This window comes from Henckelia pumila, chromosome 3, assembly GCF_033568475.1.
Source record: "Henckelia pumila isolate YLH828 chromosome 3, ASM3356847v2, whole genome shotgun sequence".
In the NCBI taxonomy this organism is placed as follows: Eukaryota; Viridiplantae; Streptophyta; class Magnoliopsida; order Lamiales; family Gesneriaceae; genus Henckelia; species Henckelia pumila.
Window position 1 is genome coordinate 46,199,287 of NC_133122.1, and position 58,000 is coordinate 46,257,286.

Here is a 58,000-nt window from a genome sequence, read left to right on the forward strand (position 1 = left end):
GCCGCCACCCCTACTATTCATCATCCCCTCCAACGCTCCAGCAACCTCCAAGACCCCATAGCCAATTAATTCGAAGGTTCCAAGCAAGGCCAAGGTACCCCGTTGTCGTCCCGTCGTCCCGAAGTCCGTCGTACACGTTTCTAACTCTACAAATCGGTGAAAGGCATGATTTTCTTTCAACTTTTCGTGCCAATCAGATATCTATATTGTGTTGATGGTTTATGCATTAAATCTTTCGAATTTTTTTTAGAAAAGAGTTGAAGGGTTCGATTTTTTTTTCCTGGCCTTGCTTCATGTTCACGTTTTGTTGATATAGATCGGTCAAGGGCTGTTGGCTAGGGTTCAAGAGGGTCCTAAGGAGCCTTAGGGTCGGTTGGAGTCGGACGGTTCAGGCTGGAATGGAGCCATGACCGAGCTACATCAATCGGCCCCAAGATGGTCACAGTTTAGGGTTACGGGTTCAGGGGCTTCGGGTTCAGGGTTCCTGGCTGCATGGGGACTGGGGCCCGACTGGGTTAGGTCCGCCCGGACGTGGGCTACGTCCGGGCGGCGGCGCTCCGGCCAGGGGCGGCCGGAGCCGGCCGGCAGCAGGCCAAGAGGGCCTGCTGCTCACGGCCGAGAGGCAAGGGGGGGAGGGGGATCGGGCTGGGCTAGTTTAGGTGTCCGGGTCGGGTCTGAGTGGTCCGGGTCGGGTCGGGTCGGTTAGGTAGTGGGTCGGGTCAGTGAGTTCGGGTCCGAGTTTGGTGGGCCGGGCTCGAGTATTTTATTTTTTAAGTATTTTACAAAATTATGTGTTTTTGAGACTAATAAATTGAAATAAAATTATTTGGACTCCCAAATAATTTTATTTGGACTTTTAAAATTTTAATTAAGTTAGTCCATTAATTTTGTGGGCTTTTGAGCCCATAAAAGTTATTGGGCCAGTCTTTGGGTTTTTGGGCCCATTGGGCCAGTTTAAGTGTTATTGGGCTTAGTGAAATTTTAATGGGCTTTATTAATTTAATTGGGCTTAGAATAATTATTTGGGCTTAAGGTTTGAAATAATGGGCTTAAGTATGTTAATGGGCCAGATTTAAGATAATGGGCTTGAGTGTAGGGCCAGCAGTCCAGGACCATCCATGAGAAAATTTGCATGTGTCCTGATTATATATTTAATTATTTTTATGCATTGAAGTTATTTTTATATTTATATGTTAGTAAGAAATTAAATTAAATATATAGGATGGACACATATTTTATTCAAGTGCATGCATTCATGAAATATTATTTTATGCATGATTTAATGTTAAGTTGAGCAATAAAATATTTTATGTTGGAAGTTGAAGTAGTGTGACAATTTAAGGGGGACTTGTCCCCATATGATTGAAGGGCAGTTTACTGCCAATTTAAGAGGTGATTCGTCACCGGCCACGTACGTAGGTTTCCACGCTGATCAGTATTTAATGTATGATTTAAGGTTACACTACGGATACAACCATGCGATGTTAGAAAATGAATTGCTCAATAATATTATGTAATATGTTATGTATGTTTATTTAAGTAAGTTATATTATTTAATTTTTAAAGCATGCTCATTCATGTATATGTATGTATTAGTATTAAATTGGTTTAAATTATTTTAAACCCTTGTTATGTTAGCATGTTGGGCCTCTAGGCTCACTACACTGGTATGGTGCAGGTGAGTACGTTGAGGATGACGTTGTACCCACCGGAGGCGAGGACGTATGAGCATGCATGCAGTGGCCCCGTGACCGTGAAATATTCTGAGTCGCTATGCATGTTATTGTTTTTGTCAGCATGATACATTTTTATTATTTTCAGTGATTGAGGGTCTAGAATATTTATTTAATATTTTCAGTGCATGCAAACTTTTATTTACTTATGCAGTATATTTTTAATTAATGTTTGACTCAGATATTTATTATATTTTTAAGAATGCATTTTTATTTAAGTATTTATTTGTTTATTCATTTTAAATATTTTTATTCTGTGCATATATGTATGGGCATATATGTACATATTTTATTTAGTAAGTATAAAAAAAAAAAAATTTCCGCATATTTATTTATTATAGAGTTAGGGTCGTTTCATAAATTGTCACACTACTTCAACTTCCAACATAAAATATTTTTATTGCTCAACTTAAACATTAAATCATGCATAAAATATTATTTCATGAATGCATGTACTTGAATAAAATGTGTGTCCATCATATATATTTAATTTAATTTCTTACTAACATATAAATATTAAAATAACTTAAATGCATATAAATAATTAAATATATATTCAGGACACATGCAAATTTTCTCATGGATGGTCCTGGACTGCTGGCCCTACACACAAGCCCATTAACTTAAATCTGGTCCATTAACATACTTAAGCCCCATATCTTAAACTTTAAGCCCAAATAATTATTCTAAGCCCAATTAAATTAATAAAGCCCATTAAAATACACTAAGCCCAATAACAACTTAAACTGGCCCAATGGGCCCAAAAACCCAAAGACTGGCCCATTAACTTTTATGAGCCCAAAAGCCCATAAAATAAATGGACTAACTTAATTAAAATTTTAAAAGTCCAAATAAAATTATTTGGGAGTCCAAATAATTTTATTTCAATTTATTTGACTCAAAAACACATAAATTTGTAAAATACTTTAAAAATAAAATACTCGAGCCCGGCCCACCAAACTCGGACCCGGACTCACTAACCCGACCCACTACCTAACCGACCCAACCCGGACCACTCAGACCCGACCCAGACCCCTAACCTAGCCCAACCCGATCCCCCCTCTCCCATTGCCTCTCGGCCGTGAGCAGCAGGCCCTCTTGGCCTGCTGCCGGCCGGCTCCGGCCGCCCCTGGCCGGAGCGCCGCCGCCCGGACGTAGCCCACGTCCGGGCGGACCAAACCCAGTCAGGCCCGAACCCCCATGCACCCTGAACCGCCAAGGCCGAGCCTCCTTCCTGCCAACCCTAAACCTGCACCTGTCTTGGCCGAGCTGCTATATTGGCTTCCCTGGGTTCGTTTGGCTCGAGCCATTCGAGCCACTCGAGTCCAGGCCGTCCCCCACCCTCCTAGGACCTTGACCAACAGACCTACCATCCATAGTTAACCCAAAAACGTGGTCATGAACAAGAGGAACAAGGAACAAAGCACATACATACAATACCATTATCGTTTTTCTGAAAATCTTTAAAATTTTGATGCATAACACTACACACACGTAAACTAACTGAGATGGTACGAAAATTTTAAGAAGGAATCATGCCTTTCACCGAAGATGACGAGAAAACACGAGCGTGGGGCGGTTCCGGGACGACGGGATGATGACTCGGCTTGAAAACCACACGAATTGAGGCTATGGAGTCCTTGGAGAATGCTATCTGATGAAGAATATAGAGAATGGAGGGGAGGTAGGCGGCTGATGCTAGGAGAATGGCGTAGGGTTTGGGGATTATTTTAGGTAGATAATGGTTTAATAATTAAAATAGGAAGATAATAACATAATTAAAATAATCCCAACTTTAAAAATAATAATACTAACATAAATATTATAAAATCTCGAAATAATAATTTTAGGGAATTTTAAAGATAATAAAAAGTCAATATTTTGGCTTAATTTGAATAAAAATGGACTCCTAAAATTAAATAAAATTAAATACTTAAAATTTTGAGATAATAAAACTCAAAATAATATTTTAAGGCTCTAAAAAGGCTCATAAAATAATTTGGGTGGAAAGTTGTCATCTCGTCCGTCCACGGTCCCGTCTACGCGATCAAATAATTAAAATACTAAAAATCATAAAAATTACTAATTATGGGTTAAATGCTTAAAAATAAATTAAATCATGCACAAATAATTCACATAATTATTTAACCCATAAATCATAAATTTAAATAATTAAATATCTTAATTATGCAGGCGGATTTATGTAATTAAAAATACCGGGTGTTACAATTCTCCCCCCCTTAAATTGAATTTCGTCCTCGAAATTAAAGTACTTACCCGAACAACTCCGGGTAGCGAGTCCTCATATCCTCCTCGGTCTCCCAAGTAGCTTCCTCCTCCGAGTGATTCAGCCACTGGACTCTGACCATCGGTATGACCCGCGTCCTAAGCCTCCGCTCCTCTCTAGCCAAAATCCGCACTGGTCTCTCCTCGTAAACAAGATCTGGAGGCAACTGTAAGGGCTCAAAATCCAACACATGCGACGGATTGGAGACATATCTCCGAAGCATGGATACATGGAAAACGTTGTGCACTGCCGCTAGCCCTGGAGGTAGAGCTAAACGATAGGCCAACGTGCCAACTCGCTCCAAGATCTCGAATGGCCCTATGTATCTCGGATTAAGCTTGCCTCTCCGCCCAAAACGCGCTACTCCCTTCATAGGTGACACCTTCAGGAATACGTGATCACCTACCGCGAACTCCAAATCGCGTCGTCTGGCATCCGCATAACTCTTCTGCCGACTCTGCGCAGTCCTCATCCTGTCTCGAATCTGCGTCACAATGTCAGCTGTCTGCTGCACAATCTCTGGACCCAACAAAATCCTCTCTCCAACCTCATCCCAATGCACCGGAGATCTGCATCTCCTCCCATAGAGTGCTGCATATGGAGCCATACCTATAGACGACTGAAAGCTGTTGTTATAGGTAAACTCCACTAATGGCAGTCTAGTCTCCCAAGATCCTCGAAAATCGATAACACAAGCTCTCAGAAGATCCTCGAGAACCTGGATCACTCTCTCGGACTGACCATCTGTCTGGGGATGAAATGCTGTACTGAACAAAAGCCTAGTCCCCAAAGCTGTGTGCAGACTCTTCCAAAACGCTGAGGTGAACCTCGGATCTCTGTCTGACACGATAGACACTGGTATGCCATGCAGTCTAACAATCTCTCTGATGTAAAGCTCTGCATACTGTGTCAAGGTGTAAGTAGTCTTTACCGGCAAGAAATGAGCTGACTTGGTGAGTCTATCCACAATAACCCAAATCGCTGTACACCCTCTGGTACTCCTCGGTAAGCCAACCACGAAGTCCATCGTAATGTTCTCCCACTTCCATTCCGGAATGGGGAGAGGTCTAAGAAGTCCCGCTGGACGCTGATGCTCTGCCTTGACTTGCTGACAAGTCAAGCACTCTGACACCACTCTCCCGATGTCACTCTTCATCCCGGGCCACCAATACAATAGTTGTAAGTCCTTGTACATCTTCGTACTTCCGGGGTGAATGGAGTACGGAGATGCGTGAGCCTCTGTCAAAATCTCAGCTCGCAACTGATCGATGTTCGGTACCCACATCCTCCCACGGTACTGAACGATGCCATCCTCCACTGTATATAAGAGATTTCCTCTAGCCTCATCTCTCTGTCTCCATCGCTGTAACTCCTCATCAGTGGACTGCCCCTCTCTAATCCGATCTCGCAGAACTGGTTGCACCGTCAACACTGACAAGCTCGGTGCATGGCCACTCGGATAGCACTCCAAACCAAATCTCTGAATCTCGGTCTGTAGTGGTAACTGCACAGTCAAACATGTTACCACTGATGACTTCCGACTCAAAGCATCGGCCACTACATTAGCTTTACCCGGATGGTAGCTAATGTCACAATCATAGTCCTTCACCAACTCCAACCATCTGCGCTGTCTCATGTTCAACTCCTTCTGGGTGAAGAAGTACTTGAGGCTCTTGTGATCGGTGAAAATCTTGCACTTCTCGCCGTAAAGATAGTGCCTCCAGATTTTCAAAGCGAAGACCACTGCTGCCAACTCCAAGTCATGCGTCGGGTAGTTCTGCTCATGAATCTTCAACTGTCTCGACGCATACGCAATAACCTTACCACACTGCATAAGCACTGCGCCTAAACCAAGTTTAGACGCGTCGGTGTAAACCACTAACTCCTCATGTGGTACTGTCATCGCTAACACTGGTGCTGTAGTGAGTGCTTCCTTCAGCTGATCGAAGCTCCTCTGACAGTCTGAACTCCAGATAAACTTCGCATTCTTCTTGGTCAAGGAAGTCAAGGGTACTGCAATAGAGAAAAAACCCTTGATGAACTTCCTATAATACCCCGCCAAACCCAAGAAACTGCGAATCTCTGAAGCATTCTTCGGAATGCCCCAATTCTGCACTGCCTCCACCTTAGACTGATCGACTGCAACTCCATCTCTCGAAATAATGTGGCCAAGAAATGCCACCTGCTCAAGCCAAAACTCGCACTTGCTGAACTTGGCATACAACCGATGCTCCCTCAAAGTCTGCAATGCGGTCTGAAGGTGCTGTCTATGCTCCTCGATGCTCCTAGAATAGATCAAAATATCATCAATAAAGACTATGATGAACTGATCCAGATATGGCTGAAAGACTCGGTTCATGAGATCCATGAAAACCGCTGGAGCATTGGTCAACCCAAATGGCATCACTAAGAACTCGTAATGCCCATATCGTGTCCGGAAAGCAGTCTTGGACACATCTGCATCCCTAACACGCAACTGATGGTAACCAGATCGCAGATCGATCTTGGAGAACACTGAAGCTCCCTGCAACTGGTCAAACAAGTCCTCTATCCTCGGCAGTGGATACTTGTTCTTCACTGTGACTCTGTTAAGCTCTCGGTAATCGATGCACAGTCTCATACTGCCATCCTTCTTCTTCACAAACAACACCGGAGCTCCCCAAGGAGAAAAGCTAGGTCGAACAAAGCCTTTCTCTAACAACTCCTGAATCTGCTCCTTCAACTCTTTCATCTCGGTAGGAGCAAGCCTGTACGGTGCCTTAGAGATAGGCACGGTGTCTGGCACTAAGTCAATACTGAACTCCACCTCTCTTACTGGTGGAATTCCTGCCACATCCTCCGGAAAGACATCCGGAAAGTCACGAACCACCTCTAACTCTGATAATGATCTGCTAGATGGCTCTGAAGTCGTGACAATACTCGCTAGAAACCCCTGGCAACCCCGTCTCAACAACTTCCTCGCCTGAATATAGGATATCACCTGAGGAATATCACTGCTCTGAGATGCATGAAAAGTGAACGGGTCGCCCCCTGTAGGTCTCACTGACACTGATCTCCGACGAAAATCAATCGAAGCTCCATTGACTGTCAACTAGTCCATACCCAAAATAAGATCAAAACCACTCAAAGGCAAGACTACTACATCTGCTCGAATGGAGTGTCCCTGCAGCTCTAACTCCAGTCCTCGAATAACCTTCGAGGTAGAAATAATCTGCCCTGACGGCATAGTAACATCATACCCACTGTCGCTACTCTCAGGTGTGATGCCTACCCGCCTGATAAACTCCAGGGAGATAAACGAATGCGTAGCCCCTGAATCTAGCAACGCAAACGTGGAGTTGTCTCCAACTAGAATTCTCCCTGCACGCAGAAAATTCCCAACAGTTTCATACCACTACTTAATCTTCCCCAACGAGTCACTACAAATTCCTAACTCTAATCATAAGTAAAACATGCTTCCTATTCTAACATGCAGTTAAATAACCCAAATAACAAGAATTCCAAATTAAAGACTAAATCTTTAACCAAAGGAGAATTATTAAAATACTAGGGATAGGATGTACCGGTGATCAAGGAGGTGTCTGGATCTACCTCCTCAGCCTGCATCACGAACACCCTACCAGCGGTGTTCTTCTTCCTGGGGCAGTTAGCTATCTGATGCCCCGGCTCTCTACAGTGGAAGCAAACTCCTGCTCCCAATAGGCAAGGTCCCGAATGCATCTTCTGGCACTTCGGGCAAGTAGGATGAGCTATGGCATTAGGGGCCCCGCCCCTCTGCTGCTGCTGCGGCCTCTGCTGCTGTGGCCTCTGCTGCTGATTCGGGCCCTTAGCCGGCCCTGTATACTGCTTCTTCGCAGGTGGCTGCGAAGATGGTCGCTGATATCCTGTCTGTACAAACTGCCTCTTGCCCTGCTGCTCTCTCTGGATCGCTCTCCGACCCTCCTCAGAACGCAAGGCCCTGCTGACTGCAGACTCATATGTAAACACGTCTGCCATGCGCACGTCATGCCTGATCTCAGCCTTCAGGCCCTCAACAAACTGTCGCAGCTTCTCCTGCGGACTATCAGCAATCATGGGCACAAAACGACAGCCCCTCTCAAACTGGCTTATGTACTCCACCACAGATCTGTCCCCCTGACGGAGACTCATGAACTCCCGGATCATGCGACTGCGCACATCCTCAGTGAAATATTTGGCGTAGAAGATACGCCTAAACTCCGCCCATGTCAGAGTAGGTAGATGGACTCCTCGTACTGCACCCTCCCACCATGAGGCTGCATCGCCTCTCATCATGTATGTAGCACAGCTCACCCTGTCGGCGTCTGTGATCCCCATATAGTCAAAGATGGACTCAAGTGAGCGAATCCATCCCTCAGCCACCAATGGATCGGTGGTCCCCAAGAACTCCTTAGGCCCCTTCTTCTGGAACCTCTCGGCGACGTCCTCCTCGTGGGACAGTCTGGGACGGGCTGCCTGCTGCTCCAGCAAGGCAGTAATACCCGCCATCATCGTGGCACTGGCCTGCTCCAGTGCTGTCATGGGGTGCTGCTGAGGTGGCGGTGGAGGTGGAGGTGGAGGTCTCCCACGTCGATTCACCTGTCTGGGAGGCATTCTGCACCACCACATATTTATTTACGTAAATCGCCATGCATAACTAAGTGTTTTGAAATTAGTACTAACTTAAATTCTAGAAATTAAATCATGCTACAAACATTTAAAACTTACAGACCGGTAGCGTGGATTTCTGAGCTCGCATAGCAGTAGTGACCCCTCCAAGGACCGTGCTCTGATACCAACTGAAACGACCCTAACTCTATAATAAATAAATATGCGGAAAATTTTTTTTTTATACTTACTAAATAAAATATGTACATATATGCCCATACATATATGCACAGAATAAAAATATTTAAAATGAATAAACAATTAAATACTTAAATAAAAATGCATTCTTAAAAATATAATAAATATCTGAGTCAAACATTAATTAAAAATATACTGCATAAGTAAATAAAAGTTTGCATGCACTGAAAATATTAAATAAATATTCTAGACCCTCAATCACTGAAAATAACAAAAATGTATCATGCTGACAAAAACAATAACATGCATAGCGACTCAGAATATTTCACGGTCACGGGGCCACTGCATGCATGCTCATACGTCCTCGCCTCCGGTGGGTACAATGTCATCCTCAACGTACTCACCTGCACCATACCAGTGTAGTGAGCCTAGAGGCCCAACATGCTAACATAACAAGGGTTTAAAATAATTTAAACCAATTTAATACTAATACATACATATACATGAATGAGCATGCTTAAAAAATTACATAACATGACTTACTTAAATAAACATAATACATAACATAATACATAACAATATTGAGCAATTTATTTTCTAACATAGCATGGTTGTATCCGTAGTGTAACCTTAAATCATACATTAAATACTGATCAGCGTGGAAACCTACGTACGTGGCCGGTGACGAATCACCTCTTAAATTGGCAGTAAACTGCCCTTCAATCATATGGGGACGAATCCCCCTTAAATTGTCACACTACTTCAACTTCCAACATAAAATATTTTTATTGCTCAACTTAAACATTAAATCATGCATAAAATATTATTTCATGAATGCATGTACTTGAATAAAATGTGTGTCCATCATATATATTTAATTTAATTTCTTACTAACATATAAATATTAAAATAACTTAAATGCATATAAATAATTAAATATATTCAGGACACATGCAAATTTTCTCATGGATGGTCCTGGACTGCTGGCCCTACACACAAGCCCATTAACTTAAATCTGGTCCATTAACATACTTAAGCCCATATCTTAAACTTTAAGCCCAAATAATTATTCTAAGCCCAATTAAATTAATAAAGCCCATTAAAATACACTAAGCCCAATAACAACTTAAACTGGCCCAATGGGCCCAAAAACCCAAAGACTGGCCCATTAACTTTTATGAGCCCAAAAGCCCATAAAATAAATGGACTAACTTAATTAAAATTTTAAAAGTCCAAATAAAATTATTTGGGAGTCCAAATAATTTTATTTCAATTTATTTGACTCAAAAACACATAAATTTGTAAAATACTTTAAAAATAAAATACTCGAGCCCGGCCCACCAAACTCGGACCCGGACTCACTAACCCGACCCACTACCTAACCGACCCGACCCGGACCACTCAGACCCGACCCAGACCCCTAACCTAGCCCAACCCGATCCCCCCTCTCCCATTGCCTCTCGGCCGTGAGCAGCAGGCCCTCTTGGCCTGCTGTCGGCCGGCTCCGGCCGCCCCTGGCTGGAGCGCCGCCGCTCGGACGTAGCCCACGTCCGGGCGGACCAAACCCAGTCAGGCCCGAACCCCCATGCACCCTGAACCGCCAAGGCCGAGCCTCCTTCCTGCCAACCCTAAACCTGCACCTGTCTTGGCCGAGCTGCTATATTGGCTTCCCTGGGTTCGTTTGGCTCGAGCCATTCGAGCCACTCGAGTCCAGGCCGTCCCCCACCCTCCTAGGACCTTGACCAACAGACCTACCATCCATAGTTAACCCAAAAACGTGGTCATGAACAAGAGGAACAAGGAACAAAGCACATACATACAATACCATTATCGTTTTTCTGAAAATCTTTAAAATTTTGATGCATAACACTACACACACGTAAACTAACTGAGATGGTACGAAAATTTTAAGAAGGAATCATGCCTTTCACCGAAGATGACGAGAAAACACGAGCGTGGGGCGGTTCCGGGACGACGGGATGATGACTCGGCTTGAAAACCACACGAATTGAGGCTATGGAGTCCTTGGAGAATGCTATCTGATGAAGAATATAGAGAATGGAGGGGAGGTAGGCGGCTGATGCTAGGAGAATGGCGTAGGGTTTGGGGATTATTTTAGGTAGATAATGGTTTAATAATTAAAATAGGAAGATAATAACATAATTAAAATAATCCCAACTTTAAAAATAATAATACTAACATAAATATTATAAAATCTCGAAATAATAATTTTAGGGAATTTTAAAGATAATAAAAAGTCAATATTTTGGCTTAATTTGAATAAAAATGGACTCCTAAAATTAAATAAAATTAAATACTTAAAATTTTGAGATAATAAAACTCAAAATAATATTTTAAGGCTCTAAAAAGGCTCATAAAATAATTTGGGTGGAAAGTTGTCATCTCGTCCGTCCACGGTCCCGTCTACGCGATCAAATAATTAAAATACTAAAAATCATAAAAATTACTAATTATGGGTTAAATGCTTAAAAATAAATTAAATCATGCACAAATAATTCACATAATTATTTAACCCATAAATCATAAATTTAAATAATTAAATATCTTAATTATGCAGGCGGATTTATGTAATTAAAAATACCGGGTGTTACACATGTTTTCCACATCTATTTCATTTATTTCTCTTGTTGTATCATGTAAAGTTGCTTCTTCTGGAGCTGTAACTGCTTCTTTATCTTGTACCTTTCTTTTTCTAGGTACCGTATCCTTCGAACCAATTGGTCGACCACGCTTCTGACGTATTTTAGATTCGTTTGCGGGTCTTTATTACATGGTCCTACAGGGACATCAATCTTCACTGGAGTATTCTCTACTTGTGTATATGATTTTGTCACATTTTTTGTATTAACAAAAGCATCGGGTAATTGATTTGCAATTCTTTGCAAATGAATAATTCTTTCAACTTCTTGCTCACATTGATTGTTTCGGGGATCATAATGAGATATAATGTTTTTTCATTCCAACAAATTTTTCGTTGTTCCTCAGGATACAACTTTGCTCCCCCTAGAGTTGGAAAATCAGTTTCATCAAAGTGGCAATCTGCAAATCTTGCAGTAAATAAATCACCCGTTAAAGGTTCCAAATATCTATGATAGAAGATGAATCATATCCCACGTAAATTCCAAGTCTACATTGTGGACCCATTTTGGTCCGTTGTGTAGGTGGGATAGGGACTTGTACCGCACAACCAAATACACGAAAATGAAAAACTTCAGGTTCTTGACCATATGCAAGTTGCAAAGGTGAGTATTGGTGGTAATTAGTTGGTCTCACACGAATCAATGATGCAGCGTGTATTATAGCATGACCCCAAGCTGCAGATGGTAGTTTTGTTTTCATGAGTAGCGGCCTAGCAATCAATTGCAATCGTTTAATAAATGATTCTGCAAGACCATTCTGTGTATGAACATGAGCAACTAAATGCTCAACTGAAATCCCGATCGACATACAAAATTCATCAAATGATTGTGATTTGAATTCAGCAGTATTATCAAGACGAATTGCCTTGATTGAGTGATCAGGGAACTGAGCACGTAATTTAATTATTTGCCCAAGTAATCTAGCAAAAGCTATATTTCGAGATGCTAACAAACTAACATGTGACCACCTAGTTGAGGCATCAATCAATACCATGAAGTATCGAAATGGTCCACATGGTGGGTGTATAGGCCCACAAATATCCCCATGAATTCTTTCCAAGAAGGTTGGAATTTCAATATCAACCTTTGTTGGGGAATGTCTTATAATTAATTTTTCTTGTGAACAAGCCACACATGAAAAATCATCATGTAAGATAATCTTCTGGTTCTTTAAGGGATGTCCACGATAATTATTTATTATTCTTCGCATCATTGAACTCCCAGGGTGACCAAGTCGGTCGTGCCATAATACAAAATTTTTCTTGTCAACAAACTTCTTGTTTGTGACTGTATTTGCTTCAATTGATTTTATTATTGTGTAATACATCCCTGAGGGAAGTGTACGTAATCTTTCTTTTATCTGCTTCTGGCCAGATATAATAGATGTAATGCAAAGGTATTCAACATTGTTTGCATTTAATGTTTCAATATGATATCTATTTCGACGGATATCTTTAAAGCTAAGCAAATTTCTACTGGATTTGCTTGCATAGAGTGCATTTTCAATATACAGGTTTGTCTAATTTGGTAAAATGACTTTTGTCTTCCCATAACCTTCAATAATTTTTTATGCATCCGAGATTGTTATAACATTATTTTCAGCTAATGTTAATTCCAAAAAATACCTTTTGCTTTGAAGGATAGTGTGCGTTGTACCACTATCGGCTAGACATTCATCATGATATTCCTTCATTAATCTAAAAATAAATTAGATAAGTTATAGCTCAAAGATAATTACATCCAAGGCATATATAATTTACGCAACAAAATATTATAACTTATATTATTATTTTCATGAAGGATTTGAACATCTAAAAAGATTAAATAATGAGATACCCATAAAAATAAATAAGTTAAATTTATCAAAGGTATAGATCACGATTTGTGCAAATAAAATATAAATAAACATGGTATCATGTAGACTATGGAAATGTGTATAAACTTGTCATGTTGACATAGTTATTAATCAATCAAATATTTGTGTTTACATAAAGAAAATATTAGCAACTTCTTAAATCAATAAAATTAAGAATACAAATAATAATCATATATGTCAAGATATAATGAGAAAACTTAAATAAAACAAGAATATATTTATAATTCGTATTGAATTAATATTCTTCAAGAATATAGGCAAATCTTGAATCTTTAATCAAAATTCTGCAAGAATATTGATATATGTTAGATCTCGAATCAATATTCTTTGTTAATATTGATGAATATTAGATCTTATATCACTATCGTTGACAAATCAAATATCAAAATTTCTCTAGAATTTTGGCAAATCTAAAAATTTGATTCTTAATAAATATTGACAGACTTTATATCTTGGATCAATATCCATTCAAAAAATATTGATAGATCTACAAAATATAGATATAATTTTAAATCTTGAATCAATATTCTTCAAGAATATAAACAATCTCTGATTTAAATATTAAATCATAAGTTTGACTATTTTGTTAAAATCAAATCAATATTTTTCCGGAATATTGATGATTAATATATCATGCTATCAAGTCAGTATTCTTCAGAAATATTGTTAGATCTTAAATCATCTATCAATATTGACAATTTTATATTTTGTATCAATATTCTTCCGGAATATTGAAAGATTAAATCATTATATTGTATCCGTAGATCTATCAAGTATAAATATAGAAACATGTTGTGTTTCATCAAGAACATCAACATAAAATTAAATGATATGCTTCTCCAGGAGCATCAATAATTAACTAGGAGCGTGAACATAAAAAATAAAATTTATGCGATTTCGACGAACATCAATATAAGATCTAAATATTGTGCTTCTTCGAGAGCATTCATACAAATATAATAATATTTTTTTTTCTTTATCTTGATGAGAGCACTCGTGCTGATAACGTGTTATAAATTTAGTTGGAGGAAAGGAGGAAGAGAATGAAATACTAGTGAAATGTAATAGAGAAAGAAGAGTCTCCAATATATGAACTAAACACCTCTATTTTATAAGGTAAAAGAATTAATGTAAAAAAAATGAAAATTTCAATCAAATCAATGAACTACAAATCATTTATATATATATAAAAAATATAATAAATAAAAATAGGTATAAATATAACTCCCTAATCACAAAAATGAAAAAATCCACCTCGCCATACGCTTATCAGTAATCAGCAAAACCCTAGAATTCTTTGCTCACTCTTTCGTCTCTGCCTTTTCGAGCGTACCAATCCTTGTACAGCTACATCTACCATGGCGGATGTGATGTCCATGGAAGAAATTCACGCCACTGCGGAACGCCTCGGCGTTGATATGTCTTCCATCAATCTGGACTCCATCCGTCTCCCTCCTGGTGATGATTTAGGAATTATCAGGTAAAACGATTTATTACACGAGTTTAAATTGCTCTAATTGTTTCTGTTATTTTATTCTTTCGGGTGAGCATTTGTTGTTGAAATGTTTAATGTTTGATTTTGGCGACTATGTGTTACAGCGATGATGAAGATTTGAAGCAGGGGAAGTCTTTGGAGTTCGAGGAGGGTTTTGGGAACATAATCGTGGTGGATAATTTACCTGTGGTGCCTAAGGAGAAATTCGATAAATTGGAAGGGGTCGTGCGCAAAATTTACAGTCAGATTGGGGTTATTAAAGAAGATGGTCTCTGGATGCCCATCGATCCTGACACTCAGAAAACCTTAGGATATTGTTTCATCGAATACAATTCCGCACTGGTACGCTCATTCATGTATTTCGAGTAATATGTTTTTGTTTAAAAAATCTATTCTTGCTATTTCTACTTGTATGTTTCTTATTAAGCTTGAGGTTTATCTATTAGAGGATTTTAATCTTACGAAATTGATAGAACGTATTAATTTTATGTTTCCATGAGCAATTTTTATTATCTTGAACTTGTTTGTGCTTCATAGGAAGCTGAATTAGCTAAGGAGAAGACACATGGATACAAGTTAGACAGATCCCATATATTTGCTGTCAGCATGTTTGAGGACATTGAGAAATTTATGAAGGTTCCAGAGGAGTGGGCACCTCCTGAAACTAAGCCTTACACACCAGGGGTAGAATTCTGCCCTTCTGCGCACTCTTTCACCATTGTTTTTTTTTTTTAAAAAAAAAAAGCATAAAAGCCTTGAAAGCTTTAAATAAAAACTTACAGGACAAAAGATTCTCAGATGTTCATACTTATGTGGATGACATGTTTTCTGCAGGAAAATCTGCAAAAATGGTTGACGGATGAAAAGGCCAGGGATCAGTTTGTGATTCGTGCTGGCTCAGACACCGAAGTTTTGTGGAATGATGCCAGGCAGTCAAAACCTGAGCTTGTTTACAAGAAAACCGTAAGTGGTGTTTCAGATTTCTGTTTGTGTTATAGAATGTGAATGTCATTCTCATTCCCATTCCCATTCCCATTCCCATTCCCATTGTTTTTGTTTTGTGTTTTCTTTTGTTTTTTGAAAACAATTGAAATGCTATTCCCACTGTTTTTGTTTTTTTGTTTTGGGAAACAATTGGAATGCCATTCTGCCAATGCCATTTTGTAATTTCTCGTTGGATGACTGCATTTTTCCCACACGTCAATTGTTATGCAAATCCATGAAAATAATAGACTAGCTTGTCTTTCGAGAACTATATTCTTTTTTTGTTTCCATTTATTTATGATCTCCTCTTGGTGCAGTATTGGACAGAAAGTTTTGTGCAGTGGTCTCCATTGGGGACATACCTGGCCACAGTACATAGGCAGGGCGTTGCTGTTTGGGGTGGTGATACCACTTTTAATAGATTGATGCGATATGCTCATCCTCAGGTGGACATTTATTCTGCAGAGTAGATTACAAATTTATGTGGAGTTGTAGCTTTAATTTCGTGAATTGCAGGTAAAACTGATTGATTTTTCTCCCGGAGAGAAATTTTTGGTGACCTACAGCAGCCATGAACCAAGCAACCCTCGCGATACTCATGTAAAATGTCTCGCTCTTGTGTTTATTACTTAGTTTACTCATTTGGTGTCATGGCTGACATTATTGCCTTTACAGCGGGTTGTTATAAACATTTTTGATGTGAGAACTGGAAAAGTCATGAGAGATTTCAAAGGGAGTGCAGATGAATTTGCTATTGGTGGAGGTGTTGGTGGTGTATCTTGGCCGGTTTTCAAGTAAATTTAGCAAGATTATTTTTTTTTCGCGTTCTATCCTTATTTATAGACTTGTTGGCCCTCCTACACATAGAATAGATATTCTCTTGCACCCGGATAATTTCTCAATTTTTTTGTTTATTTTCCAGGTGGGGTGGTGGAAAAGATGACCAGTACTTTGCCAGGATTGGGAAAAATGTAGTTTCTGTTTATGAAACTCAGACCTTTAGTCTCGTTGACAAGAAATCTATGAAGGTTGACAGTGTTATGGACCTCAGTTGGTCACCCACAGATGCCATTCTTGCTCTCTTTGTTCCTGAACTTGGAGGAGGAAATCAGCCTGCAAGGGTAAGCCCGCAAATGCGTGTGCTAGACATTTGTTTTAATACTCTGTCGTGTTTATTGTGCATTTATGTTTTTCTCCTGTACGAATCATTAATAGGTGAGTCTCGTACAAATCCCAAGCAAAGATGAGTTGAGACAGAAGAATCTCTTTAGCGTCAGTGATTGTAAAATGTACTGGCAGAGCAATGGCGATTACCTTGCTGTTATAGTTGATCGATACACAAAAACCAAGAAAAGCACATACACTGGCTTTGAGCTTTTCAGAATCAAAGAACGAGACATACCAATTGAGGTACTGGAGCTGGAAAATAAGAGTGATAAGATAATTGCATTTGCTTGGGAGCCGAAGGGCCACAGATTTGCAGTTATCCATGGTGATAATCCGAGGCCAGATGTTAGTTTCTACTCAATGCGCAGTGGTAACACAGGCCGTGTGACAAAGCTCATTACTCTGAAGGGCAAACAGGCAAATGCTCTCTACTGGTCCCCAGCTGGTCACTTCATTATATTGGCAGGATTGAAAGGTTTTAATGGGCAATTGGAGTTTTACAATGTTGATGAACTTGAAACCATGGGAACCTCTGAGCATTTCATGGCAACAGATGTTGAATGGGACCCAACAGGAAGGTAACAGTTGAGATGATTGTCAACCATTACATTACCTCTCGCAGAACATCTTTTGTTTTGTTATTGAATCTGTTGTGTTTCAGTATATGCTAAATGAATTTATGGGACATCGGTTGTTTCCTTTCCATTAGATATGTGATGACAGCAGTTACATCTGTTCACGAGATGGAAAATGGATTCAACATTTGGTCTTTCAACGGAAAGTTGCTATATAGAATACCCAAGGATCATTTCTTCCAAGTTAGTTCTCTTCCTCTTTTTAATACTGTTTAAACAAGTTTCTTGTTGGCGGAAATTTAGTAATTTACTCTCCATAAAAGTTGCATCTCAAATAGACGGTAAATATATATCAGTTAATAGGTACCTTCTTTCGAGCTTCCTTGTATGAGATGCCAGTTGCAACTGGACATTTTGGTAATATTATAGATTTATTGCAGTTTTTGTGGCGCCCAAGGCCCCCATCCCTTTTGAGCGCTGAGAAGGAAGAAGAGATCGCCAAGAACTTGAAGAAATACAGCAAGAAGTATGAAGCAGAGGATCAAGACGTTTCTTTGCTGCTGAGCGAGCAGGATCGAGAGAAGAGAAAAATGTTGAAGGAAGAGTGGGACCGGTGGGTCAGTGAATGGAGGCGATTCCACGAAGAAGAGAAACTCTACCGGCAGGAACTGCGAGATGGTGAAGCCAGCGAAGAAGAAGAGGAATATGAGGCCAAAGAAATCGAAGTTGAGGAGTTATTGGATGTTTCGGAGGAGGTGATTTCCTTCGACTAGGTCTATCCGAGCATTGTTAAACCCCATGGGCTCTCTAGAAGTGCTTTTTATGAACGTGGGATAGTGCAACCATTTTGTTATCATTATCATTCAGATTACCTTGGAAACTTTTTGTTTCGTTTGTCGAATGGATGATTTTTTACTACTAGTTACGAGGAAAGTAACCCCCGAACCTCTTGACATGTTATTTTGTAGAAGCATTCTTGGGATATTCCTCATTATGGAACATTTCTTTCAGGCTTTGGTCTAAAAAAAGGAAAAAAGAAAATTCCTCAAATTAAGCATTCTTTTTGCGCTGTAACCTATACGAACTCTCATTAATAGCATTGAAGTTTCACATAAATTTCATAGGGAGTAGCTTCTAGATTGATTAATGAATTCAATTATTAACTAGCAATAATTATCCTTCCGCATCGCATAAACGATTATATATATATAAATATATATATATTATATATATATATAGAAATGATACCCTGCACCCTAGGTGTGCAGGGTAATATATATATATAAATATATAGATTGCACTTAAAAGTCACCGATGAGTGGTGACCGATAGGGATGTAAACAAGCCGAATTGTTCGCTAACTATTCAGAGCTCGACTCGTGAAAAAGCTCGTTCAGGCTTGTTCATTAAGCTTATCGAGCCAAACCCGTGCTTAATTTTGAGCTCGGCAATTTTCACAGGTCGAGCTTGAATTTAAGGATGTTCGGCTCATTAGCTCGCGAACATGTTCGTTAATAAGCTCTCAAGCTCGATTTTATAATATTTTATATGGTATTTGGAAGTTTGATAAAATATTTTGAGATGTTCTTTTTGTTATTAATTTTAGTTTATAATTAATTTACGGAAAATGGTTATTTTGGTCCTATAACTTAGAGCACATTTGGTTTCGGTCCTATAAGTAGTAAAAGTTTTGTAATAGTCCAATAACTTTTATTTCTTGGCTATTTTAGTCCTATTGCCACCGGAGAGTCTAATTTCACCGAAAATCGCTGACGAGGCATCGGAATATGATGACATGTCATTTACATTTGGTGATATTTGAATTTTTGGCAAACATTTGCCACACATTTAATTACACATAATTAAATTTAAAAAAATGAAAAAAAAAAAAAAGACAGATCAATAAATAGAAATGGGAGGAAAAACTCTCATTCCTCCAAATAAATAAGTATGAGAAGAAGCCGCATTGCACAAGAAACCTCTACACCCAGAAGCAATGTCTGGAAGTCACATGTCCATGTAAAAGATGTCTTCTTTCTATTTCACGACCTCACAAATGAGATTTAAGTCTCCATTGAAGCATCGTGTAGAACATTTGCAATAGAATCTTGAATCTAATTTTTTCCTTTCCCATTAGTTTGCAAAAAATATAAACTTTTTCATTATGAAAAGTATTTTATTATTCAGTTTATTTTCTTTGTTTGAACAGTAATATTCTGTATAATTATTTAAAATAAAATATATGTATATATAATCAATAATATTGAATAAAGAATTTGACTTCAAATTAGACGACGATATAAATTTGTTCAAGGCATTGGAGCAGAAAGCCTGGAAAAGAAAAAGAATAGTTCTTATGCACGAAAATGAGCTCCAATAAAATCTAATAATAATGGCTTCAATCAAATCATGCACTGAGTTGCAAATTTTACACGATTACTGTTGGTTTTTCTTTTCTTTTTATTTTTTTGGAATTTAATTATATGTAATTAAATGATGTGGCAAACGTTTGCCAAAAATTCAAATATCACCAAATGTAAATGACATGTCATCATGTTCTGATGCCTCATCAGTGATTTCCGGAGAAATTAGACTCTCTGGTGACAATAGGACTAAAATAGCCAAGAAATAAAAGTTATTGGACTATTACCAAACTTTTATTATATATAGGACCGAAACCAAAAATGGTTCAAGTTATAGGACCAAAATGACCATTTTCCCATTAATTTATAGAGGTGTATTTTATTGTATTTGCACTTGTTGAGCCAGAAAACGAGTCCACTTAACGAACCAGAGAACGAGCTTGTAAACGAGCCCGAGAACGAGCTCGCCTAACGAGCCAGAGAGCGAGCTCGCTTAACGAGCCCAACGAGCCTGAAAATGAGCCAAACTCAAGACAAGCTCGTTAAGTAAGATACATGAGCTATTCACGAGCCGAGCTCGAGCTTTTCGCGAGCTTAATAATTCTCTAACGAGCCAAGCCTGAGCTTCAAAACAAAAGCTCGGACCGAGCCCGAGCCTTGACATATACTTAATGAGCCGAGCCCGAGCCTGATATTGTTCGGCTCGGCTCGACTCATTTACATCCCTATTGATCGATCTATAGTTGGAGGTCGTGTGGTTTTTCGATACCAAACCTTAAGTTTTATTTTATTGTTTTTGGATAGCAATTAAGAAACCCTATGCTATGTAGCACCGAATGAACCAAATTAAAGTTGAAAAGAGATTTTTATCTTTGATCAATTTCTATATTTATTATCTTTTTTTTTTACTAATATCCTCGTATTAACTAAATCTTAGAAAATATGAAATCATTTTTGGAATAACAGATAATAAAATCGAAATTTTGTTCATAAACTTTATTTTTCATTAACCAATTTTCAATTTATGTGAAAGAGAAACAAAATTATATACTTGAGAGAGGGGATTATTATCTGATACACATGCCGAGCTATTATTATTACTAGTGTATTGGTGCACGCGATGAGTGTTTTTACATTGTTTTTTTTTTATTAATGTGATATAAAAATTATCAATGGACTAAATTGAAATTATAAAAATTATCAAGAGACTAAAATTCGATTTAAAATATTGAAATTTAAAAACAAAACAGAGGAAGGAAAATTTTGGTAAAAGAAAAGATGGTGTCTAAGAGGGAGATTCTTTATAAGAAAAATAAGTTTTTTGGTCCATTAACTTTTTCGATGTGGGTTTTGGTACACTAACTTTTTATTTTCAGTGATTTTTTGTGCAACTGCATACGTGTCAACTTCTTATTGGTCCAACATGATGATGTGGACCAATCAGAAGCTAACACCTATGCAGTTGGACCAAAAAACACTGAAAATGAAAAGTTAGTGTATCAAAACTCATATCGAAAAAGTTAATGGACAAAAACTCAAAGGGAGTAAAGTTACTGGGCCAAAAAAATTATTTTTCCCTTCTTTATATATGGGAAGAGATTTTTATTTTTATTATTATAAATGCAAAAATGCTATCTGAGTTGTAAACCGATGAATTAGTTGGAGCGAGAGAAGGGATAATAGATTAATTTTGTGGTTAGATGGTTTGTCACTTGTTATTCCTAAAACAGTAGAATAAGAGGGGTCGTGAAAATGTAATAATCAATGGATGGTTTGCCGTCAGACTTTTTTTCAAGAGTATTCGAATTGATGAAGTGAATAAAGTTAATGGTCAGATATTTAATTTCTTTTATCAATATTTTTTTGGACTAACATCTCGCATAAGATTTGCTCAGTACACTTTATCCAACTAACATAATCTGCAGACTATTACTCCGATGGTTTGTCCAGTATAAAATCAAAAGACAGCGACGACTGATAGCAAGTCATTAAAATAATAATAATAATAATAATAATAATGGATGGATGGATTTATTATATTAACATTAATAAAGTAGCCTATCCTAACACGGAACTTTCAGTAGGCCTAGAAGAATCATAGGACACCCACGTAAACCAACCACGTTTAGTGTTTATTGGAGTCGAACTTAATTGGACAAAATGAATCTATAGACGTTATGTCGCCCGTTTCTTCTTCATATTATTATTATTATTATTATTATTATTATTATTATTATTATTATTATATGAATTTTAGTACTATAAAACGTTTGTATAGATTGTTTTGATAATAGATGGCAATCTTGATTTCAATATTATGCTGCTTGAAGATTTGTTTCACCAAAATTATACGTTTATAAAAAGCTAATGACACATATCTCATTGCATTGGTACCACAAATTCGGCCATTGAACTCGCTAACTTAAATTCTCACAATTGAATGCAACCGTTTCCAACTAACTAGAGCTTGAGAAAGGAACTCAACAATCTCATCTTCCTTTTCTTTTCTTTTTTTCCTTTTCCCCCCAAAGGTGCACCATTCCCACACCTTTAAATTGAGCATGTGTCATCGATAGTGTAACTCATCTGACACCAAAATCTTGTATTTAAGTTAAAATCAAATATTGAGTTTGAGATTCGAGACTTAATTATAACAAACACTCTCCTTGACTCAATAAATAAATAAAGTTCTGTTTTGATAAATATTTATAAAATGTTTTATAAAAATTGTTTTAAAAATAAATGTGTTTGAATAACTATTATATAAAAAAAATTTATAATTAAAAAGTAATATATTTTGTTATCCAATCTTTACTTTCAATTCTAGACACATGTTAGTTGTTTTCTAAAAATATACTTGAAAAATATATTTTTTAAATTTTTTTTTTACAAAAATCTTGTTCATACTTTATTTTATTTTATTTTATTTTATTTTATTTTACTCGTTGAACACTAAAAACAAAGTAACTGTCTAAACGAACTATGAAAAATTGACTACGAGCGACGAGCCGGCAACCTACGCATTAAATGTGAAAGGATGGCGGCAACTATAATTATTAATTACCACTATACAAGTTAAAATTGGCTGGACATGTATGAATCAAACACCAATCATCATCAACATTTTTTTACTTTAGGACATGATGTTTCAAAACACTTATTAAAAATCAGAAAATTGTAATTTTGATTTTAAATTTACAAGTTTACTTTCTAGCTTCTTTACCGTACAAGGACGAAACACGATTCATTGACAACATATACGCGTTAAGACATTGTTTTATTGTTTGGTTTGATGTATTGTTAATCTATGTATAACTTATCTCAATTAATTTCGTCTTATTTTCGTCATATTATTTATCTATTTATTAATTAATAATTTTACATCAATTAAATTAAATAAATTATAATCTATCCATCAAATCAAATAATGTATTAACTATTTTTTCTTATTTATTTTTAATTTACATTATATTGCTTATTTATGGATTATTTATCCTATCACTCAAACCAAACGATGCCAACTGTGTACTAATTGTGTGATCAATAAATGCATATGGTCATCAATCCAAGGCAACGGCACATGAATGTGAATCATTTTCGTGGAACAATATTAATGTTCGGAAGGGGAACGTAACCACTCCACTTCAAGAAAATTATAGCTAACTATAGCTAGGCGGAGCCACCCTATATCTTCTCTTTTATTACATTTGGTTCCTTAATTCGTCAATTTGATTGATTATTAGTGAACTGTAAAATCAAAATTTATGAAGCGCACATGCATAATACTATATTATATGTATAATTGAATTGATATTATGTTGTACCTATGCGGGCATTTACTTAATTTCTGTTGTAGTAGTATTAACCCGTAGAAACCAATTGTATAGCCAAAGTAAGTACGTAGGGGTCCATTTAATTTGAAATTATTGCACTTGTATGGATATAATTTTTTAAAATTTTATTCTAAATCAAGTTTAATTTGCATCTACTTAATTGTCTAGCTAGTTGCAATCACACGCATTCAATTTTCGACATGTACTTTTCATAACAAGCTGGGTCGAAATGGAATATGACCATGAAATCTATATTACTCAATCAAGTTGTGGTTACTCAAGACCGAATTATATTAGTACTGTACGTTTTATATATGGACTACATTATTCGTATGATTAATTGGTGAAATTTGATCGAATTAATTAGAGTTGGGGTTGAAATAGAAAACATAATTATGAAAAAAAAAAATAACTTTCATCATGAACGAAAACTAAAACCTCAAGTGACACACATTTAAAATTTGACGAATTTGAAACCCAATAATACAAAAGAAACTCCCGTCGTCTCACAATAAATATGTTATGTAGTACCACTTGTCAATAATTCATCAATGCGACCGACCCTAGCTCCAAAGGTACCTTTTTTGCAAGGTATATATAATTCCTTAAAATATTATTTTGGGTTATATATAAATATAGAGAAGCTGTTAATTTAATTTGCAGCACTTGCAAAGAAGATTAAGATCGATGGCTACCAAACCAGGAATCCTCACAGAATGGCCATGGACCTGGCTTGGAGACTTCAAGGTACGTACATACATACATATATAATATTATATATATACTAGCTAATTTGTGAATTGGGTTCAATATTTCTTATATATATTATTTGATTTAAATTTAATTTTGTTTGGTGCAGTACTTGGTATTGGCTCCATGGGCTGTACACGAAACATACTCGTTCATGGTGAAAGACAAAAACGAGAGGGATTTGGGGCATTTTCTGATATTCCCATATTTGTTACTCAGAATGCTTCACAATCAGATTTGGATCACTCTGTCTCGCTACAGAACTGCCAAAGGTAACAACAGAATCGTCGATAAAACCATTGAATTCGAGCAAGTCGACAGAGAAAGGAACTGGTAATATTCTATATATGAAATCTTTAACCAAATTACTGTTTTGGCTTGAATATTGAGTAACACTGCATTAGACGATCTCATCCATGAGATGGGTCAATCCTATCCATATTTATAATAATAAGATAGAGTTTTAAATCAAAAATTTATTTATTTTTTTTGGGCAGGGATGATCAAATAATATTAAATGGGCTTCTGGTATATGTGGGGTCTATGTACGTGGAAGCAGGTCAACATTTGGCGTGGTGGAGAACAAAGGGTGTGGTGTTGACCATTTTGCTGCACACAGGCCCCGTGGAGTTCCTTTACTATTGGCTGCACAGGGCATTGCACCACCACTTCCTATACACACGCTACCATTCCCACCACCACTCCTCCATCGTCACCGAGCCAATCACATGTAAGAAATTCATTATACATACATAAGCTCCATTAATTTTCATCCATTTTCACCATGCATGCATGCGTAAAGTACTGATCATAGAGTGCATGGACATATGTAGCTGTGATTCACCCATTTGCGGAGCACATCGCGTACTTTGCGCTGTTTGCGATACCGGTTCTTGTGACGGTGCTCTCCGGCACTGCTTCCATTATATCGTTTGCTGGCTATATTACTTACATTGATTTCATGAACAACATGGGACACTGCAACTTCGAGCTCATCCCCAAGTCCCTCTTCTCAACGTTTCCCATGCTCAAATATTTCATCTACACACCTTCGTAAGCATATATATATATATATATGTTTTCCTTTTTTCTTTGTTTTTGTTCCATTAATTAATTAATTATGACAGTACCCTCGATCGTTGCATCAAATAATGCTGCGGCGTATACGGTACATGCATGTTTAATTGTTTGCAACAACGTTGTTGGGTAGAACGTTATATATATATAGCTGCAATAATATTTTAATTAATTTTTATACAATACAGTACAGAGTATGTTTGCGCCTCTAATTAATTAATATTTTCGATTGGTTGAAGAAAATGAAATATATAGCTGCAATAATATTTTAATTAATTTTTATACAATACAGTACAGAGTATGTTTGCGCCTCTAATTAATTAATATTTTCGATTGGTTGAAGAAAATGAAATATATATTCCCATTAATCTGCATGGTTACATGACCCAACTCAGGGTCTTTATAATATATATATATATATGTTGCCATTTACGACTTTCCAAGATATATATATACATAATTTACCTTCTCTTGCTTTTTCTTATTTCATCATTTAGTGATTAATATTTATATTTTATATCAATACATATTGAATAATCAGTAAAAGGTTAATAAGGTTATTAATAAGGTATATACATGGAAAATATTCTTATGAGCTTTTATAATTATTTTTAAAAATATTATTTATTTTTATATAATATTAATTATATATTTTCAATTAAGAGACATCCTAGCTAATGCTTAATTTTTCGATACAGGAGAGGAGAGTTTTTTACGTTTCAAACTCCAGATCTCATCCTAAATTTAGGACTTTGATATCAGAAGGGCTATATATAGTCATCTATGCTTTTGTTGTCGTGTATTATTTGACTAAAACTAAGTTACAATTATGTGCTCATGAAAAAAAAAAACAAAAAAACTAATTGACTTAAATTTGCTGCTTGACACAGATATCATTCCCTTCATCACACACAGTTTCGAACCAATTACTGCCTGTTCATGCCATTATACGACTATATATATGGCACGATGGACAAATCCTCCGACACATTGTATGAAACTTCACTTGAAAGAAAGGAAGAAACACCCGACGTGGTGTACTTAACGCATCTAACCACGCCCGAATCCGTATATTATCTTCGCCTGGGTTTCGCATACTTGGCCTCGGAACCTCATAAATCCAAGTGGTACCTGAGGTTCATGTGGCCCGTCACGCTTTGGTCTATGATGATCGCTAGGATTTATGGACGTTCGTTTATAGTTGAGAGGAACATCTTCAACAGCCTAAAATTGCAGACGTGGGCGATTCCGAAATATACAGTTCAAGTAAGCCTTCCCTCCATATATATCTCTAATACATGTTACATATTATAGATCTTATACAACATTTTTTGATTAAAAATGCAACGAGACAGGCCATTTTGGGGTTATATATACGATGGGATCGATCCACAAGCTAGCTAGCTGGACTCTTTAACATTGTAATTCTTAGTAACTACTTTACATGCATGCATTTTCGCAAGCTGTTATGGGATAATAGAAAGCAGGCAGAAAAAGGTTTAGTTATAACATTTATCTGGAGTAAAAATGTAACTTGTTCCCTCATTTGAACCTCTGAGTGAGATTCTTGGCCATGTTTCTGTTTGTAGTACTACATGCAATGGCAAAGAGAGTCGATCAATAAGATGATTCAGGATGCAATAACTGAAGCTGAGGAAAAGGGCATCAAGGTGTTGAGCCTAGGCCTACTGAATCAGGCAAGAATCCAATCTACCGCGCTTAAATTCTTTAAAAAAAAAAAATAAGGAAGACCTTATTGTAGTATATTTTTATCTTTCAAACATTCATGTATGCAGGAAGAGGGGCTTAATGGAAGTGGTGAGCTTTTCGTGAGAAAGCACCCCGGTTTGAAGGTGAAGCTCGTAGATGGGAGTAGTTTAGCCGTCGCCGTGGTGGTGAACAGCATCCCAAAAGGTACAACTCAGGTGGTTCTGAGGGGAGACTTATCAAAGGTTGCTTATGCTATTGCTCTTGACTTGTGCCAAAATGGTATCCAGGTATATATTTTCACAAATACATAGGGATTTCAAAAGCCTCTTGATATAAAAAATTAATACATATAGTATTCTGTTATAGAGATGAAAAAATGATCGAACTATATATGATGCGTGCACCAGTTTCATTTGGTATTACAAGTCTCTGATCTGTTGAGAATTTAACAGGTATTTACACTACGTGAAGATGATTACCAAAACCTTAAATTAAGGCTTAGCAATGAGGCTGCAAAGAATTTAGTTCTCTCCAAATCTAATGTTGCCAAGGTACTTAAATTGACTTCTCTCATTTTCCCTGGCCTCTTGTAATTATAGAGATCTAAATGAATGAAGAATTGGTTATTGTCTGAGCAGATATGGCTTGTTGGAGATGGACTAAGCGAAAACGAGCAGCTTAAGGCCCCGAAAGGAACAACTTTCATTCCCTTCTCGCAGTTTCCTCCTAAGAAGCTGCGCAGGGACTGCTTCTACACCTATACACCAGCAATGTTGGCTCCCAAGAATCTTGAAAACGTCGACTCTTGCGAGGTTAGAGATGAAAAGTGTCTCTGTTTAATCTAATTGTTTCTTGGCATATAAAACTTATATTTTTGAATAATCGATTTTACAAAACTGTAATTAATACTTCTATCATAATGAAATGAAAGAAATAATTTTTTTTGAAAAAAGTGTTCAATGAACTTCATTGCATGTACATAATCTCCCTTATACGGTCTTATGCGTCTACTGTTGTTTTCCATGGAAAAACAATATCTATCAATTCACGCTTGAAATCTTCCACTCGAATTAATTCGATGTTATGATCATTTTGTTGAAATGCCAGAACTGGTTGCCAAGAAGAGTGATGAGTGCATGGCGAATAGCCGGAATCCTCCACGCCATGAGAGAATGGAACGTGCATGAATATGGAAACATGATGTTCGACACTGAGAAGATCTGGCAAGCGAGCCTCGAGCACGGGTTTCGCTCCCTTTCTTATGAATCAAAGCCATGAGAATGAAGTTTGACATGATATGTTTCTGTTCTTCATCCTAATTGAGTTTCTATTGATGCAACAATTTATGTGGTTATGTTGTTGTCGTCGTGCATGTGTTGTCCTTTATTTTAGATGCAAACGCATCTTATGTGATTCGAGAGTGTTATGTTTCTCTCGATCTGCCGCAGATAACATGATGAAAATTATGTTATGATTTGTATTTTTTTTCGATTATGATATGAAATTGAAGATGGAATAAATAATGCCAAAGCCCACTCAAGTTTGAATGACAAATAAGTCATTTATATAATGTGAATCTCAACATGTGATACACATTTGTAAGAATAAAGAAGTCATTTAGTATGTCGGATACAGTGACAAATACCAGTAAAAACTGATCATCAAAACTATATATAATATTATTATTATCATATCAAAACAAATCAAAATGTAAGCCTGTCTGTATAAACAAACGAACTGATAACAACATCAACTTCCAGAGAGTATTGCAAAAAGCAGACCACCTGCAGGAGAAAATCCACAACAAGTGAGCAATTTACATAGATGATAAGACTATGGCGTAATAGTCAAGCAGGTAAGAATTTTCTTTGCAATGATGCATCACTTAAACATATCGTCACACGAGCTAACTCGTGTTAGTTAAAACAACTAGTTCGTTGCACAAAAAATACAGACCACTGGGTGAATGTAAAAGAGAAATCTCAAACTACTGAATATTCTTCTTCTATGGATGTGCAGAGACGAAACCAGGAAATAAAACGAAAGAAAACCAAAGGAATTTGGATGATATACCCATGACTGAATCTGCGGCGAATATCATGGCTGAAGTTGCAACTCTATGCAGCAACCTGTCACAATTTAGGAAACAAATCTATTAACCGCATAAAGGGTTCGGTTAACGTGTGATGCATGTCAACATCGCAGCTAAATATTCTGTTCAACCCTCTGATTGGTGAAATACAGAATAGCCTAAATCCCTGATGCAAACCTAGTTAAACTCTCAGGTACATCCTAGATAATCTTTGTAAAGAGAGAACAAAATTCGGTTTCGTATTTAAGTGTTGGCATTTAACTTTAACATCCAATTCATTTTTCCTCACTGCAAAAAATACTCACATTTACCATTTCATTTTCCATTTGTTCAAGTCTTAATACAAAGCCTTTGCCACATGCATGGACCTTGTTTTATGTGGTAATCTCATTATGTAACAATCTGACACAGTGATTGCAACTTGCAAGGTATGTAGGAAGATGGCATAAATACAACTTAGTACATAACAATTGATGATTATCATGAGTTCATTCCAATCAGTCAATCACATACAATATCGGACCTTAACAACATTTCTTTTCGCTTCAATAAAGAGAAATGTGCCATTTTATCAAGGTAATATACACCTCATACAACAGCATTTTGATACCCAATTTACAAATTTCCTTCTCCATGAAAATTGAAGGGGTTTCTTGAAAGCATGATGCTGCTTTACCTTGTCACCTGATGTGGTGAAAACTGATTTAACTGCCTCGAAAACTTCTTCAATTGGCTTTGTAGCATCAATCTATATTAAAAGAAGTATAAGCTGAGAACATAAAATATATTTGTCCTTAGGAAATAATAGAGGGGAGACTCGATGGGAGAAGAGCGGGGGCAGTACTCCCTCATCAAATGAAATAAAGGAATGTAAGTTCATAAAATACAAGTTTCGCTCTTCACAAAAACCGTTAAATCCCGCTGCTTCCCATGCAATTACAATCCTTAGTACTCCGATGTGTTAGAGAGCAGGGTGGAAAAGAATATTGTGTTTTTAACTTTCCTTGTGCACCTATGATCGAGGGTAGCATGAAAGAGAACCTTACCTTTCTGACTTTCCCCTTTGCATTGTAATACTCAATCACAGGTAGACTAGACTCCAAAAAGACCTTAAACCTCTTCCTTATTGTCTCAATGTTATCATCAACTCTACCCTTCAAGCAAGGGAAGAACAAAACAGCAGGCAATAACACAACTGGATGAAGATTCGAGAGAAGTGCAAACAATTTGACTGCAAAATCAATGAAAGATATGTCAAACCTGGTTCCTGTTCAACAGTCGCTTCTCCATCTCCTCTTCCGAGCAATCAAAGAAAAGTACAAATTCTGGCTCGGTTCCTGTCTGGAATATAAGCAATAACTGGTGTTAGTTTTCAGAACCTTTAATGCAACAAGCCTATTCGAGCACTTGAAACATGATGTTATGATAAAAGAAATTTTCATAGATTGCGTTGAGGGAATTAAAGAGGTATAAAAGGAAACTTACAACAGACTCGAATGCTGCACGATTCTCCTCATTGCGAGGGAAACCATCGATAAGAAACTTGTCGTTTCCATTTTCCTGTATTGCTCTTTGGAGAAGCTTGATTGTCACCTCTGAAGGCACAATTTTCCCCTCCTTGATCATATTATCAATCATAGTCCTACAAATCACAAGACAAGCAGTTGGTAAACGATTGTGGTATTTAACTGCAACAATTTATTTCAAAAGCAGCATAAAGGAATTGTAGTTTAACCAGACTGAGCATTTAAAAAATCACAGTATTCCTTTGTAGATAGACTTCCTTTGATACAAACCTACATCTTGTAAATAATGCAACTATTACTATCTCAATCACAACATTATTAAACCATTTTTATCAAGTAAGAACTAATCAGTGCTCGCAATGCAAAACAAGGTTGTCGTGAATATCAAAACTTTTACTCACCAAACAGAGAAAGAGGGCCTAGGTCAACAATGAAATTACAACACACATTAGAAAGTCAATTCAACTAAATTATTTATTTTGACTAAATTCAGTGCCAATTCTAGAGTGACGGGGCTACAATGTGGTCGTACCCATTTTCAGAACCAGATTTTATCTCTGCTCTGAGAAGATCACCAGCACTAAGGTGGGTGTATCCAAAATGTTCTACGATATTTGCACATTGGGTGCCCTTCCCACTGCCAGGGCCACCTACTCGAGTTAGAACAGAGAAAGCAACCAATATATCAGAACTTCAGTATTTGAACGTCAGGAAAAAAGGATAGGTCATTAATTACACAAAAGAAGAAGCAGATTCTTTGAAGAATCTTCAGCAATTAATTTGTTTCAATTCTTATTGTTCTTGTTAGTTGAGTTGAGTTGCAAAAATTATCAAAGAGAGGAAGAATAAAAATATTATTTTCCACCAGACATATATATTGTAGGCCCAAAAGAGAGACAAAAAAAAAACTTTATGAATATAGGACTATATGATCAATACAAAAACACTCACCCAGGACAAAAATAACTGTTGCGCTCTTGTTCGTTGCACTTCCATTTGCTTCCTGCACCAAATTTTATTTATATATAAGGACTCTGTCCACAGAGTTTTGCACTTTTACTTTATTCTACTCTGGAGATGAACAAGATACACAGCAAGCAAGTTAAGCCGAATACATGACAATGATGTTATTTTTTATTTTATTTTTTTCGCCTTGGGGAGGTGGGGTGTGATTATGGGTGTTAGGAGAGAACCTTAGGGAGTAATATTGGGTGTCAGATCACTCAATGGAAGTGCACGATTCTGGAGCATAAGATTGTTAATTGGGGTAAAATTATAGGCATGATTCTAAACAATTTTTAAAGAAAATCTTGATGAAAAGTTGACATAGATACCATTTTTGCAGCTTCAAGAACAGTCCCCATGATTGTCTATAAAGCGATAACAAATTATCTGGCACAAGATATAAACCGTGCAGTTAAGATTTATGTAACTCGTATAAACTAATATGCTGCAATACAAACAAATGATAAGAAATCATGTGGCAAAGAGATCAGAAGTACCAAAGTAAAGAAGATTAATTAGATCAAATTAAGAACCAAGTAGCAATCAATCCAATATGAAAATTGTAACTAGAAACATTCAACTTTTGGCCAGAAATTTATAGATATTAGGAGATAAGCTGTATTAATAAATGACATTAATAAAAACAAATAATATCCACATGGAATAAAGATCAAGTACATAGCTTCACTCTCAAAGAAAATATCTGTTAGCAGCAACAAGATGGTACCTGAATGATATGTTGGAACTCAAATTCGCAAATTTCAAATAATTTGAATCTTATATTGCCAAGTATGAATTCATTACAATACAACGTCTAATCAATAAAAGTTACACAAGTGAAAGTAGAAGACATGTGATACTGCATACAAGCACTTTAAGCATATATAATAGATGACTTTCACACGGATGTGATCTAGAGATCAGGACGCATCATATCCATTAATAGAAGCTTCATGTCTGAATAATGACCACGATTCAGCCACTGAAAGTGAGACTTAAAAGACGCTTCACAAAGTTGAGAAAGTGTTCAGATCTACTCAACCATACATGAAATTATTTGAGCGCTAAACAGCATAGACATCACAAAATCTAACAAAGAGAGAAACTTGAAACTCCAGCAAACCAAACATTAATCCCCATAAATTTATCAGATCCCAGAAAACTAGGCCATTTTCACAAACGGTATACTCCATCTTGCAAATGAAAATTCGAATCTTCAAGCAGGTTTGGTTCGAAACCCAGCTAAAGTACTATGCCAAGCAAATGACAACAAACCAAAAAATTCCATTCCACATACATCTAAGTTCTAACCATTGACCGAAATAATCATCAGATCATGCACCCATGACGACCCAAGTAGAAAGAAAAACACATAAAACTCAACAAATCAGAAGCTGGAAACTTGTGGCCACATAAAGTAAAACAGAGATCATCAAAATTAAGGTTGCCCGGATCAAGAAAATGAAATACTTGCGGAGAAAAAGATCTGGGTCTCACCTTATTGTTGTGGTTGCATGAGGGCGTGCAAAAATGTGGAGATCCAACGCGTATTTAAAGAGGGAAGAACAAATTCTTTGGGCAAATAGCTTTTCTTGCAATCTTCAATTACACTCTTTTGTTTTGCGTGGATGCTTAGCGTGGTATCAACGGTTACAAAGTCGTTAAATTAATTGCACGTGTACGTTTTTTTGATACTAATAATAATTATTCATTAAAATTCCCAAAATTTGTGTCATATTTCGGAAATTTAATGCAATCATTAATTTTCTCGTCACCAAATTTCAAACGACAACACCAATCATGGAAAATAACACACATAAAAAAAGTTTCTCTCTTTTAAATGTTATTAATTACTAATATCAATCATTTAATTCTCGTCAAAAAAATATTAATTAGTTAATTAATAATTAATAATATTGTGGTGATTTTTTGTACATCATAAAATGTATAGCAACAACATTCGACTACTATATTAAATATATGGTATAACAATCGAAAGAAGTACAAAAACATAACGTCTACGAAATTTCATATAAACAACATATGCGTTAAATTTTTAACTAAAAATCACTCGTTTATATATTCATAGTAGAGAATCCATTTAACCAAATTTTTTTGTTCTCTTCTTAAATTGGCCTTAGATTTATGTATTTGAAAATTTATTTTGATTGATTTGATTGAAATATTAATCTTAATTTGATTGATACTATTATAGGAATGAATAATAAGAATTGGATTCCTCAATTTGCACATTTGTTGCTTCTAGAATGGAATCGTATACCATGTTTGTGGGGGAGAAACTTGCCTCCATTCCACCTTTTAAATTTTTATAATAACTAGTATCGATTATCGAGTTGTACGTGTTGTGTGCTTATATTATATAATATAATATGTTTTTACGTACACGCGTTGCATGTTTGTATGATTCGTTTTTGCGTACACGTTTGCGTTCATGTACAATCTGTTTTTTTTATTAAATAATTGTAAAAATAAAAAAATATATTAAATCATTGTAAATAAAATTAAAATTAAAGAGGCTACACCAATCTACCAATTTGATTTCACTTCATACTTAATATATTAGATTAGAAGAGATAGAAGAGATAATAATAATAATTATTATTATTATTAGTATTTTTCAAATTTAGTGGATGAGATCAATTTAATTTAAATTACCAAAATTAAATTACCAAAAAAGTCAAGAATAAAAATATCAACTATTGAAAATTAGAAGGAAAAATACTCATTTAATGCTATTTGTCCTCGTTTACTCCAAATTCCAATACACATGGTCATTGTTAATTTAAAATTCATTTAGTCGTGATTTGAATTGAATTTCGAAAACATTAGCGTCGAATATTTTAAATTCGGCCCGCCCATTTCTGGCCCAGATAAGCTTTGGCAGCAGGCCTGTCGCACAGGTTTTGGGCCGCCATGTGTCTGATCGTCTTAACTCATAAACTACTTTCCAAAAGGAAGATTATGCAATCCTAAACGAAAAATTAATAAAATTTTCCTTTTTTTAAATTTTAATACATTTTTTAAAGTAGAACTTGTAAAATTATTAAGAATGAGTCATATCGTCTATTATAAGATTTACTAACCAATATAGAAAATCCTCATGCTCCATAGTCCATACAAAGGGGGGAGGGAGAAGAAATAACAAAAAAAGTAAGTTAATGAACGTTATGCTAAATAGACGGTTAACACTAGGTTAAAATTAAATAAGTATTCTTGTATCTAAATTTTGATTCAAATTTTTTTTAATAGATGAATGTTAAAAAGAAAAAAAACAATCAATTTTAAGTTTTTAAAGATCCAAAATAGGAATCTAATAAATTAACGAGAGAAATTTCATATTCATGAGCTAATGAATTTACACTTATTCTTCCTAAAAAAAATCACAATTTTTCACTTTCAAATATCTCAATGTAAAAGTGCAATGGGTCCTAAAAGTTTGATTGGGTAGATATTTTGAGACCAACTCATACTACATGTCATAAATGGTCGCTCAAGGTTTGGGCTGGGGTGAGGGTCCAATAAGAGACAACATATATATTCGGGATATTGTAAGATATTTATAAAGATGCAAGTTGATTTTTCCAGGGTCAACAAACAAATACTTTTCAAGTTTTCAGCCGATAAAAAATCAATACCTTTCCCTTTCAAAAATAAATTAAATAAAAGCATTTCAATACTTTCCAAAGATCAAAACAAATTATTATGTTATGTATTTAAATTATTTAGGCGATCTCTACCGGAATGTAAACTTCACGCCGAAATGTAAACTTCACGGAGTTTTGGATCTATTATTTCAATATGTTATATGTAGTCAACTACTGACGAAACACTCGATGTTTAAAATTCGACGTAGAAGAGGGAAAGCAAATATGGTGACTCGTTTCTCTTTACTTAACGGCTATATCTTATGCTAGTCCTTTTGTCACGTATCATGTATTAGAAAGTATTTGTAATGTATATATAGTCTTTCATGTAAAAATTATCTAATTTTGAGAGTATACTCAAAACTGAATTGATAGTGATGGGGATTTTAGTTTCTAGAAGAATTCATAGGGGAAGAGAAATTTATTTGTTCACTTAATTAGCCTAACTGGAACATATACTAAATTACTCGTTATAATATTTATTATATGTTAAAAATTAATTATAATGATAATTATTATTATTTATTTAAATGAGTGATAGCACCGGCGAATCTTTTATATATGTTCGTTACAAAACTGGAAGAAGATTCTCAATGTTTGAGTTTAAATGATTAGGAATTATTGTATGGTACACATTATTGGTGTGGTATTTAAAATGTTGGATGCAGTTGGGGTGGGGGTGGCCAATCTAGAAAATTTTTATTGCCCTAATTTATAATTTTCAAGCTACTTTAATATTTTATTTATTGTTCATTTAATTATCATTCAATTCTAATGAGAATTATAGCATCCTGCATGTTCGACGATAAATTATATATTTAATAACATTAATTTGCAAATTAATTGATAGTCACTTGGTCTTCTTTGTTTTTATAGAATCGTTTAAGAAAAGTATGTCATACAAAAAGGGATGCACGATTTTTTTTTTATAAATGATTTATTCATTAGGTTGATTAATGTTGTGTGTGTTTATTCTTGAAACATTAATTAATATATATGCATGGTTCATTACTTAAAATAGTAATATACTCTATATAAAAGAAAGTAAACTTTAATTCAGATCATCTCCAGCAGTTAGCACTAAAATAGTGCAATTTTTACACTATTATTATGTAAAATATAGTGTAACTAATACTTCATCTCCAGCAGTCTTCACCAAATCTCTACACCAAAAGAATATTTCATAATATTCTTTATTTTTACGTATTTAATAAATTATTTTTATTATATAAATTAATGTGGTAAATTTAATTAACAATTATATGAATTCGTATATAGTTTATTAAATAATATTTTTGAAGTTGAATGAAATATCAACCAAATTAAAATATAATATTGCATAAAATAATTTGAATATTTCAATGCCACTTATTAATTTAAAAGTGATATGTAAAATATTATTAATGTTATTAAAAAACAAATTATATAAAAATTATAAAAAACGAAAATAAATAACAACAAATGAACCATAAAATCCATAAACAAAAAGATAATAAAATAAAATTAAAAAAAATATCTTGCCGTTGTGAACAGTACAACTCCAAATTTGGAGTTGCACTGTTCACAACTCCAAAAAATCGCCAATTTGTCGTTCACTGCTGGAGCTCATTTTTGCACTAATTTCCAGCAGCACACTATTTTAGTGTACTGCTGAAGATGGTCTTAGGTGTCCCTGAAATGCAGTGATTTTTATTTTCGAAATCGAAAGTAGTTTTTTTTCCTAATTAAACCTTGAGAAAACATGAAAATGCTATATGTACATAGAGAATTACATGTTGGGTTACATAAGACACTTGAAATTACAAAATTATTCTTGTACTTTATTTGAAAAAACTCTTTCCAAAATACATCAAGGATAGTTATGTAATTTCAAGTGTAACGTGTATCCCAATGTGTAACCCTCCGTATACATATAGTATCACCGGATAAAAAATATATATTTTACAATTAACGTGTACCATTGTGATCGATTTGTACATATTATACAAATTCTCTATTTTCGCATTCAAATTCTCTGTTTACCGGAGAAAAAATATATATTTTACAATTAACGTGTACCATTGTGAGTAAGATTTGTACATATTATACAAATTTTCTATTTTCGCATTCAAATTCTCTGTTTAAAAAATTCACATACAGTACCATTTTTTGTTCTTTCGTCATTCCATCACTTATATCAATTTTTTTAAAGAAATAATCACTATATTTTTGTATATGTAGGTTATATATGGAAAATTAATCGTCCAATAAAAAAATTATAAATGTAGTACATGCAATACTACGATTTTATTATGCACACTGCACACTGGAAAATTTCATAAATCGCAATAATTTATAATTTTAGAATCATAAAATCTGCATTTAAAAAAAAAAATTTAAAACACAAGGATGATACAGTGTTTCAATGCGACCAATGAAAAATATGTGACCACTCTTTAAAATCGTGTTTGAATGGAAAGATTTGAAGTCATGATTTCAAATCCATTTGGTTAATTGTTTGAACAAATTTTTGTTGATTGAGTATTTGAGTTTGAATCAACGCTCTTGCTCTGTTGCTCATCTATGAGCTATGTTCATGCAATGTTAATTACGATGGATTTGAAATTATACCATGATCTTCTCTCCAGCACAATTTGTCTATCTATGTGTTGTGTAGTACTCTCTCCGTTCTGATTATATAGTAATACTTTTTTTTTCGCACAGAAAAATTATTGGAAAAACAAATTTTATACAAACTTTTTATTTTATACTTATTTAATGTATTAAAAAATGATTGCACAATTTTCAAAGTGTGATTAATAGGGGTATATTAGTAAAAGAGTGTAAAGTTTTTTTTACTAAATATGGTATATGACTATATATTTAAAACGAACAAACAAAAAAAGAAACGTGAACTATATAATTGAGACGAAAGAAGTACTATTTGAAATTTAATAATTTGCTGAAATATTATCTTTTTGTAATACATGTTTGATATTGTACCCCTAGCCCCTGGTTTTAATATAAAGTAATAAATGATTAACCCAACCGTTGGAGATTTTAATTTTCATCAATTTTCAAAATGAAAAATAGGTGATTGATTTTTATTTTTTGTTTGGGTTCAACTATGAGAGATTTCAAGAATCAACATGTAATATTTTTTTTTCTAGAGAGCTGTCAAAAAGCATAAAATTTGATTTTAAAAAAAATTCTCAATCAAGTATATATTGCATAGCTAGATAGACAAAATAATTGAACGAGGCGGAACTGGAGGACTAATAATAAAATTATTATTGCTATGATTATCATTTGTGATAAATATAATAAACTATACATATTTACTAAATTATTTAAATTCACTTCTAACACATGCATCTGCCGTGCGCGCATTCCATTCAATGAGAATCACTAATTCATTTTTAGAGCACATGAAAACATACATCAATTAATATTATTTCATGCATGATTTTTTTAAAAAAATCACTTAAAATTTGATTAAAATTTTAAATAAAAAAAATCGACAACTTTCCATGGACATTCTCGTAGTTGATTTCATTTACCCAATTTTATTTTTTACCCCTCACCCAGCAGAAAAAAAATGAAAGTAAGTACAAGACAAAAACAAAATAATGCAATAGCCTGAACTAGTAATAGAGCTGTAGCCTGCAAAAAAATAAACCCTTGTAACAAAAAGGCGACTGGTGAAACTCAGACCAGATAACATTCCCCCACATGGAAGTAATCAAACAACACTTTCTTCTAATTTTTAAAGCTACACTTGGGGATACAAACTGCCTTTTCCGGGGAATATCCATTTCGATCAAGTACATATTTTAAGACATATCCATTGCCTAACACAGATATAATTTATAACTTATCCATCTACATATATTATATATAGATTACATATTTCGTAATTTGAATTAAAACCAGCCAACAACACATTTTACGTACTTTTTTTTTAAAAGATTGAACTTCTGCACTATGTTTATTAGCAGCTAGTAGGCAGGATTGGGATTAATATAGTTCTTAAACGCTTTAGAAATCACGCGAGTTCGGAGGGTCGAGCGAGCTTAGTTAACCGGCTGTCCTGGTTCGGGTTAAGACGGGTTCGAAAAGTAGAGTGACCTTGTTGATGCAGTGGAAGAAGATGCCGTGCCTGTGCTATTTCTGTAGTATCTATGTCCAAGGCAATCCAGTGAAATTCTAGGGGGCGAAACCGCGACGGTGACCGAGGAGGAATGAGGCTCGGAATCTGGTGGTGACCCTGAAATTTTAGTTGAATGCACATTGAATTATATATGTTTATCATGTGTAAAAGAAACAATACAATCAAACTACATGGATTTCTCATGCTTACTGGAGGCTAAGTTTTCCGAAGAAGAATGGGGGCCGCTATTTTCGAGCAGAGACTTGTTGGCACCGCCGGTTTCTTGATTCGTTTGCTGGGATTTTCGCCGCCTCCTGTTGTGATCGGCCAGCCTTTTCCTGCAGCTTCGCTTCCCGTTGTCGAATTCCGACAGTAAATGGAACCTGAAGTTGAAAATTCTAGTGAAAATATCAACAAAAAAAACATGGAATTTGCGCGGAAATGAAGTACTTGAGTTTTTATGTATATCTCATCTCAAACTTGAAATGTGTGAAGCACAAGATACAAAAATGTGTTCATTAGTCAACAAAACAATGTTACACGCTTAACTCACTGTGCTAAAAAGCTGAGAAGAGATGGGAAAATAGAATCAAAAAAAGCTGCGCATTACTATAAGAAGGAAAATGGTACACTAAACATGAACAGAAGGGCGATATTAATCTAAGGACGAATATGACCTCGGGATCACCCCATGCACGGAAGAGAAACGCCCAACTCAATCATTGGCGTATTTCACACACATAGAGGGCAGTTTAGTCAGTTCATTAACTATTAACTCACCATGGCTGCAAATTTCAAAGTACCTTTTTTTTTTTTTTTTTTTTTTTTTCCCCCTCGTCATTATCGATCATTGCAACTCTAATTTTAACAGTGTAAGAATATATAAAACTTGAATGAGATTTGGTATATATCCACTTCGAACGTTGTTATGGGAAAGTATATATGAAGGAATAGTACTTTTAGTGAATTTTGCAAAGAAAAGAAATTAATTACCTGCTGCATTGTTGGCAGAAGCGCTGGGTCAAACCGGCGGCGACGACGGTGGAGGCTTTGGAGTGGAACTCACACACCTTGTGGCGGCGGTGGTAGTGTTTAGCATGGCTAAGGTCGGCGTTGCAGCCCTCGGCTTGGCACCTGGGGGAGTTGGCTGGACCGGGTTCAAGAATCCTGGAACGTCGGTACAGCCGGTTCACGAAGTCATCCTCGGAAGAGGCGAAGTAAGTCCTGCCCCCCAAATTCAGCCCGATCCTGCTCGCGTTTACGCTAAGCTCGGGGTTGAATTCCAGCCCTCCCACCATCGGCTCGCTCTTCGGCACCACCACGAACCCCGTCGGACCGAATGGCTCAAGGCTGAGCATGGAAGACGGCGGCGCCGCCTGATACGACGAAGAGAGACCGCCGTACACGCGGGTGTCGTAGAAATTATTGATATGGGCAGCGTTTGCGTGATGGACCTCGTGGGGATGATGAAACTGAAGGTGGTGAGCCGCGGCTGCGGCGGCGCCGAAGTGTGTCTCGGCGTGAACAAAACCAGTGGTTTCAGAGAAGTTTTGGGTGGTGTAAGGATCGAAAATCTGGCGGGTTTGTTCGGAATCTTGGACCGATTCTTCCCCAGAAAGCATGATCGTCGAAGGATTCCCCCATTCATATTCCAACATTTCCACCCAAAGAAACCCTCCCTCGAAAACTAGCTAGCTACTATGTCAGCTACAACTACAGTAACTTCTACACTACACTACGCTCGAAGAAATATGTAATTATATTACAATAAATAAACAAACAAAAGTCGAAAGTGCACAGAATATCTGAAACCAAGAGAGGAACTTGATATTGTAGAAAAAAAGAGAGAGAGAGGGAAGAGAAAGAAATCTGTCAGCTATAAAGGAGGAGATATGGAGAGAAGAAAGGCTGCAAAAGACTCATAGCTTTTAATTTGTTTCTCTTTCTCTCTGCAGCTTCCCACTAAAGTAAAAATGGTTTCTTTAATAATAAAAAAAATAGACTTCAATTAAATGATAATTTTGATGGAAATTTGAGGAACATGTCGGACTTTGAGGGTTTTCCTGAATGAAAGAAACAGTGTGTGCGTCTGTGTGTGTGAGAGAGAAAGAGAAATATGTATATATGAAGTAGTGATGGAGAAAGATGTACAGTACTATACTACTATATAATTATATCTATTTATATTCCTTTTAATTTAATTACAACCCTAAATTATCCTCTATTTCATCCATTAATTAACAATTAATAAAATAATAATAATAATAATAACATCTGCTCTAAATTCTACTAAAAGTCAGAGAAATTGATTGGAGATATTTTTACATTATTAGTTTGCATTATATATGGATTAAGTCTTCTTAAAAAAGTGATTATTTATTAATTAAAAAAAAGCAAAAGGAAATTAGTTTTTTGTACAGTGTGCACCAATCAATAATTGTTACAGTGGGAGATGAGAGAGAGTTTTAACAAAAATGCGGAGTTTGCAGAGATAGGGTCGTTTGCCTACACATTTTGTACTTGTTAAATAAATGCTCTATTACTGTTTTACCCAACTCCTACCTCGGAAATTATCTTCCTGCCCCTTATTGTTTCAGAATATTACCATGTCTACATTATTATTTTTTAAGTACAAATTTTACAAAAAAATATATCAAAATAAATAAATAAGAGTGGTAGTATGGCGGTAGGCCTTCTAAAATAAATAAATAAATAAAAGTAGGTCTTGTTGTTTTTTCGCTTTTTTAGTTGAGTTTTTCGGGTTTAGTATATGCTACTCGCAGGATACTACACTGCGGGTAACGTGACAGATCAAAATTGGTTAAAATCAATGAGTCTCACGTGGGATCCATTAATTTTACCCAATCATAATCTGCCACGTCATCCGCAGGATAATATCCTGCGGGTGGCATCGACCTTACCAGTTTTTCGATGGGGAGCACTCAATGGAGAATTATATAAGAATATTTTATTTTAGTTTGGAATTTTAGACATTTATTTTGCATGTAAACTATATATATATATATATATATATATATGAAAGTAGGTTTTGTTTGAAACGATATCACATATTTGTATATGCAAAACAGATCAATCAAATTCATATTTACAATAAAAAGTAATTTTTTAAATAAATAATAATAATAATTTTTCATGAATCGAGTATAATTTAATATTCATATTTCAAAATTGATATATGAGACATTAGCAAGTGATTTTCCATGATAAAAGTATCACCTATATAGTTGTGATAAGTGCTGTAACGTAATCATCATCATTAATTTTTGAGTTGGAGGTGATGATTTTTTATGATTGAGCCTCAAATTGAAGAAGTCAAGATTTTGTCTTACTTTGATACCAGAAGAGTTATAAATAATTGACAAGGTATTTTGTTATTTTTAGGTTAAAGGTTTCGAACATATAAATTAATTAATATTCATTTGAATTTATTCTATTTAATAGAAAAGGTATATGTTGCTCGATCCACTTTAAAGTACATTTTTGAAAATGAAAATCTTCATGATAATATCGCATTATTTGAATTTTTATCGATCGGGCATAGAATACAGTACACACAAAGATCCTTAATTTGTATGTATACCCGTACAAGGTAAACGGGCTAATATCTCCCCGTACTGCAATATCAAATACAGTTCAACTTCAAACCTAACAAAAACATGAAACAAATGTTCAAAATATTAACAACGTACAATGGCATTTTTCAGAACGTAAAACATAATAAAGTCAGAATGAAACATAATCACTCATAGCCGATTTACTATAAGTATACACATCATTTTCTGCTTCAAATAAAAAGATAATATACATACTCATTTTCGAAGTTTTGCTCATCTAACTAATAAGATCTTAACAATTTACACCACCGTATGCTAGGTTGGAAAAACATATATTATATTTAATCTACAAAATCACGATCTTGAAACACTATAGAATTTGGAAAGAAAAAAAAAACAAATTTCCCCCTATTTATTTGTCTTTCTGTGATTTTTAGTCCAATATGTTGTCAAATTCTAGTTTTAGTACTAATGTTATCCTGTTTTTTGAAAATTTTATTATTTTTTCGACTTGACGTTGACATTTCACTAATATAATGTTGATGTACGATGACATGTGTAGTGTCGCATCAGCAATCATAATAAAATTGACTATATCGCCAAAAAAAAATATAAAACTATGAATGAAATTAATTTGATAATATTAAAGATCAAAATTATAAAATAATAAAATTATAGAATAAAAATATAATTTTCTCAAAAAAAATTCACTATATCAAGTCAGAGCAGCAATCATAATAAATATTTCTATCATTTATTATAATTTCAAGGTATTTATTTTAGTGCTCTCGGTTCTCATTTCAAAAGCTTCGAGTTTCACAAGTTAAAATTTTGCAAAATAAAAAAAAATCTTCCCAAAAATTTACTGATCAATATATAAATTTCAAAATTGAAGAAGCTAGAAATTCACTGTACATCAGCAAAAATATCCTCCAAAGTGTTAAAAGGTAATGAGCCGTACGTATTTTTTGCTTCAATGAAGGAATATAGGGTACTACAGTCAACTGTTGATTTTTATATTCATACACTTTAGATTATTTATCTATATTTTTATTTCTTAATAATAAAACATAAAAATTTTATTCACTTACACTCATAACTTATTATTTTGGCATTATTTTCACACAATCGTAGAATTACTAGTATGAGCTTGATCATGGCAGGTAACATGCTAAACGATATTAATTCCACATGCCACGAAAAATACCTCTAATTAAACCCACTTTTGAACATTCTATAAAATTATATGATCGCTACGTGCTTAGATCATAAATAGTGTGTCAACCACGATGATTCAAAAAATATAATAAATTAAAATACTATACCCTCGTCTCATATTAGTTTTAGAATTTTAGAAAATTTATATATAGAAGTGTAACAATGCATAAATGTCGACATGACGCGAGAATGATACATCACATTGAAAAATAAGCGTGACATCGAAAATTGTTGATGTGTTATAAAATAACGATTACATTAATGAATATATATTAATTTTAACCTTGAGACTGGGTTTATACAATGACTAGACGATGACATCGTATTTAGATCAAGATTCTAACGCGATTTAAAATTAATAGAAAAAATGTCTTCTACAAAATATAATCGGACATATGATTTCTGTCAAAAATTGCTAAAATTTGAAAAAGATTTTAAATATTCTACAAATAAGATTTTTAAAAGAACAATTGAGATATAAATTTTGATGTTATTAGAATTGAAAAACAATAATGAAAATCAAACATATTACTTTTTAACAGTAAAATATGTTTTTATGGTATGATTGTCTAAATTCATATTTATTTTGAAAACACCTTTAAAACAATTTATAAAATATTGTGAAAAATATAATTTCATAAGTACTTATCAAAACAGATATACAGTCATTATATATAGTTCAATGGTTGGAAGATGTAATCTTGTAATTCCATCCACAAATATAATTTTGATATTTTACAACGACCAACAAATACAATACACTTCGCATGGTGATCTAATCTGAGTTCAATCTCCATTAAATTATATCATTTGTTAGCTCAAGGTAGCAGGGGCGGACCCAAAATTTTTTTTCAGGAGGAGGCAATTAAGAGTGAAGCCACGTGTTGCTCCGTCGGGTGGTACCTTAAGTGACCACTTTGTTTTCTCTATTTTTTATATATTAAATTTAGTTCATTTTGTCAATATATGTGTTAACAATTTTTAGAATAAAAAGATACAAGCTAAACACATTAAAAAAATTGAGATATCAAAAAAATACAATTTAGGCAAAAATAAAAATCTAAGTATGTTCAACGATGCAATTCATAAAAAAAATAACCAATGCATAATTTATATCATTAAATGACAAGCAGAAAATTTAAAATATTATTATATTATTTGATAAGTCCCTAAATAATTTTATTTTTCAATATATAAAACAAATATGAATTAAAATTGATATGTATTATATTATATTTTATTAAATAAATAATACAAATATATAATAAAAAAATTTTATGAAAAATTGAGGGGGGGCCTGTGCTATAGGATCCGCCCATGCAAGGTAGTAAGTTTTGAGAAACAATATGAAATTGAGTTCGAATTCGCTATCGAAAGCGGGGTTGTCAAAAATCTTATCATCACGCAGTGTTTGGTATAAGGAATTAGGTAGATTTATGTGTGATTTTTTATTTAATCCATTGTTTGGTAGGATTTTTATTAAAACAAGATAATCTAACCTAGAAAGGATAAAGTTGTTTTTATAGTAAGTTAACTAAACTCTCCACTCACCATAGTATTATTTATCCTTGTTTTTATCTTACACATAAATTTCATAATTTTCCTTTTTCTCCAACCTAAAAATCACCCATCCAATAAAATATAAATGGTATTTTTGGCAAAAAATTTTAAACCATTATTTAATCTTATTCCTAAAAATCAAACCAAACATAATACTATTTTCAACACAAATTACCAATCCTTATTTATCATGTCTTTTATCATTCATTTAATAATCATTCAATAATCCTATCAATTGAACCAAACACTGCGTCAATATGTCTTGGGAACTTATAAATTTATAATATGATTTTAATTTTAGAAATTTATGATCTATACACATTAAATTAATAGTATTATCATATATAAATTTTTTTGAAAGGAAAGCACAATACATTAATAATTAATAGTATTTTCATATATAATAATTAATAGCATGTATTAATGTCATAGGGCTAGGCCTGATACATTGTACCAAAATATTGAATTATCGGGATATAATATTAAAATTTTTTCGATATACAGATATTTTTCGATATATCGAATTTTTTTTCGATATTTGTATGATATCGGTATGGATTTTTTCCATACTAAAATTTCAAATTTCTGTATCGGTACCGTTTTATACCGGTATTTTTGGTACGGTATACTGAAAACTCACCCCTATCGATCGTTTGATTTGAGTGATTAGATAAATAATACATAGATAAGTAATATAATGCATTAAAAATAAATAAAAAATGATAATTAATATAGTATTGGATTTGATTGATATATTATAGCTTATTTGACTTTATTGATTAAGTTTTATATAAAAACTATAAATTAATATTTTGTCTTTTTAACAATAAATAAATATAAAAAATATTATTTATAAAGTGTAATATAATAATTTATATTCAATGATTTGATTTATTTAAGATAAATTATGAATGATTTGATTAATGTAAAATTAATAATTAATAGATGAATAAATAAGACGAAAAGATCGTGAGATTAAATGAAACAAATTATACATATATTAAGAGGGGTGTATTCAATTCAAAATTTTAATAACTTTCAGTGACTTTTAAAATGACATACTTTTTATGGAGTTTGACAAATTTTTATTGATTTTTATAGAATGTTATAGAATTGTAAACAGAATTCTACGGATTTCTGCAGAGTTTTTGGCAGACTTTCATAGACATATGTTTATTAGATTTTATAACTTGAACGAAGTTGAAAATATCGATAGTTAAAATATCTACAAACAAATACAAAAGTTTTAAAATTATAGTATTATAGCGAAAATAATATATTTACCTATCATAATATATTTAGTTTTCTGTAATATCATTTAAAGTCATTAATATTAAAATTAGTTGTATAATTTATGTATTAAAATAAAAAATTAATTCCAAAAATCCAACCCGCAAAATTCAAAAAGTTGAAATTTTTGGCGTTTTTAAAAATTTTGAATTTCAAATTATAAATATTAATTAATCAAAATTTTATAAATATTTTTTAAATCGGCTAAAAATTAGAAAATTTTGAAGAGAAAATGTGTTTATAGAAATATGATTTGAATTAGAAAATATAGAAATGTGTAGAAATATTATTTGAAAGAGGAGAGAGAAGAAATGAATAATTAGAAGTTCATTCAAATTTTGAGGATGAATCAAAGATAAATCTTGACATTTTAGCATTGCACATTATGTTTTTATGTTTGTACTTCAATGACTTTCATGGAGTCATTAAAAATCCATTGAAAATTTGAATATCTCTCGACTTTTATGAAGTTTTTAAAAGTCAATGTTGAATACAACATGACTTTTAAAAACTCCACGGAAGTCTATTTATGATATCAATGTTGAATACAACATGACTTTTAAAAACTCCACGGAAGTCTATTTATGATATCTCTGGATTTTCGTAAAGTTTATAAAAGTTTAAATTGAATCCCTATTGACTTTTAAACTCCAAACCGTAAAAGTAATTAAATCTCCCACTTTAAATACACCAACCTAATAATATTAGCAACCAAACGATACATTGACTGATTCAGTGACAAGTGTAGGTCACGCAACTGACGGCGCGTAAAACGATGATATGTTTGGTTTTGGCACATTGAATGCGTAGGGTCCGAATGAACCAGCTGTTTGATTTTACTTTACAGCCCAACCGACACAAACCTTAAATACCAACCTGCTCATCGCCAAATAGTATTTTTCACAAGTAATAATAATATAATAAGTATATAAATAAAATTATAAAAGTCGTTCAAAAAATATATATATATAAATAAAAGTAAAATAATAATATAATAATAATGGAAAATTACATCCAAACTCATTTTAAAATTTTAAAAAATAAACAACGGCTTGTGTAAAATTGAATTTGAAACCCTATATTTTTATAAATCAAGCATAAAAGTTTGATTTTTTAGAAGATAAGGAGTATGTTAACCTATTAGTAATAATTTTTAGTAATGCATTTTAGATTTTTTAATAGGAGGATTTGCAATTTACGTGCATGTACATAATATTAAACACCAGTTTTAGTCAGTGTTCTAAAAAGTTTGTTTAAGCGATGTTTAATCTCGCTTAAGTTTTAGTACGCTTAAGCGACCGCTTTTTAGAACAGAAGATTTCATTTATTTTTTAAAATAAAAATATTTTTATAAATATATATATTTATGGTTTAGCACTTGAATTGTCTATTAAATCATATATTTGTGGTTAATATAACATTTTATTTAATATTTGTTTTAAAATAATTAAAATTATAATAAAAACTGAAAACGCTTTTTTACGCTTAAGCTCGTTTTAATCTTATTTAAGCTTGAAAAACTTAAAACTTAACTTTCACGCTTCGACGCGCTTCACACTTGAATTATAATATTGTCTGGATCTGATAGTTTTTCTTCTTCACGTACGCTATTTATTATCACTTAATAAATTTTCATAAATCAAGTGAGGAACAAATTAACTCCATCCACAAAATAATGTCGTCCCAAATAACGATTTAAAATTACGGAAAAGGGTCGATTAGTCTCGTGGGAAAATTTCAGGTTGCGTACAGGGTGATCCAATTATGGGTATTTAATAATAGACATGTGATCATTCAAAAAATTAATAAAAATATATATATTTATATAACTTAATAATACATAAACTTCTTAAAATAATTATTTTGATCAAATTAATGGATGGACAAAAATGTTTCTTGCTATTTATGACTATTAATTCTTTCAACTTTATTTTTCGTGCCTGAATTATTAGTATTGATAAATCTTTACCGTTATTATTAGTATTGATAAATCTTTACCGTTAAATAAACTTTTAAGATATTATTCTAAGAGTAACATGTTATTACCTAACAAGTCATGATTCTAAGTCGTGGATTGAGGATATTGATGATTCTTTGCAAGTAACAATATATATATATATATATATAGATTAACATCAAGAGAGGGATCGAGAATAAAACTTTATCCCGACCCGTTCCGAAATATATTATAATATATTTTATTAAGAATTTTATTAATAGATTGAGCTAAATATTATTGGGTTTCGACTCATATAACAATTAATTGTGGACTTAATTCGGATGATTGTTTATTTGAAACGATCAAATTGTAGAATCACAAAATGACATTTTGTTTTTGTGTATTTTTCAAAAAATTAAATTAATAATTTAATTCATTCATATTTATAATTATCTAATTTACACAAATATGTAGAACAAAATATGCAATTTGACAATCTATTTAAAGAAATTTATCAAGTAATTTGTATATAAACATTTTATTAATATTTATTTGATTCACTTCTTCTCTTGACAGAATTTTGAAGCATTTTTTGGAATATTTTAATATCTTTTAAGTTGAATATTTATTTTTTATTTAGAAATATAAGTTTTTAAATATTATTTTTATAAAATAATCACATTTTTTTGTTTTTTGAACGAAAGCGTAAGCATGAAATTTTTTTTTTCGAGATTTTCTCTTCCTAATCGATGAGATCCCGAACATTCGGGTCCTGAAATGTGTTGGATACGGGATTAGAAAAAAAATTCTCAATTATTTTCGGGACGAAAATTGAGTAGGAAGGTTACATGAATCCCAACCCTATTGAACCCCAATGTACGAGCAAATGAAATATAAAGAAAAGGGAATCGGATCGTATCTGCTAGAGTACGACGTCGTTTATTGTAGAGGGATTTGGTGGTACGGCCTTGCGAGCGGGGATCATATCTGCCCAATCACAATGGGGATGATCCAACAACATTAATATTACAAATTTAATTTCTTCTCGCTCAAAAAATATTTATATATTGTACGTCTGTAATTAACAACTCTCTGCATATCTATCTATTTTAACTAGCTAGAGGGTACAATATATATAAGAAAACCTGCATTTAACCGTAATTCACATATTAATAGTAATGATTTTGGCTGATTAAATTTAATAGGAATCATATCATATAAATGATGGCATGTGATTAAGAAGAAGAAGAAGAAGAAATTGGGGTGGATGCATTGGGCATACAAAACATTAAATAATAGATTGGATAAGGAAAGAAAGATATGAAATAAAGAGAATGTGGTGGCAAAGGCATTTGGTGGGAAAAAAGTCTGACACTGACGTTGACTCTTTTTTGTACGGAATGTCCACTCTAAACTATTTCTAACCCTTTTTTTTGGGGGTTCATTATTATTATTATTATTATTTCGCATTTATTAATTAATACTAACTTTATTCTTGAATTAATGGTTTGATTTGGATGCATTTTTTTAAAAAAAATTATGATCTTATATATTGATGATAAAAATCTGAAAATTTCAATGAAGATAAAGGACGTTAATTGATAAAGACCGGAGCTATTTAAGTACAGCTCCTACAAAATCTACATATTTTGGCCGATAAATTTAGCTACATAATTAATTACAACGAATATTAATGATATATATTATTTTAGAAAATTAAATAATTTTTAAAAACTCTCTCAGAATTTTGAAATTGAACGCTATTAAATATAATATTCATAATATTCTATATGTCCATATTCAACTCATACGTAAAGATATTTTTTATTTCAACCCTAGCTGCCTCGACAAATTTGTCTTATCAACGTTGATCTAAAATGTCCATCTACATTTTGTAATTTGTATCAATGTAGATTTTTTTTAAATATAAATATATGGCCATCTACGTGATTTGTTTTAATGACATTTTAAAAAGAAATGAATTTTTTTAATTTATAGAAAATTCACACGAAAAAAGTTTACATTGATACAAATTTTATAAAAATTAATAATAAGACTAATCATTATTATTTTTGTTATTAATAATAATAATAAGATATATATAAGAGGCGGCGAGGTGACCACGTACTGAAAATAAGGTGTGGGGCTGTCTGTTGGTGAGGGGAAACGACTGAAAAAGTCACCAAAAATGCTGTGTGGTATCTAATTTTACGCACTTCCTTTAATTAATTAAATCGGTAATATTTTTTTTCTATATAATTTTTTTTAAATAAATTTACGGTGATAATTATATCTCAATCTTATACTATTTCTCTCTCTGTATATTTCAGAATGATGCAGGTAAAAAAAGAAAATTAGTCGAACAAAATACGTTACTAGCTAGGAAAAAAGTGCCATGATTTTTTGACCTAGTTTTCTAGGCAACAAATGCATGTGTATCTCAAGGATTCCACATTAATGAGACTGTATTGCTTTTAACTAATTAAGAATTACGGTCATCAAAATTAAAGAAATTTTAATTTACATATATAGATCAATTTCGATGTTTAGTTAAATAACATAAGTTAATTAAGTCGTACCTTAAAATTTGAAATGGCTATAAATTTGTAACACCCAAAAATTTTAATACGTAAATCCGCATGCATAATTAGGAGAAATTAATTTTAAAATAAGGGTTAAATGAATTTATGTGTTATTATGTGATTTATATGCATGATTTAATTTATTTAAGCATTTAACCCATAATTAGTGATTTTATGATTTTTAGTATTTTAAATATTTGATCGCGTAGACGGGACCGTGGACGGACGAGATGACAACTTTCCACCCAAATGATTTTATGAGCCTTTTTAGAGCCCTAAAATATTATTTTGAGTTTTATTATCTCAAAATTTTTAGTATTTGATTTTATATAATTTTAGGAGTCCTTTTTATCCAAAATTAGCCAAGATAATGACTTTTAATCACTTTTAAAAATTCCCTTAATTTTAATTTCGGGATTTTTATTAATGTTTCAGATTTTTAAATATTTCTTTTAGAGTTTTGTGATAAGTTATATTTTATCTATATATTTAATATCCTTAATAATATATTAATTACCCTATTTTCTTAAATATCAAAACCTAGACTAAGTCTAACCCTAATCCCCACACACACACGCCTCCCTTCACCATTAGCCGACCCATTCCCCTCTATATTCATCTTCTTCACCTAGCAATCCTTGAAGAACTCCATAGCTCGTTTTTGAAGGTTCAAGGCTTGTCGTCATCGCCCGTCGTCCCGGAGTCGTTCACGCGGTCTAGCTTCGTTTTAAAAATCAAAGGCATGTCTAAAACTTTTATTTGACCACCATATAAGCTACTATTCATGCATGATATTTTTATTTCAGAATTATTCATGAATATTTCGAATTCTATGGGAGTTTTGGTTGCTTGTTGCATAATTTGGTGGACACATGGTCATACTCACGTTTTTTAACCAACATGGTTCGGTCCAGAGGTTGCTTGGTCAAGGGGTGTCCTAGGGTGCCTAGGGTCGAGCTGGGTCCAGTGGTTCGAGCCATGCATGGCCAGGAGAGGAGCTGGTTCAGAACAGGTCCTAGGGTGCGCAGGTTGAGCGATGTTGGGAGATTGGGTCGTTCTCGGTCCATAAGGCGTGTTTTAGACTGATTCCAGTTGGGTTAGAACCACAAGACATAGGGGAAGGTAATCCAAGTTGTTCTCCGGCCAGTGGTGGCCGGAGTTGGGCGGCCGAACGGTCGGAAGTCCGGCGTCGCGCGCAGGACGCGAGCAGATTAAGGGATAGATGGTTTTGCTTCGTTCTCCTTCGTTAGGTATCGGTTTGGGCTGGTTTTTAGCTTGTTGGAAACGTCTTGAAGAGGGCTAGGGTTAGGTGGTGGTGCTCCGGCCAGGGGACGGCCGGAGCACGGCGGCAGCAGCCCCGGGAAGCTGCTGCTCGCACGGCCGAAGGTAAGGGGAGAGGGGGGATCGGGTTGGGGGTTCTGGGTGGTTCCGGGTCGGGTCAGGGTAGTGGGTCGGGTCAGTAGGGTCTAGGTCGGGTCAGGTAGGTCCGGGTCAGGGCTAGGTGGGCCGGGCTCGAGTATTTTAATTTTAAAATGTTTAATGTTTTAATTGATTTTTAGGCCAATTAATTAGAAATAAAATTATTTGGACCTCCAAATAATTTTATTTGGGCCTTAAATAATTTATTTAAGTTAGCACACTGATTTTTATGGGCTTGGGAGTCCATGAGAATTTTGGGCCAGTCTAGAGTTTTATTGGGCTTAAGTTAAGTAATTAGGCTTAAATATTTTATTTAGGTCAAGTTAAGTTTAATTAAGTTATTTGGGCTAAAATATGATTATTGGATTTTATTTAAGTTTAATGGGCTTAGAGTGAGTGACCAGCAGTCTGGACCAACCCATAAAAATAAACTAAGTCCGGAATATATATTTAATTATTTTTATGCATGAAGTCTATTTTAAGTAAAAGTATTTATTATTAAAATTAATTAAATATATATTACGGACACATTTTAAGTGCATGCATACATGAAATATTTTATGATGTGTTTATGATTAAGATTTGAGCATGAAAAATATTTTATGGAAATTGAAGTGATGTGACAGCATAGAAGTGGTTTTACCACTGACACAGAGGTAGTTCTACTACCGGCATAGAAGTGGTTTTACCACTGGCACAGAGGTAGTTTACTACCAGCATAGAGGTGGATTTATCCACCGCCACGTACGATGGTTCTTTAGACTGATCAGTCGGCACAGTTATTAGTCACATTCATGGATATGACCATACACAGTTTTTATGTTTATGACATGCTCAATTATGTTATGTATGATGAAGAAAGTTATGTTATGTATAAGATTTATGATTCAGCATTTATGTTATGAAAAATGTTTCCATGCATGCTCATATACATGTATATGTATTAGTATTTACGTGATGCATTATTTTAACCCTTGTTATAAAGGATTAGACATGTTGAGCCTCTAGGCTCACTACGCTTATATGGTGCAGGTGAGTATGATGTAGCTCCTACCGGTGGCGAGGACGTATGAGCGAGCATGGCAGTGGCCCCGTGACCGTCGCAGTTATTTAGTCTATTATGATGAAATTTTGAAACATGTTTTATTTTATTATTGTTCCGCATATGAGATTTTTCAGCAGCATTGTTTATTATTTTAAATGGATGCAAGAAACATTTTAAGGATTTATTTATTTATGTAATATTTTTCAGGTTATTTAAGAAAGATATGTTATTTTTATATACATATATGTATGGGCGTATATGTATAGTATTATTTAAAAAAAAAAAAAAAAGTTTTTCCGCATTTATTAGTAGTAGGCGTTTCAAAATTGGTTACATTGTCTATGCAACTTGCAGTATGCGTATCATTCACACGGATGCATGCATATATTTAAGTAATGTTTGAGATTACTTTTTTAAAAAAATGTTTTTGAACTTTTCGAATTTGGAATCAAATATATATTTATACATGATAGAATACAGATCTAAAAATGAATTCTTGAGCTAGGGAGGAAGCTAAGACAGGTCTCTTTCACTATGGTATCCATTGTTGAAGCAAAACTACTATTTGTGCTGAAAATGAAAATTCAAATAATACAGAGAACAGACACGACAATTAACCTATAAAATCTCTGAAAACTTCGACCTACGTCTATCTCATCAATTCATCATATTCAGTGCATGTCCACTTTTTTTGCTTGCATTATTGTGTAAACAAAGAATAATATTAAAGCCACACACACATATATATATATATATATATGGACCCAGGAATTTCTTCGACGGAGAGTAAAGAACCAAAGATAAAAAAAAATAGTTCATATGTTTCAATTATATAAACTTGTTTTTTCAAACTCACAAATTAAGAAAAAACATTGGAAAAATAAATTTACACACAAAATTCATATTTTATCCCTACTCGATTCATTCAAAAATGATTACACTTATTTCAAAACTTATTTAACAGAAGTATATTAGTAAAAGAGTAGAAACAAGATTACTAAATATATATTATATAAGCCTATATATTTGAAAAAAAATGAAAAAAATGTGACCTATATATAATCGAGACACAAACAAACTAAGAAATATTTCATTTTAAATATATGTAATTGAACTATCATTCAGATATTAATCTTCCACTGGATTATGAAGACGATTCTTAAATGATATATGTAGTGGTTAACTTTGACTTCTAGATCATTAATTATCTTAATTTTATGTGCATAATTTTAATTTTAAAATCTAAAGGCACACTAGTACTTTGATATCAAAACTCAAGAAGAAACATGCGCCGATTCTTCCCTCCCTTGCCCCTTAATAGATCCTCCCATGTGTGTATGTGTGTTATTCTATTTGTAAATATGTCATAAAGAATTTCAAATATTATATTACATTAATGACCAATTCATGTGTACAACTCATCGCCCCCCGAATCAGTCACTCGTAGTTGAATGGCATTTTTTTTTTTTGGGTGGGGTTCAAGTCGGTATGAATTTTCATTAAAAGATGTTCCGATTAACTTCAAAGTATTTCCTTGGGGAAATTTTATATTTTTGGTTACCTTGTCGCTCAACTTATAATCATACTCTACTAATTCGTATTTTTTTGGATAAGAATCATTTTAATTGGAGTGCTGACATTGGATCGAAAAATGATAACGTGCCACTATAAAATACTGATATGGTGATAGACATTCATGATGATGTGTTTGTCGTTCGGTGCCACACTAGTACTCTGCTAATGTATGACTAAAAAAAATTACACGTTAATGGGCTAAAAACTGAACTATAACCAAATCATAGAAAAAAAACGTGCAAATTATAAGTCTAAAAATGTCTTATGTTAAAGTGATTATAATATACATAAATAGGTATCTTGTGAGAAAAGTTTATCTGATTGATATATGCAAAAATAATAATACTTTTGTAGTAAAAAATAATATTTTCAGTGAATTAGATCGGATCGAAGATCTATATTACAAATTAAATCAACTAATGAAACCGCCTTATAAGATATTCCGTGAACACAAAACATCTATATATGTTTGAATTATTGAATGAATCTTGGCCAAGGAAAATGCAAAATCAAAATAAAGGTACATATTAGCAGAAGATCAAAACACGTTATAATGTATCAATAAATGATGGTTGGATCATAAAGTTGTCCGGCTCGCTTGGGGAAATAGAGATCAAACCAGTTAATTAATTAGAAGAAAAAAAAAACTTAAAATTTTATAATCTGAAATACCAGTGGACCGACAACTTAGAATAATGCCTAACTTTGTATTGACTCAGACAAAATAAATTTCACAATAAAGCCTACGATTCTAAATAAATGCATCTTTTTTTATGCAAGGCCTTAATGTATTTATTGGATTGAATTATTATATTTGTGGGACACAATTTTTTTTATTTTTTTATTTTTTATTTCTAAAAGTCAGGTGTGCAATATCCCTTTTGCACCACTTCTTGGACTCGCAAATTATCTATAATAGACTAGACAACAACCACCAAAAGACACTTTTTTCATGTATTTGGAATCACATCACCAAAATATATTTAAAATCACATTTCGTGAAACGACAGCTTAATCATATGCATCTATAATTAGATATATAGATCATTATTATGTATATATTTATAAGATCTTTTGCATATCCTATACCATAATAATATATTTGGAAAATAGTAACACATTTCTAATTTATAATTAAAAGAAACATTAAACTCCTGCCAGATACTGTGAAGGGGTAAATATATATATATATATATATATATATATATATATATCGGGGAGAGGGGGGTGGGTGGGTCGTGTAGTCATTGATTGCACGATTCTGAGTTTCCTTTTCAGCAATAAAATAGTTAGAGCAAAGGAACAACTACATGCTTCGTACAGTCACATCTAATTACCTTAATCATGAAAGACAATTTCATCGTACAATTACATTGATTTCAGTATTGTGAAAACTAAGCGAGGCCCCCCCCGTTCCCTTTGTTTTAGGTGGAGGTCATTAATACCAATCAAATCTTGTCATTTATGTGACTATATAGTATATATGAGTGTGTGTGTTATTTATTTGTTTAAATTATGCAATGAAACATATATTATAAAACGCTGCTGATTGATTAAAATTTGTGGGTCTACTAGCTACTGGCTTTCAATATGTATGTATATACATACATATCTTATGAAATCATGCATATATTTTGCCTGCAAAATGGAACCAATGACTGGCGTTTTGCTGTTGGTTCACATACTCGTGCAAAAGATTCTTTGGGTTTTGTTGTTTGTTGACAAACGCTCGTGGGGGTGCAAGCGATTATGTTTTAATTTTTGCTCGTGACTTATGGAAAAGTAAGTGACGCAGCACTAAGAGTTCAATGAATTATCGAAATTTCTGGTATACCGAAGTCATCAGATCAAAATATATTGGAAATCTTGATATTTTCGGTATAAAATATGATAATAAGTATGATATCAATGGAAAATTTTTCAATATATAGAAACATTGTTTATAGATTTAAAAAATATATAAAAATTATAAATAAGGAAAGTTCTTTTGCCTTGGTACAATTTTTTCTGATTTTTTTCAACATATCGTTTTTTAATTTTATTTTTGTGAACAGTATAATACATGTA

General features: G+C 33.8%; 5 protein-coding genes across 7 annotated transcripts in view; 3 read left to right on the forward strand and 2 right to left on the reverse strand.

Moving 5' to 3' along the window:
• The window catches only part of LOC140893420 (uncharacterized), a 6,950-nt gene extending 5,029 nt beyond the window's left edge, over nucleotides 1-1,921 (forward strand). Inside the window, exon 2 of the mRNA XM_073302491.1 lies at nucleotides 1,679-1,921. Within this exon, the coding sequence (XP_073158592.1) occupies nucleotides 1,679-1,728 (50 nt within the window). The 3' untranslated portion in view covers nucleotides 1,729-1,921. The remainder of the gene's footprint in view (nucleotides 1-1,678) is intronic.
• Nucleotides 1,922-14,602: 12,681 nt separating this feature from the next.
• On the forward strand, nucleotides 14,603-18,501 carry LOC140887352 (eukaryotic translation initiation factor 3 subunit B-like). The gene is made up of 11 exons (XM_073294559.1): nucleotides 14,603-14,839; nucleotides 14,959-15,196; nucleotides 15,392-15,538; nucleotides 15,689-15,817; nucleotides 16,156-16,284; nucleotides 16,355-16,438; nucleotides 16,514-16,632; nucleotides 16,761-16,959; nucleotides 17,054-17,583; nucleotides 17,715-17,823; nucleotides 18,021-18,501. Exons 1-11 carry the CDS (start codon nucleotides 14,718-14,720, stop codon nucleotides 18,351-18,353), a joined length of 2,139 nt encoding a protein of 712 aa, XP_073150660.1. The 5' UTR covers nucleotides 14,603-14,717; the 3' UTR covers nucleotides 18,354-18,501.
• A 5,831-nt stretch (nucleotides 18,502-24,332) lies between these two features.
• On the forward strand, nucleotides 24,333-28,853 carry LOC140892058 (very-long-chain aldehyde decarbonylase CER1). Its single transcript, XM_073300807.1, has 11 exons — nucleotides 24,333-24,351; nucleotides 24,440-24,523; nucleotides 24,636-24,859; nucleotides 25,024-25,256; nucleotides 25,360-25,579; nucleotides 26,494-26,869; nucleotides 27,193-27,300; nucleotides 27,400-27,600; nucleotides 27,766-27,864; nucleotides 27,952-28,125; nucleotides 28,421-28,853. The coding sequence occupies exons 2-11, from the start codon at nucleotides 24,464-24,466 to the stop codon at nucleotides 28,589-28,591; spliced, it is 1,866 nt and encodes a 621-aa protein (XP_073156908.1). The 5' UTR covers nucleotides 24,333-24,351; nucleotides 24,440-24,463; the 3' UTR covers nucleotides 28,592-28,853.
• Nucleotides 28,854-28,971: 118 nt separating this feature from the next.
• On the reverse strand, nucleotides 28,972-33,563 carry LOC140892059 (UMP-CMP kinase 3-like). 3 transcript variants are annotated; one of them, XM_073300809.1, is made up of 10 exons: nucleotides 33,434-33,562; nucleotides 32,266-32,323; nucleotides 31,883-31,934; nucleotides 31,464-31,581; nucleotides 30,891-31,047; nucleotides 30,666-30,746; nucleotides 30,452-30,559; nucleotides 30,082-30,153; nucleotides 29,387-29,442; nucleotides 28,972-29,097 (listed from the first exon to the last, which is right to left on the reverse strand). In XM_073300809.1, exons 2-9 carry the CDS (start codon nucleotides 32,293-32,295, stop codon nucleotides 29,431-29,433), a joined length of 630 nt encoding a protein of 209 aa, XP_073156910.1. In that variant the 5' UTR covers nucleotides 32,296-32,323; nucleotides 33,434-33,562; the 3' UTR covers nucleotides 28,972-29,097; nucleotides 29,387-29,430. The 3 variants fall into 3 exon arrangements, with proteins under 3 accessions (XP_073156910.1, XP_073156909.1, XP_073156911.1); XM_073300808.1 differs by lacking the exons at nucleotides 28,972-29,097; nucleotides 29,387-29,442 and having other exon boundaries at nucleotides 29,837-30,153; nucleotides 33,434-33,563; XM_073300810.1 differs by lacking the exons at nucleotides 28,972-29,097; nucleotides 29,387-29,442; nucleotides 31,464-31,581; nucleotides 33,434-33,562 and having other exon boundaries at nucleotides 29,837-30,153.
• Nucleotides 33,564-39,215: 5,652 nt separating this feature from the next.
• Nucleotides 39,216-41,835, reverse strand: LOC140891189 (squamosa promoter-binding-like protein 8). The gene is made up of 3 exons (XM_073299546.1): nucleotides 40,724-41,835; nucleotides 39,941-40,113; nucleotides 39,216-39,847 (listed from the first exon to the last, which is right to left on the reverse strand). Exons 1-3 carry the CDS (start codon nucleotides 41,386-41,388, stop codon nucleotides 39,681-39,683), a joined length of 1,005 nt encoding a protein of 334 aa, XP_073155647.1. The 5' UTR covers nucleotides 41,389-41,835; the 3' UTR covers nucleotides 39,216-39,680.
• Between the last annotated feature and the right edge of the window lie 16,165 nt (nucleotides 41,836-58,000).

Bases quoted from the DNA above. Each gene is read 5' to 3' on its own strand.
- LOC140892058 (XM_073300807.1), top strand. From the start codon at position 24,464: ATGGCTACCAAACCAGGAATCCTCACAGAATGGCCATGGACCTGGCTT. The intron at 25,257-25,359 runs GTAAGAAATTCA...GGACATATGTAG, and splicing joins CGTCACCGAGCCAATCACAT to CTGTGATTCACCCATTTGCG. The intron at 27,865-27,951 runs GTACTTAAATTG...TTGTCTGAGCAG, and splicing joins CCAAATCTAATGTTGCCAAG to ATATGGCTTGTTGGAGATGG.
- LOC140891189 (XM_073299546.1), bottom strand. From the start codon at position 41,388: ATGTTGGAATATGAATGGGGGAATCCTTCGACGATCATGCTTTCTGGG. The intron at 40,114-40,723 runs GTAATTAATTTC...TTTCAACTTCAG, and splicing joins TTCTGCCAACAATGCAGCAG to GTTCCATTTACTGTCGGAAT. The intron at 39,848-39,940 runs GTAAGCATGAGA...CTAAAATTTCAG, and splicing joins TTCGGAAAACTTAGCCTCCA to GGTCACCACCAGATTCCGAG.
- LOC140887352 (XM_073294559.1), top strand. From the start codon at position 14,718: ATGGCGGATGTGATGTCCATGGAAGAAATTCACGCCACTGCGGAACGC. The intron at 16,633-16,760 runs GTAAATTTAGCA...TTTATTTTCCAG, and splicing joins GTATCTTGGCCGGTTTTCAA to GTGGGGTGGTGGAAAAGATG. The intron at 16,960-17,053 runs GTAAGCCCGCAA...AATCATTAATAG, and splicing joins GAGGAAATCAGCCTGCAAGG to GTGAGTCTCGTACAAATCCC.
- LOC140892059 (XM_073300808.1), bottom strand. From the start codon at position 32,295: ATGGGGACTGTTCTTGAAGCTGCAAAAATG. The intron at 30,747-30,890 runs GTAAGTTTCCTT...CTTATATTCCAG, and splicing joins GTGCAGCATTCGAGTCTGTT to ACAGGAACCGAGCCAGAATT. The intron at 30,154-30,451 runs GTAAGGTTCTCT...CTTTTAATATAG, and splicing joins CAAAGGGGAAAGTCAGAAAG to ATTGATGCTACAAAGCCAAT.